At 43.1% G+C, this 72089-nt stretch overlaps 2 protein-coding genes across 4 annotated transcripts; both read right to left on the bottom strand.

Moving 5' to 3' along the window:
• Window positions 1-15862: 15862 nt before the first annotated feature.
• Window positions 15863-28158, bottom strand: tfap2b (transcription factor AP-2 beta). Of its 3 annotated transcripts, none has more exons than XM_061091748.1 (7): window positions 28083-28158; window positions 24487-24966; window positions 23130-23184; window positions 21353-21572; window positions 21003-21121; window positions 20093-20234; window positions 15863-16154 (listed from the first exon to the last, which is right to left on the bottom strand). In XM_061091748.1, exons 1-7 carry the CDS (start codon window positions 28128-28130, stop codon window positions 15863-15865), a joined length of 1356 nt encoding a protein of 451 aa, XP_060947731.1. In that variant the 5' UTR covers window positions 28131-28158. The 3 variants fall into 3 exon arrangements, with proteins under 3 accessions (XP_060947731.1, XP_060947729.1, XP_060947730.1); XM_061091746.1 differs by having other exon boundaries at window positions 21353-21577; window positions 23129-23174; window positions 24483-24966; window positions 28083-28130; XM_061091747.1 differs by lacking the exon at window positions 28083-28158 and adding an exon at window positions 25675-25701.
• An 8373-nt stretch (window positions 28159-36531) lies between these two features.
• On the bottom strand, window positions 36532-53515 carry tfap2d (transcription factor AP-2 delta (activating enhancer binding protein 2 delta)). Its single transcript, XM_061091925.1, has 8 exons — window positions 53477-53515; window positions 52415-52927; window positions 47468-47528; window positions 40945-41110; window positions 39049-39167; window positions 38818-38959; window positions 37873-37986; window positions 36532-36751 (listed from the first exon to the last, which is right to left on the bottom strand). The coding sequence occupies exons 1-8, from the start codon at window positions 53513-53515 to the stop codon at window positions 36532-36534; spliced, it is 1374 nt and encodes a 457-aa protein (XP_060947908.1).
• Between the last annotated feature and the right edge of the window lie 18574 nt (window positions 53516-72089).

Here is a 72089-nt window from a genome sequence, read left to right on the forward strand (position 1 = left end):
AGGTCAGAGCTGTCAATCATGCTCAGTCTGTTAGCTGTGTGTGTGTGTGTGTGTGTGTGTGTGTGTGTGTGTGTGTGTGTGTGTGTGTGTGTGTGTGTGTGTGTGTGTGTGTGTGTGTGCACTGACGTATAAAAGTAATCTAAAACCAGCTCCTGCAGTATAGTCACGAGAAGAGTTTCTCCTCTGTGCGTTGGAGCTGCAGGATTCTCTCACTTCTTCAGAGGTAAAGCAGTTTGAGCAGAAAGTACAAAAGTTATTTGAGAAACAGACGAGGCCTTTTTCTTGAATGGGGGGGAAATAAGGTTGAGTTTTTTACACTTGATATTAAAATGCGTGTACACTTTGCACAAAATGTCATTTGTTCTTAATTAGAGTAGAACAGGGAGCAGAGATGGATCCTGATTGTTTGAAAGTTTGCTGTAAGGCTGGAGAGGTTTGTTTAAAAAGCACCATTTAAACACAAGGTAATTCAAAGAGCTTCATAGATGAAACACATGAAAACAGCTCATTACAGAGGTGTACAATTATTAAAACACTTCAAATAAAACAATGAGAATACAAGTTTGCAGCCAAATTTAGCTCCACTACGTCGAATTAGCATTATTACAGTATAACTTGGACCACAGCATTCCTCTCTGGTATTTGATTCGTTGATTATCGCCACCAGGCCTGACTTCAATCAGACATTTTACAAATCCAGTTATGATTTGTGTGTAAAGCAGTTTTTCACTCGCTTGCGTCTGGGATAAACTTTAAAATGACAAAACCAGGGATGAAATGAATGGTTACGAACAGGAGGTAATCACCAGGTGCCAGTTGCTGCACTGGGATTTGGAACATTTGCTCCATATCAGCAGGATTTAATGAAGAACTAATTGTATCAACTCTCTGTTGCTTATGTTCTTTATTTTAGAACTCTCATAACAAGAAAATTCATTAGATCCTCTTCTTGTAATAATACTCATGCAGTGCCTGGATGTGTCTGTAGGGGCTGCGCTGGCCTGGATTAACGCAGCTCGCAGCTTTGTTGATCGTCCAAAACAACTTCACACTCAACACCGAACTTTCTTTGGTCCTGAACAAAACACCAAGCCTGACGCGGCTGTGTCCCGCAGCGGAGATTGAGGAAAAATGTCTCTTTACTTTGGTCCTACTTCTGCACACTGGACACCCTCGCTCGTGTTTCTTCTTCTCATTAGTATCTGCAGTAAAACACCCAAACCAAAGAGGTTGTTATTTCTCTAAGTGCTATTTTCAGACTGAGCAGCCGCTGTGTTTTGGGGATTCAAGACGGAGCCTGGAGTTTGTCGGAGTATTTGTCTCTCTGAAACATTAACTAAGTAATTTTGGCAACTCAAACTGCAGCAGAACTCATCCCCAGGCGGCAGAAGATCAGAAGATCAGAACACATCACCTGCTGAACGCATCCAAGGGTACATGCCATCTACATGAGGCTTTCGCTTCACATCCACCCGCTGTCTTTTTGTTTATACCAGCTTCTGTTTTCCCCACTTTTCCCCGTCACACTTCACTTGCCTGTCGCTTAGCAAAACTAGAATCACTTTACAACAGTCTGTAAACAATCGCTCCTCTGCTGGGAACGACTGTCTCCATCCACCCGGCAGCCGGCAGCCAGAGAGGTGCCGCTGTGGGATTCAAGCTCTTTCTCCAGGGACCCTCACCGGAAGCTCATCTTCCCAGAACACGACACCGAAATCCAAAGTAATAGTTTGTGACAGAAGCTAAAAATACATAAGAAACATCCCCACGGGAAAGTGTGTGTGTGTGTGTGTGTCAATATTTTTCTAAAGAGGAAGAAGATTATTTCCCTTTCCGTTAGATTTAAAATGTCATTTTTCATAACTCAAGATCAAGAACACACACACACACACACACAAACACACACACAAACACACACCTTCTCCTTGGCTTATTTGTATCAATTGTGAAAATAACAAATATCACAAAACATAAATAGGTGTGTGCAGTTTACTTTTCCTCCCTTTCTCATAGACGGCACATTTTAAAATCAACTGCAGTTAAACAAAGTGCAGAATAAGAAAAGAAGATAATTCCATAGATAAAATAACATCTAGTTAACGTGAACTTTTTGGTTTTGATCCGTGTCCCATTTGCTAACATGGAGGAGGTTTTAAACTAGTTTGCCTCTGTCTCACCTGCAGAGCGTCTTCATGCATTGTCTTCTTTCCTGTTCAAGTCTAAAAGGAATCTGTCTGTCTGTCTCCATCCGTCTGTTTCTCTTCGACATTTCCACTGTCAACGATTTGAATGTCAAAGATGATTAAATGTACGTGTTTTAAAAAACATGCGTATGTCAACGATTGAACGCCAGTAATTAGTTTTAATACAGGAAGTCAACAGGATTAATCAAGTAATTAATTTAACTCAGGGCTAATTTAACTCATATTTTTTAATTTAATGAAATGAGTATATTTACTGTACTTCATATTTGCATTGTCCCCTGTTTGAGCCCCAGGGTGACGTCACCGCCCTGGGAGAGTCAGTGGGAGTTCAAAAACATTTGCAATATTTCCATGTAGTTATTTGCACAGAAATACAGGAGGAGGTGGTAATTCAGCCTCATGCAGCAGCGAGCTCCGACTGCTGACGTCTCTTTGTTTCCATCGACTCGGCCGCCGTTGACTTTGCTCTAATGTCAGAGATATGACATGACCTGCAGGCATCTGTTCTCCTTCCCCGGAAGCGTCACATCCACACACACAGGAACCCATCATAGGCATCACACACACTCTCCTGCAACCCACACTTCCCACACCCCTGTCTTGTGGTATTTCTCGGGTGTCCACGCCCCGTGTCCTGTGGTGTGTGTCTCCTCCAGAGGAGTGTATGTTTTGTTTATGGTCAGTGACATGCACAAGCACTGTGGGGCCTAACTGAATGTGAGCACTGTCAGAAGAGATTAGAGCCGTGTGTGTTGGGGCTGGTGAGTGTGTGTGAGTGTGTGTGTGTGTATGTGTGTGTGTGCGTTAGTTGACTGGTGGGGAGACACCAGTACAGATGGGGGCTTCAGATGTGATGAGCGTCACGGCCGGGCCTCCTCCTGTCCTCTTGGTTCAGCATCAAGAAATGCCCGGCCGCTGCCGTCAGAACGAACCCGAGCAGCCCACCGGCCACACCAGTGTCCCCTTTGTCTCCTTGTCCCCGGCTCATGCCCTCTCCAACACTTGGTCCAGCTCTGTGGATATTGAAATGCCAATGTTGTATTGAGATTCATGTTCCTGTGATTCGGAAGGTGTTTCAATGTGTTGTTGTTGCAAGAAGACGTTGATTAGCAGAGTTTATAAGAATCTAGAAACTTGTTTGAGCTCAGAAAATTATTCTGGTTAAGTAAACATGAAAAATTGACCAAAACAAATAAGTTCCTGATTCCTTTTACGTATATATTGTTAAAAAATGGTTAAGGACAACTCATGAAATGTTTTTTTGTTGGTAACACTTATGTTTGTGCAGTGAACGTGAGGCTAGAGCCAGTAGCCACTTAGCTTATCGCAATCTCGGCTCGGAAGGTCCGATGCTAAAGAGACAGTCGATCTTCGTGAAGCTGAAACCTAATTCAGCAAAAAAATTAAAAAACGGTATCCATCTTCTCATCTGACTCATAGCAATCAACCGAAAAAGCATATTTTCCAACATGTCTGTCATTATTGCCTAAAACCTCACTAACCTGCTGCTCTTTGGAAATGAGGTAAAACTTTGCAACATAAAATACCGCCTGAAATAAATGAATATCCATCGCTGTAAAGCTGCTTAAGGGACTGAACAGATTTCCAGTAGGAGGCTGAACTATTGTTTCTCTGAGTTGCAGAAGTTATTCTCAAAATTTGTTTTGTGCCTGAAAAATCTAAGTAGGCTATAAATTCCAATTTTTCTTTATATCTGTGAAACAGAAATTATGTACAATATATAAACTTATATATTTATTATATACATGTACAATATATTCCTTTTTTATATATATGGCTGCTGGAACTGTTAGTGGGCGTTAGAATGCATATTTAATGCTGAACATTAACAAACTACATTGTGTGTCACATTTGAGAGGAACTGTCAGAGAACTGATGGCTGTATCCATCGGCCTCGCCTCAACGCACACACACACACACACACACAGACACACTCTGAAGTAAACACACAGCAGATGCACACACACCCTCTCTCTCTCCCACACACACACACCAGTGTTAGTGGGATGAGGGTGGGCTGGATGTTACAGGGGTGGATGGTTGGTTCATGGCCTTGCTCATTCGATCAGACTCGGCATTTTGTTCAGACACTGAACAGAGACCTCGGTCGCCCTGAGGCCATCTCTCTCTCTCTCTCTCTCTCTCTCTCTCTCTCTCTCTCTCTCTCTCTCTCTCTCTCTCTCTGTCTCAGTCTGTGAGCCGGAGCAGAATTTCATTTTTATCTGTAACAACGGAGAGACAATACAGTTTTTATCTGCTCTTCTTCTCATCATCAGCCTCCCTCATGTTGTTTACCCCGACTCTCTGCTCGTCCGAATCTTCGATTACACCCGTTGTGTGAGCGCGTTCACATTAAAGTCGGACATTAGTATGAAATCTGGTGGTAGCATGTGCTTGTTGCCCTGATGTAATTTCCAGATCGATATCAGAATTTAGCACCAGGTTGTTACAGACACTGTCTCAGCTGCAGAAATGACTTGATTACTAAACTAGGATGGCATCGCATACCTTCACCAAGGCCCAACAGTCCCCTTCAATTCAAGATATAGCAAAACCTCATAGATATCAGTCCTATAAATAAGCCTGATGTTTTCATCAAGATTCAGATATTATTCTACGGGATATAGGTGAAACATTTAAAAAGCCTTATCTCGCAATGTTAAAGAGAATGAATTATGTTTTATATCTTCTTGATCCACATGGAAATTTAATGGGTTCTTTTTTGGTTCATGTCTCCTACGTCTAACTTTCATGGAAATCCATTTTAGTGTAACTCTGCCTGCCAACCAACCAACCAACCAACCAACCAACCAACCAACCAACCAACCAATCAGCCAAACAACCAACCAACCAACCAGCCAAACAACCAACCAACCAACCAAACAAACAACCAACCAACCAACCAGCCAAACAACCAACCAACCAACCAACCAACCAACCAACCAACCAGCCAACCAACCAACCAACCAACCAACCAACCAACCAACCAACCAACCAGCCAACCAACCAACCAACCAGCCAGCCAACCAACCAACCAACCCTTTATTTCCCCTCCACTAATGTCATTCACTGCGGTTATCACACATGTACCAATCACAGCATGTATCAGTATATATATTATCTACATATCATCTAATTTGGCTACTGTACATTCAAATATTTGTCTTTATGGATGAAAATGTGGCCTCTAACATCCTCAGTTGCCTTATTTCTCCTCCTGTTTCCGTCCTATCTTTCATGTTGGACCAGTTTTGAAAATGTCGGCCGAACTCTTCCTCTCTCACAGAGTTGAAAGGTCTCTCTGTTCTTCAGTTGACGCTCTCGTATCGTGTCCGACCTCCGCCCGTGACGTGGCTCCTCCCTGTCTCAGGTCCTGCCTCGGTGTTTATGTGTCTGTAAGTGGTCTGACCCAAGCATGCCTCCAACAATAAACAGAGCTAATAACAATCGGCTGTCGGGGGACTGCGTGTGAGTGTGTGTTGGGGGTGGGTGTGAGGTCAGTAAATGGAGAGTTAATAATGCACACACACTCAGAAGCTGGAGTCCAATAGAGGTGGTGTTCACCCCCCCCGATAAACCAATAACCTCCTCCACTGGGGTTCCCACATATATACAAGAGATCCTGCAGGAGTTTCTTCATTGCTCATCATCACAGACGCTGATTTCGATGATTATCACAAGCTCATGTTGGACCGGAGCAAGGTTTTAAAATGGCAGTTCACAAACCAATGGAGTGTCTCTCTCTCTTTTAAAGCAGCCAGTCAGTCTCTCTCTCTCTCTGGGTCAGTCTCTCTCTCTCTTAAAGCAGCAAGTCTGTCTCTCTCCCTCTCTCTAACTGGCACATCACAGTAACGATGAGTTAAGATGATAAAATAAGGTTTATTATCCACATTCTTGGAGTTCATCGGCTATTATCGGATGACGAATTGGCCTCTGGAGAGCAAGGGTCAGTATTTTGGGGTTTCTGGTAAAAACAGTAGACATCAGGGTTAAGACTCCATGTCCTGTTTCCAGTGTGACTGGTTTATTCTATCACAAATCAAAACACTCATGTACGTGAAGAAGCATTTCAATCGATGTGTTCGACCTCTTTCCCTCTTCACGCAGACTTTTGAACCTGTTCAAACCTGAGTGGTCCAACTATACCTGACAAAAAGTCATTATTGTCGTGTCTGAGTTCATCACTGTGGATATATGCAACTGTTTCATGGGAGACTCGAGTAAATACCCCTTTGTATTTGTGGAGATTTAAGCTAGAAAACCAGGAGTGGATGAGCCAAAAACATTACATTACATTACATTTAGCTGACACTTTTATCCAAAGCGACTTACGATAAGTGCATCAACCCCCAGGGTACAAACCAAGAACAACAAGAATCAAGAAAGTACAATTTCTTCAAAAATAAAGCAAAACTACAAAATGCTATAAGTAAGTGCCATTTAAGTGCTACTAAATTGTTAGTTTCAAAAAATGTTAGTATTTTTCAAGATATAGTCGGAAGAGGTGTGTTTTTAGCAGAGGTGTAAAGAAACGAATTACATTTACTCAAGTTACTGTAATTGAGTAGTTTTTTTGTGTACTTTGTAATTTTTTGAGTAGTTTTTGAAATGGGTAATTTTACTTTTACTGAAGTAGATTTTGACTGAAGTATTGTACTTCGCTACATTGGAAATTACATCCGTTTCAAAATAAAAGAAACCATTTCAAAAATAAATGTATCAAAACTTTGATTTGTTGTGCCTTTTGTGTGCAGAGTATGAATAAATAAACACGCAAAATTAGCAATAATAAAATTTAAAAAAAACATGATTGATACATATGGATGGATAAAGTTTTCTCCAAAAAACAAGTTAAGTCTTTCATTCTCACTTTCCACCTTAAAACTATGAAATTAACTGAACTTGACATGTCCTCCCAAAAGTTTTTAAATGTTGTGTTGACTAATAAATGTTTAATGTTTGACATGTTTAACGTCATTGCACTTATATTTGTAAAGATTCTCCTTTAATTAAAAATAACTGTTGTTGGATTGGATTTATGACCCCTTGTCCTTTTTTTGCACTGTATAGGAGCGACCCCCATCAAGTTGTTGGAAATAACTAAGTAACTTTTACTTAAAGTACATTTTAAATGAACTACTTTTTACTTTTACTTGAGTAGATTTTTAGATGGGTACTTTTACTTGTACTTAAGTAAAATTTCATCAAATTAAAGGTCATTTTACTTGAGTACAATATTTCAGTACTTTTTACACCTCTGGTTTTTAGTTTGAGGCGGAAGGTGTGTAAACATATTTGCAGTCCAGCTACTCCTCTTTTATGTAAAAATTTGTGAGTATGTCCATGTCGTTTCACCGAGGGAAGACCTGCTATAAAAGGGCGATTGACTCCTTTCCCATTGGCGGTAGAGGAGTTTGTCTTTCAGTCTTTTTCACTTGGTGCGTCGTGATCAAAGTGACGAGTGCAACGACAACTGGGCGCCTCCAAGTCAGAGCATTCACCCGGGTGTCTTCACAACGGTTTGGTTCTTTGACCTGGAAGTGAAATCGTATCAATTCCCATCTCAGACCAAGGGAGAAGCTGCTCATTGTGGGAACTGTTGTGTTTCTCTGTAGTTTTTTATAGTCTTGACATTCTATGTAAAGTTCCTTGAGATAATGGATATTAAGATTTGGTGCGATTCTAGCCCACATTAGAAAACCAGTACCTTGCTAGCTATGTTTAGTATAGAGGTTATTAGGGCAGATTTGGAGCACTGCTTCATGTTCATTGACTCTTGTCAAATAGCTTTGGAGTTTCTACTCATTGAGCTTCAGTATTAGTATGTAGTCATTATGTGCCTTACATAGGACTGATATGTGTATGAAAGTATGTCTTAAACCAATGTGATTTTTTTTTCATATTAATACTTGAACTTTATAGCATTCTAATTTAATTTAGCATTGAGTTTGATCTAAGAGAATTGAAGTTGTATTGATACAATAAATATACATGTGTGACTTGTTTATAGGTCAGGTTTTTGAATCTGAAGAAAATAATTCTCCGATGTCAGAGAGGACATCAGGTTTTTGATTTTCCCGAAGAAAATAATTCTAGGGTGTCAGAGAGGACATCGAGGAACCAAGATTCAAGTTAACTGGTGGCGAGCTAACCTACGATCTTTCAGAAGAAATTGGACTTTCACGTTCTCCACTCCACAGTGTGGTGGGACAGACCCTGTACAAAGACGGATTGGACCCAACAACAATCTACAAACTGACATTTAAGACTGGACTTACAGACTTTGAATTGACTCTTATGTGCACGCTTATCTTATTTTATTTATTTCTGTTTATTATTTTGGGGGAAATTTAAACTGTATTCTCTTGTCAAACAAAGTTGAACTGCTGTTATGTTTGAATATAAGTTCATTTAAAGAAATTTTGTTGTGTATTTCTCATTATTGATTCTCAAGTCCAGGGCGCCTACTTACCTAGAATCTCCTATCCTGGTCCAGATTAACACTCATTCTAGTGTAACCAAGGGTTACACGATACAAATAAAACTGAATTGAAATGAGTGTTAGGTGGAAACCAGACTTGTCCCGTCGCCTTCGTCTATAGAGATTCATGAACACATAAAGATGCACGTGTCACGATGTGGTTGAACTCGTCGGCCCAGAGAGTGCGTTGCTTTGTGTTCCTGTGTGTGTTGATGTGTGTGTTGATGTGTGTGTTGATGTGTGTACGTGCACGAGAAAAGCTGCGTGGCAGAAAGCCGTCTCCTCTGCGTGACCTTGACCCGTCTGGAGAGGACGTCTCTCCTCAGCAGCAGCAGCAGCAGCAGCTGTGTCACTTCAACTCAGCGTCTTCACTCGGACCTCAGGGGACCCGGACTGCCCGTGTCCCTGCCACACGGCCAACAAGGACCCCCCCCCCCCAACCCCCACCTCCCCGATAGAGCAACCAACCAGAAGCCCCCCCCCCCAACCCTCCCGCCCTGAGCTACCAGCCACCATGCCCACTGTCCGTCCTGCACACTGATAAACGTGGTCACCATCACTAGCAGCAGACAGTGGGCGTGGCCAGCCGGCGTCTCGACTGCTGACGAAGCTCCGACTCATCGTGCCGGCGCCCTGCAGCCACGGGGGGGGAAGGCGGAGACAAACACCGGCCTGAAGCCACGCCCAGTCAGCTCTACATATGTCACATGTTAGTGGCATCGAGTCCGAGGCCGCCCAGAGAGAGAGAGGTGGATCCTGAGGGCGATCGAGAGAGGAAGTCGTTTCTCCTTGGAAGAGAGAGAGAGACGAGAGTGAACTCTGAGACTGGAACACATCGTTCCTCTGCAAGTGAGCCGCTGTCCACACACCTCCACCTCCTCCACCTCCTCCACCACCTCCACCTCCACCTCCACCTGCTCCGACTCCTCCAGTGACACCACCTCCTCCTCCACCTCCTCCACCACCTCCACCTGCTCCGACTCCACCTGCTCCGCCTCCACCACCTCCACCTCCATCACCTGCTACCAACTCCTCCACATCCACCTCCACCACCTCCTCCACCTCCACCACCTGCTCCACCACCTCCACCTCCTCCACCTGCTCCACCTCCTCCACCTCCACCACCTGCTCCACCACCTCCACCTCATCCACGTCCACCACCTGCTCCACCTCCTCCTCCATCTCCTCCACCACCTCCACCTGCTCCTACTCCACCTCCACCTCCTCCACCTGCTCCACCTCTTCCACCTGCTGCATCACCTCCACCTGCTCCACCTCCTTCACCTGCTCCACCTCCTTCACCTCCTCCACCTGATCCACCACCTCCACCTGCTCCACCTCCTCCACCACCTCCACCTGCTCCGACTCCACCTCCTCCACCTGCTCCACCTCCTCCACCTATTCCACCTGCTCCATCACCTCCACCACCTCCAACTCTACCTCCTCCACCACCTCTACCACCTCCACCTGCTCCACCTCCTCCACCTGCTGCATCTGTTCCACCACCTCTCCCTCCACCTCTAGCTCCTCCACCACCTCCACCTCCTCCACCTCCTCCACCACATCCACCTCCACCTGCTTCACCTCCTCAACCTGCTCCACCTCCACCTCCTCCACCTGCTCCACCACCTCCACCACCTCCACCACCTCCACCTCCTCCACCACCTCCACCTCCTCCACCTCCTCCACCACATCCACCTCCACCTGCTTCACCTCCTCAACCTGCTCCACCTCCTCCACCACCTCCACCACCTCCACCACCTCCACCACCTCCACCTCCTCCACCACCTCCACCACCTCCACCTCCTCCAGCTGCACACTGCACACCGTGCTTCTGCTGACGGAGCTGTTTCAGAATTAAATTTCTTACTTGTACAACACAAACATGTGATTATAATATTTATGATACATGTTTTCTCTCAGAAATAATGAATATTTGTGGCCCCCCCCGAGGCTTTTCTCTGTTAATTAATTAAGTGAACTAGACTGAAAAGGGAAAAGTAAAAGTCATTTTGTCGTGTCTGAGTTCATCGCTGTGGATTCATGCAACTGTTTCATGGGAAACTCGAGTAAATAACCTCTTTGTTTTTGTGAGGATTTGAGCTGGAAAACCAGGAGCGGATGAGACAAAAACATATTTGCAGCTTTAATCCCATTAGTGGACGAGTGGAGTTCGGCAGCAGCTCTGCTCCACTCCTCCTCCGTCTGCAGAGAGGAAACTCCACGCTGCCTTTTGTTGAAACATGACTGATTTACTTTCTCCCTTTGTGTGCGCGGGAGCTTTGCCTTTTCATATCGATCACGGTTGTGCCAACTGTTTGTTTTGTCTTTTCAGATAATGAACCCTGGGCCCCGGTGAGGCCCCGGCGGAGCGCTGCTTCACGCTGAAGGGCTTTTTGTGAGACAGTGTCACGCTCCCTCGTTCCGGCGCGGCTCGGCGGTTCTTATTATTCATGGCTCTCTCCCCGTTTGTTGAGAAGGCCGGGATCAAACAGGCCGATTTGCCATGCCTGACACCCACTCTGACACCCACTGCTTCCAGTGTGTGTCTTCTGTGTGTGTGCGTGTGCGTGCGTGTCTGGGTGTATGTGTGTGAACTTGGCTCGGGCTCAGTAATGACAGGATTTGTTAAACAGTAAATTAATGAATAATGAAATATCCAGCACGCGCCTGCCTCGCCTGGAGCACAGAGCCCGGAGCAGGAATTACTCCCGACCAGCAATCGGCTGTCTGCGTTCTGCATAACCTGGGTGTGTGTCTGTGTGTGTGTCTGTGTGTGTTTCTGTGTGTGTGTGTGTGTGTGTTGGATAACCATTTTTACAGCCCATCGCGTGACAGAATGCTGAGGGGCTTTGCTGATGGGGGTCTGCTCCCTCACTTCCTGCCTGAGTGACGGACAGAAGGCGAGCAGAGGAGACTGGATACTGCTCTCGTTCTCTGCATCTATCAAACGCTCTTATCTCGCCCATAAGCGGATTACCACCCCCCCCACACACGCACACCGGCCAGCTCATTAAAGTAACAACCTGTGACATTTTCATAAAAGTACACATTTGCTTCCCATTAAGAACAATTCATCAAAGACCAGTGATTCATATCACATCCGGCTGCAGAACGGTTATTTGGTGTTTTAAAACTCTGCAGCTGCTGGAGTTTCTCCCTTTGTGCACAGGAAGTGATGTTTTTTTTTTTTGCCTGGTCAGACCTTCAAAATAAACTTGAATAGGTGATTTCAAAGTCAAGCAGAATCAAGCGAACGAGTGGATGTTGCGTGATGTCACGGTGCGATTCACACCTGTGTTCATCCTGAGGTTCAGATTCCTCCACGGCTCAGGCAGGGTGACCCACTCTGACCTTCTCCACTCATCTCTGCTGGATTCTCCTCTGGAACATCTCCACATCTCCAGAGTCTTCACAGGGCTCTGGGTGACTGTGATTGAGGATAATTGCTGTGACTCCTGTATTATAGCCTGCATGGAATCTTATATTTAACGCTGTTCTATTAGTTAATTTGAGAGTTTGCAGGGTTTCAGATGAGGTGGATTATGACTCTTTGTTTGAAAGTTTCCTCCTCGTTCCTCTGGTTTTGACCTTTGACCCTGCGTGTCCGTTAGTGTTCTAATCAGCATGACGCAAAAACCACCAAACGGAATTTCATGAAACTCGGTTAGAGGATGAGAAATGGGCCGAGAAAGAAACCATTCAAATTTTGGCTTTGACTGGTACAAAGGGGGCGGAGCCAGTCCCACTTTCTTTAACATTGTGAGCGTTAAAAAAGAAAAATAATCAATTTTTCCGGGAATAATTCATGGATCTTGATTCTTTTTTAATCAGGAATGTTAACGGAACCAATATCTATGAATGTGTGACTTCTGGTGCAGCTTGAATTTCAATGGACAGTTGTTGGGCCTTGGTGGATATGAGCTCTCTTGTTTCAGAAAGAACACAACAACCAGGCTTTATGCTAAACAGCACTGGTCAAGAAACCTTTTAAAAATATATTCTATGCCACATGACTCAGAACATAACATTAACTTTTATATAGTGAGATGGGGCTTATATTTAAATGATGTCTTTTCAGATATTTTATATTATCTGTGCAACAAAAGGACGAATCTAATGAAAAGTCCCCCTGTTGGCCTCGTTATAGAATATTAAATCCGTATTTTTTGTAATATCCTGAGATGCCGAAGTGAAATTCTCTCCCTAAAACGAGATTTGAATGAAGTTGGAAGACAGCAGGTAGTTTATGTGCAGACACAACCTTCGACTGAAGCGTTTTCCAGAGGCCTGAGGCTGGATTCAGAGAACTGAGGGAGGAGGAGAAGGGAAAAAAACAACCTTTGTTGGCAATGATAAGAAGCTGCAGCGGCCACTGATGTTCCTCCTCAGAGCAGGAGGAGAAAATACCTGCAACTCACATGATGTGGTGCTGCAAATTAACTATTTAATAAGCTGTAATAAAAAAGAATCCTTGATTTAAACATTCAGTTATCATCCGGCTCCAGAGTTTCCTGCAAAGGTTTGTTTAATAGACTTAAAATTTTCGCTGCAGCTCAATTGACCTACATTTTGTTTGCAGATTTTGTTTGCAGATGAATACACAACATTAAATTAGATTAGATATGAGCATCTTTGACTGTTTGAGATTCTAATCTGGTGTCAGGACTGGGTCGGTCGGTCCTACTGGTGTCAGTGCTGGTTCTCCTCGTCCTGGTTGTTTTCTGCAGCTTCTTCTCTTTTGTTGCGGGAGCATCGCTTGCGGACATGCGGGATCTGAACTCTGCACCTGCGTCACGCGTTGTTCCGCTCCACGGGTCAACCGAGCCCGCGGGACTCTCTCTCTCTCTCTCTCTCCCTCTCTATCTCTCTCATTAGCTTTCTCTCTCTTTCTCTCTCTCTCTCTCTACTTTTTCCTGTGTGCTTCCTGCTCTCTCTCGTCATTAACGCACCGGCGGTAGATCCCCACCGCAGAAGCGCGCCCGCGAGGCACGATTCTATTCTCCCTGAGTGTGTGTGTGTGTGTGTTCTGTCTGTGTGCTTGTGTGTGTGTGTGTGCGTGTGTGTGAGAGAGAGAGAGAGAGAGAGAGAGAGAGAGAGAGAGAGAGAGAGAGCGAGAGAGAGAGAGAGAGAGAGAGAGAGAGAGAGAGAGAGAGAGAGAGAGAGAGAGAGAGAGAGAGAAGACTGAAAACGAGCGGCCTCACTGGCTGCAGAAAAACGCAGCCAATTATCTCTGTGGAATAAGACGGTATCCATCATTGTGTGTGTGTGTGTGCGTGTGTGTGTGTGTGTGTGTCTGTGTGTGTGTGTTTGTGTGCGTGTGTGTACTTCAGGGGCTTTTGCACTATATGGGCCATATAGACTATATTGGCACTTTAAACCTTACCAAGGCTATTTCCTATATTGTATAATAATAGTAATGATAATGATGATTTGGGATTGTATGATATTCACATTTAACAACGTCCAAGCATCTATATGCCAAGTTAAAGGTCCAATCTGCACTTTCTGTCCGTGTAACTACAGTTATAATTGAACATTTGAACCTGTAACATGAATCGTTAAATGAAATATAGACGATAGTGGTCATTATTCAAAATAAAGGCCTGGGTGCGACTGAAAGTGAGAATAATTTAGTTTTTTTAAATGTGTTTTCTCTGTATGTGACTCTAAACCTGCTCTTTAAAATTTGCTGTATATAGTTTAACCTTTTTTTCACATTTGAACCAATGATTGAGCCTCTGAATGTCACTATTTTATAACAGGTTACACATATTCATCATCTTCCCTGTGGAAATATTGGTTCCCATTTTGTCCTTGAAGCTAATACTGATGTTGAGCTGAGTAACAGAAATATTGTTTTGTTTCATGTCCTCAATGATCAGAAATTTTCCATCTGCTTCTGTGAATAATTAACATTAGTTAAAATTAGAGTTACATTAAATTGTGATTTACTTCAATGTTGTGATTGGATCATAAATGTCCCTGGATATGTTTACATGGACACCCATATTCTCAATTAACCAGATTAGGCTAAAAGACTGAATAAGACACGTATGTAAACTGCAAATTTTGAATATCTCAACCTAAATAAGGTTAAATTTGTAATAATTGAATTAAGTGAAGAAAATTCTGACTTTAGTCTCATAGAAATACGTCTTAATCACATTATAACATCCTGTAGTGTTTGGACTTTAGAAAGAACAACACTCAAAATGGTAAAAACAAACTATAGCATTGGATATTGAACCATTTCAGGTTATTATTATTATTATTATTTAACTGACTATATTAGTTTATGAAGCAAGTATTGTTTTTTGCAGATATGCACCTGAATGTGAGTTGACCCCCAACCTTGAGTTCCCTGGAGAAAAGGCGCCGGCTTCACACCTCGTGTAATAAAACACATGGTTTATTATCAGTGTGATAGAAATGAAATCACTGGACAATTAGAAGCATGTCTACCCATCATCAGCACCATGACAACAGCTCTATAAGAACAGAAAAACACTGGATGAGTCCCGCCGCCGGCTCACAAAGGTCGAATCACAGATAAATAGGCCTACTCCAAAATAGCTGGTGAACCTATTTACACAACCGTTCATTTTAAATTAATATAAATAAATATTTACACACATAAATTAACACCCTCCCTCCGCGTGCTCGTGTTAAATAGCCAGACAAATCTGTTTCACAGATAGGATGCTCACAACCCCATTCTCCCACAATGCTTTTTGTGTGTGAGGACAAACACAGACACACACCACACACACTCACAAACGCACGCACACACATTCAGGCACACATGCACACAATGTTGTTTGCTGGCTGCTCACAGCATCTCAGTCTCACAGGATGCAGGCAGGGGGAGCAAAATGGATGTAACACAGTAACCACCATGTCCTCAGGGGAATGAAAAGAACGTAACACAGATGAAAAATCCCTCTGTGCTCTCTGACACTGGCCCACGGGTGTCTTCCTCTGCCTTTTTCTCTCTTCCTAGCCTTCCTCTTCCTCCTCCTCTTCCTCCTCCTCAGTCCCTGTGTGTGGCAGGTCAGTCGCAGTGGTGTAAAGCTAGAAGTAACGGTGAAACGCCACTGTGTGTGTGGCCGCCTCCCGCTCGCCTCTCCATCATTGCTCCCCTTCTTCCCCTGCTTCATTTCCGCTGCTTCTCCTCTTTGTCGCCGGCCTTGTTGCCGGCGTCCCCGTGCCGGTTGTTGGAAGGGTTGTTGAGAAACATCTTGTCGAGTCCTTTGAGAGCCTCGGTGAGGTAGTTCTGGAGGGTGGTGAGCGAGGCGCAGAGGGCGGGCGAGCCGAAGCCGTGCGTGATGAAGGAGAAGTGGGACAGGCAGCTCTGGATGCCGGGCTCCAGGATGGGCGAGGGCCTGGAGTTGCCCAGGGGAGTCCTGTCCTGGGCCAGCAGGTCTGTGAACTCCTTACACAGCTGTCTGCAGGGGGAGAAGACAACAGGAGGTCAGGCTGGAGAACAGGAGGAGAAGATACTGCTGCTGATGCCCCTGTTCAGTCAGTGGCGTTAATCATAACAAGGTTTATTACTGGAAACCCAATGTAGACAACATCGTATTAAAATCTCACCCAAAAGCAAAGATTGTACCAACTGCCCACAAAACGTTACCTGCACACAATCTGACTTGAGTTTATTAATTTGAGTTTTTTTGTAGGAATTTGCAGTGTTTTATCAAATAAGACCTCACGTTTACCTGCTGTTCTATCAGGGCCTGTATCGATGAATCTGAGCCTCGGGTTAACTCTGTTAATCCAGCCCAGGGATTTACTTTTGCAACATATATCTCATAAATGTATTAATTGTATTAATTGAGGACATTTTGCAGCATCACCTGCAGATGTTGTTGAGCTGCTAACTGAACCTACGGTGAATTTACAGGGGAAACAGAGCAGGGAGATGTTATAATCTCACATTTCTCTGAGGCTCTGAGTGAGGAAGCACATTCAATTTGAGCTGCATTTTAGTGTGATCTTATTTTGTTCTTATTTCCCCGTCCTATAAAAACAAACTCAGCCGAGCAGATTCAAAAACAATTGCCAGTGTCAGGGATGATACAGAGATAATAGATTATGATAAAGAATGATGTCGTGTAACACAACAATTGATTCTCAAATAATATCACACATGACTCCGGCTGTTACTTCTGAATAAAGTTAAGTGGATACCAGAGAAAAAAGCAACGATTTCTCCAGACTTCAGCTGTCGTTAGGTGGGAAAAGAAGAAAAGGCAGAAAACCTTATTCATTAAGAACACAGAAATAACCTTTAAATTAAGGAGTTTATGTTTTCATTACTGTTTTTCTTACTGTTATTATACAAAACATGATAATCTGATTTTGTTGAATATTGGGTGAAGGCCAAGAAAACCCCCACTTTTTGAGCAGATTTGATTAATTCAATTAATTCTATAAAGAACAATTGCAAGATAAGACATTTTTGTTAATTTCTCACAAAATAATGCACAAACTAAAGCAGATGTGGAAAAATATAGAATAAAACTATGAACAGGTGAAATCTGGTGAAGATCCGAATAATAATACAGATTACTTTCAGGGAGGGGATCTTTATTCAATTACTTTTACGAATAGTATAGGAACCTGCAACTAAAATGTCTGTGTAAATGCTTTATTCATCTGATAATATGATGATAAAATAGCCAACCAGCCTCAGCAGATGTAGAGTTAGGGGCCAATCCAGTTTAATTTTATTCCGTCCCTCTTCACTTATTCAGGTTTTGTATTTGAAAGGCTTGAATTTTTCAATAATATTTCACCATCACCAGAGAAGAGGATCTTATGTCAAATACAGAAAATCTAAAAGCAAACAAATTCTAATTTCCCAGGTGGACTTGCATGAAGTAAAGAGAAAACTCCCCCTGATACTTTCCCTCAGGTCCCTTTAGGTGACTTTCCTTTATCGTCTTCTTTGTGATGTTGTGTAATTTGTTTTCGTTCCCTCGGCTTCTTTCTATCTAGAATAATCACAGAGTTTGATGCAATCGGCGGCTGTAGAGCTCAGCGATACGTGGACCGAGTGGAAGCCTCACGAGAGAAGAGGATTTCATTCCCTCTCCTGAAACTGGATTATGGGAAACGGAGACAAGTGTCCATGCGGCGTGTGATGCTTCTTGATTTAAAGCTGCTGCACTTTGACATCTGGTGTTTAGGAGGAGGTTGTGTTTTTGTTTGTTTGTTTGTTTGTCTGTTAGCAGGAATACGCAAAAACTACTGAACCGATTTCCATTACATTTTCTGGAGGGATGGGACATGATCCAAGGATGAAGCCATGACATTTTGTTTGCTGATCTGGATCAGGGGGCAGATCCAATTTTTTAATTTTTCTTTTTCAACATTTTCCTTGATTTCTCCGGATAATTAGAGGATCTTGAGGCGACTGAAATCTATGAGCGTGTGTAACTTGGTGCATTGTTAAATAAAAATGTTGATTTAGTGAATTTAAATGTGGTTTCATAAGGGGACTGTTGGGCCTCGGAGGTATGGACTGTCTGAAGCATGTCTCTCTCTGTGGATGTATTTTCTCAGACTCCATTAGACGCCTTAACCCTAAATATCTTCCAGGAATAAGAAAAAAATGCTTCTTTAAATACCCAGAATTCACATAACACTAATGCCAAGTTTTTTTAAAAATCTGGACAGTTTCAGGCCTCCACATTAAAAAGAAAATCTTTAATTGCTAACCTTTCATTTTTCGAGGACTGATGATCAAACGCGTCGTCATTCTTCACTACATGTGAGTGCATCAGTAAAAGAGAAAATCACCTTTTCACCTTTTTCTCCTTGTTAAATCTCATCATCTGATTTTAGGCCCATGTTTTATATTCAGCAGACCCATCTCTCTCTCTCTCACACACACACACACACACACACACACACACACACAGGCAGTGCGAGGCCTAAGGGCAGAGCTCTAGCAAATGAGTGACAGGCTGTGCAGGCCGAGCCCAGCTGGGGTGAGGGGAGTAGAGAGGAGAAGCCGCCACCCCGGGCTACACTCCCGGCTCTCGCTGTTGTTTTCTGGCGACTTGAAACACTTCACTGCTAAATAATGAATTTCTAACAGGCAGCTCCGACACCCCGTATTGGAACAGGTTTGAATCTGAGCATCAAACATCCACCACCGAACACACCCTACGTACTGAGCACCACACACACACACACACACACACTGTCAGACAGGCAGATGGTTTATGCAGTGCAGGCCGGCAGACAGCACTATTTATGCAAGCTAAAAATACAAGCGTCCTAAAGGGATCTTTGTTGAAACCTCCTAAAACTCACTCTGGGACGAATGCATGCAGATTAGCACGACTCACTAATCAGCAGATTGCAAAAATGGACAAATCTTAGGATTGATCCACTTCACCACTGCTCCCCTGGTTCCCTTTAAAGAAAACTATCCTGCTCAGTGTCTGTCTGGGATCCGATTCCACACTTAAACGCCCATAAAAATGGATTAATATAAGTAAGTGGGTCGATCCTATAAGAGAGAGTTCAAACCCACACTTCTCACCTCGGAGCTTGTATTTTTATAAACGTCTGAGCCACATTAAAGTGTCCAGCCTCCAGTAAGGTAAAGGTTAACCTGTGTAAGGGATTGGGTTTGGTAGCAGTCGTGACCCACTGATGAGTTCAACTCACAATCAGAAGGTGAACAATCTTATTTCTGCTCATTTCCTCATCGCTCCAACTGAATTTCACATGCCCCAATTTTTTCAAATTCAATGTTTGCTGTGTGCGATGCCGAGTGTGGAGCTCAGAGTGAAGGCAGGAGGCTCCCGCCCTCGGGGGTCTTCACGAGGAGCCTCACAGAGACTTTCATTTCACTCAGCAGAAGCATTCCTATCCAGAGCAGATGGACGCCTCTTATATTCAGTCAAATGAACATTTCAAAATGCTGGACAAACCTGATTAAATGTCTATTTGGGGCTTTTTTCCTGGGACATTAAAATATGGGAACATCTGCTGCATGAAGCAAAAATGCAGTGTTGGAAATATTTTATAAAGTTATTGGACTTTTCTGCAGGGATTATTTTTTTTTTTTTTACAGCATTTCTGTTGCTGCTGTCTGTGCCAAAAGAAAGGCTTGACCTTTGAGCTCTTTATTTCCTCACTGCTCCTGGCTCTGTTTGAAGGAATCCAAATATTTAAAGATTTTGTTTGCTAATAAATCAACATTATAATCCATTTAATCTCCCTGTGAACCTCCCAGAGGACATGTATGGCTGTGTGTGTATGTGTGTGTGTTTATATATTATTACATTATATTCCATGACAGAACACACAGCCCATAAAGACTGCGAGGGAACACGGATCTAATCAAACGGTCCATCAAACTCACTTTGTCGCCAGCAGCATGTTTTTCCGTGTGTGCAGCTCGTTGGGGTCTGCGTGCTGCCGGTTCAGATACTCGCTCACGGCTTTGGTGGGAAACTCCGTCTCGCAGATGTAACCGAAATCCCGGGCGAGGTGCACCGCCTCACCTGGAGGGGGGGGTCAGACACACGCAGGGTCAATATGACGTGGACAAACAGAGCGAAAATCACAGGTAATGCATTTTTTTTTTTATGCTTCAAAATACTAATAATTATCTATTATTTCCAGGATATTATTAAATGGACACTTTGTATTTTTACGCACGGATTTTACGCAAAACAAATCGAAATTACCTAAATCAATATATTGGAGGAAATTAAATGTGTGAGGAAAGGAATTGGTTCTTGGGATTATTTAATAAAAAAAGGAGTAAGAAATAAAATATTTTCAAGGACAGGGATGTAATATAAAAATTGGAAATTATATAAAAATAAGCCCCATGTGCAGAATAAATTAAAGCAGGGAAACAACATTAATTAATCGATAAATTATGTAGGTTAATTAATCAAACTTGATCGTATCTCTCCACTTCCTCAACACGGAATATTTATTTATATTTCTGGCACCACAGCCCTGCAGCCATGTTCTTTGTAAACGCAGAGACACTGTGAGGTCACGACCTTTGCCAAATTACGCACGGCCTGATTCTGCGTCATTTTTTATGTAACGTTGGAATTAGATTTTTTATTCTGAACGTCACCTCATAGGAGCGAGAAAGTCCAGGGTCATTATACAGTTTGTGTTGAATGTTGATATATTGGGTTTGTTTTAATTGTTTGGGGTCAAGCACACAAATGTTGGGGGAGTTTTGAGTAAGAAGGTTTGTTGACATAAATACTGGGAATAATATTTCTGCAGATTCTGATTTGAATCACCTTCTACAAGAGACGTGAGTAATGTGACGTTGGCAGCTTTGCGTCTTCCAGCAGGTAAATTCAGTCCGATCTTCTCCAGCTTTTCCCTCAGACACTTCCCACCGTTTTTGGACTTTGCTCTGCAGCGAGAAAAAAAAGGAAACGAAATCATTGACACTTGTGCAAATATCAGATCATGGAAACACACAAACGCCAGCTCTAGAAACATCTTAAAGTACATTTAATAATTCAAATTAATGGTTTTCTGCAGGAGTAGCTGAATGATGCCTCAGCTTGTGCTCCAGAGGATTTAAATGTTAAATAGGAACAAGGAGGTAAATGAGTCTCAGGGTTCACGTATAGGCTCGTACCTTCTCAGCACGCCCCCCAACAGGGAGGCGTTGAGGCACTCGGGGGGCGACAGCCTCCTCTGCACCTCCCCTACGGTCACCTTGTACTTGGAGGTGGAGCTGAGCAGCGACAGGCGACCCGGGACCGAGCAGAAGACCTCGTTGATGCTGACGTTCACACCCCCCATCAGGCCGTCCTTCCCCAGCATCAGGGAGCCCATGTTCTTCAGTGGCATGGGGACTGGAAGGGGGGGGGGGGGGGGTAGATGGAGACATTATGAGTGTGTGTGCAGTGGTGTATAAAGTACTTGAAAGCCATACTTGAGTAAAAGTACAGATATCTTACCTGTAGGTGACTTCGGTAAAAGTAAAAGTCACCCGTCAGAAAATGACTTGAGTAAAAGTCTTAAAGTAGCTCATATTAAAAGTACTTAAGTATCAAAAGTATCTGGTGTTGAAATGTACTTAAGTATCAAAAGTAAAAGTACAAAGTACTTAAATTAAAAATGCAAAGTGCTTTTTATAGTAGTCCTATACAGACACAAAACAACCCAAAATGTTTCAGAGAGAGAGAGAGAGAGCGAGAGAGAGAGAGCGAGAGAGAGAGAGAGAGAGATGCGTCAACCTCCGCTGCTCAAGTAACGAGCCAGTTTTGAGAATGTAAGAGGTAGAAAGTACAGATATTTGTGCTCAAATGTAACGAGTAAAAGTGAAAAGTCAGGAAAATAAATACTCAAGTACGGTACAGATATGTGAAAAATCTACTTAAGTACAGTAACGAAGTATTTCTACTTCTTTACTTTCCACCACTGTAGTGTGTGTATGAGATATTTACTCAGGTGGATAAGCTTCTCAATATAAAATCATGTCTTCTCTGCTTCCCTGGCCCGATGATGCACCAACGCGCCGGGCATTTACTGTTATTTAATGTCGCGCAACATTCTTCCCATTACAATATTATCGATTGCTGATTGGCTCACGCTCCCGGATCCCATTAACCACCTCCCAGTCTCCTCTCCACGGCCAGTTTAACTCCCACCAGCGCCTCCATCCCGTACGCATTAATGCTAATGGCGTTAAAATAAGAATAAAAACATGGGAGAAGAGAAGAAGACCAGAGTCGTGCATGCATGCATAGGGCCAGTGTGAGGTGGGGTGGGGGGGTTCTGATGGCTCCACGGGGGGTAATACCGCAGATTAGCCCTAAACGAGCTCAGGAGATCTCCGTGAGCGGTGCCATTTATTACATCAGCGGTTTAACTGCCCCGCGGGGGAGTTCAGTCACTGAATCAGCTCCCATCATCAGAGCCGCAGCCTGTCAGCGACACTCTGCCTGCGAGTCAATACACAGGGATCGTTAGCCCACCCCACCCATACACCCACACACCCCTCAAAAAACTAAAGTAAAACGTGGAGAAATGTCCAGTTGGAGTCCAAGTGCAGGATTTGATTTACAAATCCATAAACTGAATTATACATTATCATATTATAGCACATGTTGGGAGATAAATCAAAATGAAGGAACCCCACGAATTTAGTTTTTTTAATATATATATATAGAAATAAATATAAAGACAATTTAACAATCTCAAATAATGTTTACAAAATAGCTGTAGTTACAAAAAAATTGGCCTTTATTACAAATCATTGTAATTTTATTGTCATATTATTGCAATGGTTTGGACTGTTGAGAGTGTTACTCGTGTGTGTGTGTGTGAGTGTGTGTGTGTGTGTGTGTGTGTGTGTGTGTGTGTGTGTGTGTGTGTGTGTGTGTGTGTGTCTGTGTGCGTGTAGCTACCTTTCTTAATTACTGATTGATCCAGGATGTTCGTCCCGTTGTTGTCTTCGATGGTCTGTGAGAACCAAGAGAAATACACAACGTTACGCACATCAGCCACATTGTAATACTAATACTAATAACTGCTAATATTTAAAGTTACAAAGGGATTTTTTTATAACATTTTACACGTTTCAAAAACAGACAAAATGAATAAATCAAATCTGTAGATGATAATCCTCTGCTTCAGTTCATCGAGTGAAGCCTCATTCATCATCCTGAGAAATAAACTCCCTCTTTAAAAACCAGACGCATCATTCCTCCACACTCGAGTATTAAAATGAAAGAAAAAAACAAGAAAGATTAATTTGCTGAAAACAAATGTATGGGAGGTTAATAAACGCACGACACGGACACGGAGAGATGAGAACGTTTCGTTTGGAGGTTAAATGGCAGACGATTCGGGATGGTTGTGCCCTGAGGGGGGGGGGGGGGGGGTGAAATCCCACACAGCTCCAGTCTATTTCAAAAAGTCTCCTCTGACACCACAGCTGCAGCAACACAACACAAATCTATACAGCCAAAAAGGACAGCCTTCAGATTCAAAATATAATAATAATAATGGCATAATGGTAAATTTCTCTGCAAATTAAAGTTGGTGAAATCGCTGCTTCTTTTCTCCTTTTAATATATATTATATATTTTTTATATGCAGTGGAATCTGAGCAGCAGCTTATTCCACATCTCAGCATCTTCTCATCGAACGTGTCTGAGGTGCGAGAGAGAGAGAGAGAGAGAGAGAGAGAGAGAGAGAGAGAGAGAGAGAGAGAGAGAGAGAGAGAGAGAGAGAGAGAGAGTCCAGCCTGAGGGAGCTGCTCCGGGTTCACTGACCTCAGATCGGGAGTCTCAGGGAAACATGCGGAGACAATGAAGGAGACAGCTGTCCACCATTAGAGGCTCCGCCCACTGCACCTCTGTCCACTTTATTACTTTGGTCTTTTTGTTTTTAAATTCTCTTCTTGTCTGTTTAACTTAATCCCGACGGAGAAAAGGCGAATGGATGTGGAATTTAGAATCTGAAGTTGCACAACTATGAATTTAAAATGCCATTACTTTCAGTTTGGATGGTCAAACTCGTCATATTTGCTGATATAATAATTATTTAGTTTTATCTATTTTAATGGTATAATAGAAATGCAGCGTTTTAATCAATTATCTGAAGGACTCCGGTGGACTTGGACTCGTATAATTCCTATATCCTTAAATTCCAAAAAATTCAATATCCCTTAATTCCAAACAACAATAATAAATAAATACATTTAAAGTAATAATAAAAAATAAAAAAAGGGTGCGTTCAACCCTGTGACCTTTGACCCACCTGGATGTCCTCCATGCCGTGCAGGCCGTGCAGCAGGCCGTCCCCCATGCCGGGGTCCAGTCCCGGGTGGGCGGAGTGCAGCAGCACGTCCGGCCGCCGGACCCCGTAGTCCCGCCGGGGGTCCAGGCCGGACAGCTGGGGGGGCAGCGAGGCCCGGGGCTGGGCCAGAAGAGCCGAGCTGTCCATCCGGTCCATCCGGTCCATCCGGTCCCCGGCCGCGTCCTGCCGCTGCCGCGCCCCCCAAGCCCCCTGCTGGCTCTGGTGCAGCGAGTTCAGGGAGTACGGGTCGCTGACGTGCGAGTACGGGTCCTGGCTCTGGTAGTGAGCGAGCGGCTGGTACGGAGGGGGGAAGTACGGAGGCTGGAAGTCCGAGGTGGGAGCGTGGGACAGCGGCGGCGCGCTGGAGTAGGGACCACCGTGGGACACCGAGCCCAGCTGGGACAGGCGGGAGCTGTGGCTGGAGACCCCGTCATGCCGGTCCTGGAAAAGGGTGGGAGAGGAGACAAACAGAGATGTTAGAGAAATGACAGAGGACATGGAGGCCCAGGACCACCAGGACCACCAGGACCACCAGACTGTGTGATGCCCGTGGAGCTGGAGCCAGAGCTGCGTAAAGGACTCTGGACCAGAGCCTGGAGGTGGAATGTTACAGGAATGGAATGGGTTTGACTGTCATCCATGTATATTATCTTGCATTTACTAGTAAGTTCATGTAGACTAGATACTTGTATTTACATGAAACACAGGACTCATTTTGGTAAGAAATAAACATCACTGTAAACTCTATAGCAGCAAAATGGAAGAAGCAGTTAACTCTGGACCAGCAGCTCGAGCCTGGAGGTGGAATGTTACAGCTTCATTCAAAATATACGAAACGAAAACCTCTCAGCAAAATATACGAATTCCCTTTCTGCACTAGATAAGGTCTGCGAGGAGGAGAGGAGACAAACAGAGATGTTAACGAAATGACAGAGCTCATGGAGGCCCAGGACCACCAGGACCACCAGGCTGTTAGGAGTGGTGCCCGTGGAGCTGGATCCAGAGCTGCGTAAAGGACTCTGGACCACTACGAGCCTGCAGGTGGAATGTTCCAGCTTCATTCAAAATATCACAACGAAAACCTTCTCAGCAAAATGAACGAATTCCCTTCCTGCACCAGAGAAGGTCCGGGAGGAGGAGAGGACTCACCGCGGCGGAGTAGGAGTGAACTAACATCTGTAAAACCTCTGGAGCTGCAGCGGGACGAAGTGGGTGTTTAAGGCCGAGAGAAGGACACTCCTCCCCGGGTGCAAGCAGCGTGTGAGTCCGGCCTGGTTCCTCCACCACACAGATCCTCTCTGAACCTTCCTCCGCCCCTGGCTGCTGCTGCTGACTGTGAGCACCGAGCTCCCGCCTCTACCCCCGGTGGAAGCGGTGATTGTTATTCATGACTCTGGGACTTACAGGAATATTAATATGTGAGAGAGAGAGAGAGAGAGGAGGCCTGGTGGCGACACACGGAGCGTAAAGCCTGGCGCGCAACCGTGTGAGTGACGTTTAGACTCCGTGGCGAGAGAAGGAGTGTGTGAAGCAAGGGGGGGGGGGGAGGAGCAGGGTGAGGAATCTCCCCCCTTCCTCCCTCCATCCCTCCATCCCCTCCATCAATAGAATAACCGCTTTGGGGACCTTTTGTGGGCGAAGTCTGACGCAAGGAAAAGCACACACTCGCCCTTTGGAGACAGTTTGGCACAAACCATTTCTGAGAGAAACGGGTTTGACATCATAGAAAAAACCCCAGTATTGACATCTATAGAAACAAACCAGTATAAGTCACTGGGAATAGAAAGAGGAGTGGAGCGTGTACTGGGAGGAAGAGGAACAGATCCAGGGTCAGAGTTCTGCTTCCAACTCGACCTCCAAAGTAAAACTCCACTTTTACGCACAGGCACAGATGGATATTAATTTCTGAGAGAAACGGCTTTGACATTATAGAAAAAAACCCAGTATTGACATCTATAGAAACAAACCAGTATAAGTCACTGGGATGCTGTGGAGCGTATACTGGGAGCGTATACTGGGAGGAGGAGGAACAGATCCAGGGTCAGAGTTCTGCTTCCAACTCGACCTCCTCCAAGGTAAAACTCCACTTTTACGCACAGGCACAGATGAATATTAATTTCCTTTCCTCTCACTCACACACACCGATTTTGTTCATAGTGTGACAAACTCCTACAGAATGAAGTGAGTCTCTTGTTGTGTTGTTGCAGCTGCCCCCCCTCCTCCTCCATCCATCCCTCCATCACTAGAATAACCGCTTTGGGGACTTTTTGTGGGCGAAGTCTGACGCAAGGAAAAGCACACACTCGCCCTTTGGAGACAGTTTGGCACAAACCATTTCTGAGAGAAACGGCTTTGACATCTATACAAAAAAAACAGTATAGCTTTGACATCATAGAAACAAACCAGTATAAGTCACTGGGAATAGAAACAGCTGTGGAGCGTATACTGGGAGCGTATACTGGGAGGAGGAGGAACAGATCCAGGGTCAGAGTTCTGCTTCCAACTCGACCTCCTCCAAAGTAAAACTCCACTTTTACGCACAGGCACATGTTGATATTTATTTCCCTTCCTCTCACTCACACACACACATTTTGTTCATAGTGTGACAAACTCCTGGAGAATGAAGTGAGTCTCCTGTTGTGTTGTTGCAGCTGCCCTTTTTTTTTTTCCTTTTTGTGTTACCGATCTCACCACGGGGCAGCGTGAGGGGCTCGTGTGAACGCTGTCAAAAGTCAAAAGAAGCGATTACACTTTATATTGTGTTGCCCTCGTGGATGACTTGTTTAACAACACCACCGCCCCCCCCCCCCTCCCTCCCTCCCTCCCTCCCTCGCTCGCTCCGTGGGAAGGAAGCCATGTGCCATCTCTCCCATCTCTCCCACTGCTTTGTGATGGAGAACCAGCATTTTACCAAGCGTTTAAATCAAAAGACATATTATTATTATTATTATTTTGGGATGGAAGCCAGATGATTTACATATTTCTCACATATTTCGCCCTGCTCTGACCCGGCCTTTATTTAGGATTTTTTTCCCAATTTAAGAATTAATAAATACATTTTAAAAATCGAATGCATGTTTTGCAGCAGTTTTTTTCTATTTCTGATGTTTTTTAAAATAAATTTTTTAGACAAATTCTTATTAATTCTCATTTAAATTATAAGTTATGTTTCTTACAAGCAAAGATTTAGTAAAAAAAACACACACAAGCCATATTTAAAGTGACAAATTTTAGATGTAATTTCAAGAAAATATAAAATAAAAATAATCTCTCTGCAAAATTAAAAATATATTTTTCTAACCGTATGATCCGAACGCTGAATTGCACCAAAGCCACAAACACAAAACAGAAGCTCAAAGACGAACAAGAGGAAAACAGCAAAAATAAAATCTGTCTGTACGAATTTCCACGCGATGCAATGTCCTGCAAGTTCATATCTCAGCCTCCACATGTCAGAAAAAACAGGCCACGTCACTCCAATCTGCATCATTCATGATAAAACAAACATGTGTGTAATAAATGTGTAATAAACACAAACAGCTGGACGGTCACGTTACCTCATAAATATCTTCATACTTGACATTTTCAACTAGTTTCCACAGCATGGTCGCTTCTCCGGTGTCGGTAAACCGAATGCAGCCAAGTGAGGAAGGGACGACTCAACTCTCTCTCTCCCTCTCTCTCTCCCTCTCTCTCTCTCTCTCTCTCCCCCTCCCTCCCTCCCTCTCTTTGTGAATGGGGAACCCCTGTTGAAGCCTGCTGCAGCACCATACTGTATAAAGATGGGGCGGGTTGACAGCAGCAGCAGGGAGAGAGAGAGAGAGAGAGAGAGAGAGAGAGAGAGAGAGAGAGAGAGAGAGAGAGAGAGAGAGAGAGAGAGAGAGAATACAATATTGCAGGAAATACATGTTTTTATTTTATTTCTCATGAGTCTCTGCGGTTCCCAAAATAAAAGCACAACTCAGCCAACAAAAGACAGAACAGTGACCATAGATGAGCAGCTTTGGTGTTTGGTTACTGTGAATTATCCATAAGTACAGCAACTGGATTTATGGCTGATAAAGTGTCATATTTGTGAAAGATTAACGAAGGAATAGTCATAAGAAACTATCACTTCTATACATACATGGACGACAAATCAAAGCAACAGTCGACATGGGATTCAGTCTTTATAGGTTTTTTAAACTGTTTTCATTTCATTTATCCTGTTTTCTTATATTTCATAATGTCGTAATGTCATATATCGTGAAAACGGATGTTGGACTGTGTAAACACCAGGGTCACCAATGGAGACTCCAAGACTTAATTGTTTTATCCTTGACAGTCCGATTTGACCTATTGTATATTATCGATATAATGAAATCAAAACCTCATTGGAAGTGACCCTCGAGTCCCTGAGGTTTTACAGGAGGGATGAACATCATAACTCTGGAGGATATTTCCCTCATGTGGTGTTTTGATGATGGTGGCTGAGAGCTTCTTCTCACACGGGACCAAACGGTTTTCATCTGAGTAGAGATCTGTGGCCGTGACGGTTGCAGCCCTCAGCTCCAATTATTTTAAAAACTCATTAAAACAATTCAGTGACCTCTTGATGCTCCCGTGTGGTCGTGTCTGCAGAGTTTTTCTACTATTCAGTTCAGGGGTTTTACTGTCATCCATGAATACTTGGTTGCATTTACTATTAAGTACATGTAGACTAGGTACTTGTATTTACATGAAACACAGGACTCACTTTGATAAGAAACAAACATCAGTATATAATATAGCAGCAAATGGAGGAAGCAGTTAACACCTGATAGAAGATAGTTGTGTTTGCAGAATGAATGAAGCTGAATTAATAATAACAAAGCCTCACATGGCAAGTATCGATCAATTATTCTATAATTAACAGAGCAAAGGATTGTGGTTTGATATTATTCCAACACGCTGATCTGACACTGACTTATGGAAATAGGTTAATATATATATACAACCAACACTGCTCCTCTAAGACAGACACAGAAATATACACGTACTGTAATAAACACACACGTATAATTGTGGTAGATCTTCAGGCCTGTGTTGTCACGAGTGGGCTTCACGTGTGTGAGGTGCATGTGAACATTGCTGCAGTTTCAGCACAAAGCAACATCAAATGCTTTGGGAATTTGACGGCTCAGCATTTAGTCCCAGTGCATCTTATTGGTCAAAATGCTGCAGGAGGTATTTCAGCAGTATCCCAATTGTAATGTGATAACTTGTATTAACATGTTCTGTCTTTTATTTATATTTATTTAAAATAATTTCAGGTATTTCAAGTTTCCTGATATTATCTTTATTATGCAATGGCAGCTGTTGACAACTGTATCTTTGCATTAAAGGTTCATAAGGAGACATGATGAACAGTTATATTTAAATATCTTGCAACAGCAACAAAAACTAGACAATAGTTTGATTTCCCTTCAAAATAAACTACCTACATGCAGCAGATCTGCAGAGGGAAGAGAGGCTTCAACACATTTTACATTTATACACCTCTGCACGTCTTTGTTAGAGGAATCAAGCCGAACAAATAAAATCATATTTTGTCACATTCACAGGTGCAGTTTTACTCGTTAAAACTTATTTAAATCCATAATAAATAGGTTTATATAATCCATTTATTGATGGTCACATTTCTACACAACCAACCCCTCAACTGCTTCTGTGAGGATTTGTCCAAATGTGTGTCAACTGCTCCCCCTAGCGTCACAAAAGCACACATGCACCCTAACCCTCCAACAAACACAGTGTCATCCTGTGTAGTTTCTGTTTTTAATGAATTTTAGACATTTTACTTGATATGGCTTTTGAATTCTCACATATGCTGCTGTCTATAATGTGACTTACGGCTTAATTACACATTTATGTATAAAGACTTGAGTTGGAGCTTGAAACTGTCACCTTGACATTTATATATCAAGAGGAATTCCATTAAGAACCCAGTTTTAGTTATACGACTGGCTTCAGTGTTACTGAATGTTGTCCTAACCAGCGTTAGTTCTGGTGTGGAACGAGGTTCTGTGGTCCAGACTAAGTTCTCATGAGTTCTCTGTCCTCTTATATTGTCCTGTATGTCCACTGATACACTGTTGTGTGTTTCCTCCGACATGGTTAAACTCATCTAGATCCTTGATGCCAAAAAACAAAGTAAGAAAAGAAGCTGCCACTGAGAATACCAGACATGAATGTTTAAGAGGGACGGCTGTTCTCAAGTTCTCTGGAATGACCCACTGCCAAAGATTCACCCATGCCTCACACACACACACACACACACACACACACACACACACTGACAAACACACACATGGCAGGGCATATGACTGTCAGCGATGACAGATGTCCTGACAGTCTGGGAGTCTGCAGGCAGGGTTGTGGTTGTTGTCCTGCAGGGCTTTTGACATACGATGTATCAGCATACATTACACACATGTCACAGTAACGCTGCTCCCTCTGCTCCCCGGCTTTTGTTTGCAGCCACTTGCAAACGATTTGTCTTCATTTTTTTATCTAAACCCTGAGATTTCAGTCGAGAGAAGAGGTTTTTCGTTTGACTCCATCTGACCCCTTTTTGTCACTCTGCAACGTACACATCAGAAAATACTCCTACGTTTTACTCCTTTATATTTTCTAATGGTCAGTGAAGACATCCTGCAGGATCTCCCTACAGCACCACGGCTAATGTTATTGTTGTTCAGGGAAAAGCAGCAGAATGAACCTGATAAATAACTGGACATCAGGTGTAAAAACTGTGGAATAATCCTTTAATCGCTTAGTTGTTTCCTTTATATGTGTGTGGACGCAAGTGCTGATGAAAAGCAAAAGAATCTGACAACAATTAATTCTTTTCTTATTAATTAAATAGCTCAACAAAAGCCCTGAAATATTCTGTGGATTAAGAGAAAATCTGTATCTGTGTGTAGAATATAAATATATATATGGATTAATCAATGAACATAAATATTTACATTTATATAAAGTTTACATTTGCTTCGTGAAAGTCTTTTACAATTTCTAAACCTGTATTATTTAAGAAATCGATGCAACATTCTGGACGGACACATTACTTTAAATAATGTCTTTATTCAACAAGTATAACAACAACTTAACTTTACTTCTATGTGTGTATTATTTCTATATATTTACAAGTTTCCAACCTAATCCAGTGTAAAAACTGCCACATTATCATCATCATCAGATTGTGCACACTCAGGCTGCAGTTCAGCTGTGGACCACTAGGTTGCGCTAGAGCACCACAGAAAGGAGGAGGCACCAGCATGGCGACCTGGAATCAGCTTCTTGACAATCAGCCACAAAACTGTGTCTCATACCTTTAAATGTGGCTCCATTGAGGAAAGTATCAACAAATATTATCACACAAACACAAGTTTACCAAGATTAATATATATATATTTAAAATAGACCTTTTACACACATTTCAATATGTGACTGGAGGAAGATGTAAAAGATGAAATGAAGGATCCGGTTTCTTACTAGAATGGAATCGAGCCAATAATGTTAACGCCTGTGCTTTTTCATATCAGATCAAAATGTGTCTGCTGTGAAAACATTTGCAGCCTCAAGACTTTCTCTGATGCAACAGACGCAAAAACCATGAAGATGTAGAAACAGACAGTTTCTCATTTATCAGTGTCTCCAATTTGTCAGAATCGCCTGATTCCAATAGTTAAATGGTACAAATAGCATCTTGATAATCACGCCACATTCATCCCTTCTGCACTGATTGATATGAACATAATGTGACCTCTGTAAAACCTGAGTTACAGTCGTACTATAATGTCGCTCAAACTCTGTTGTGTTGCATTGTTGGACAAACTGAAGCTTCCACTTCAGATTTCCTCCCAGCGTGAGTTCACAGAAAAGGAAGCAGAGGAGAATGATCATCACTAAACATAGAACAGGGTGTTTCTCTCTTTTTGCAGTGTGTGTGTCTGTGTGTGTGTGTGTGTGTGTGTGTGTGTGTGTGTATTTGTGTGAGTGTGTGTGTGTTGGGTTGACAGACAGTGTCGCTGTGGAGGCTTGAGGAGAAAGAGGCTGTGAATGTTCCTGGGACAGAGAGGGATCAGGACAGGGGAGGAAGAGGTTTTAGCAGCGAAGCCAGGCAGGAGGAGAATGATGGAGGAAGAGAAGGAGGAAGAGGAGGAGGAGGAAGAGGAGGAGGACGATGGAGGAGGAGGAGGGTTATGTAGCTTCAGAGCAGAGACACACTGCAGAGATGGGGCTTAGAAGTTGGCAGAGTTTGGTATTCGTGACTGTGGAGCTCCAGTCCCACTGAGACGCTGTTTAACTCACTTCTGTATAAATGGCAGAACTCATCTGAGTTGACGTGATTTCATAAACATCAATATAATAAACAATATCACACACGTTGAAGGCTGAATAGTGGAGGAAATGCCCTGATGCTTAATGTGGTAATAACCGGGTTGTTGCATTGTAATACGATCAATAGCTGCGTGTGAATAATGCATCGCCCCCCCACCCCAATCACATTATGCACTGCTGATGTCAAACTTGTGATTCATTCTTGTACGTTTGTCAATTTACAATAACTCAGAGGCAACATATCGATTTAAATTTTTCCAGCTCATTTTGATCAAGCTGCTTATTATTCTAATGCGGGGTCAGCAGCAGCATCTTCACGTGTTTATCATGCAGCGGATAGAAAAGGGTGTGATTAAGTTATTTTCTCTGCGTGTATGTTTGAGGGAGTATGTGTCTGTGTGTGTGTGTGTGTGTGTGTGTGTGTGTGTGTGTGTGTGTGTGTGTTTGTGCTCATTTGTTGCTGCTCATACCCTCCAGTGAGATGCAGCAACCATCAAAGAGCCAATTTGGAAAGCTGCTCGGCTTCATACACATCTCTGTGTTGTACATCTTCACACACGCCGGTGGAGACGCAGCAGTTTGATTACACATCAGGATGATTCTCCCACATCAGCCGCTCACATGAAGGAAAGTTCCTCTCAACACATGACAGCAGGAAGAGTAATTAAAGCATCGAGGGGTTAGGGTGCTCTTCAAAATAAAAGCAGGCGATTAGATAGAGCTCCGTCCATACACTGTTGGTTGCTTGGCAACTGCCATAAAAGACAACAACGTGTAAGATGATTATTGTTATTTTTATTCTTTCTAGTGTGAACCATCCAAAACAATCAAATTCTGAGTTAATGTCATTGGATCAGGTGGAGACGACATTTAAATCCAGCTCCTGCTTGTGAGAAGAATGTAAACATGTCAGGCTCCATCTTCTCTGACGTCATGGAGATGTTCACCAAGTATTTTCCAACAAATATCTTCATCAAATTATCTTCTTGTACTAAAATAAACTTTAAACTCCTTCTGAAGTTTGTTTGTGAAACTTCTCTTGACAGAACCTGGAACAGTTACTAAACTGAACTGTATATCATTAAGTCAAAATTACTGTCATAAGCAAAACAGGGCTTTTTAGAATAATTTAATAACATTTGATTTAGTTTTCAATTACTATCTTGTCAATAAAATGTCTGACAATAGTGAAAATGTGTAATTTCCTGTTAAAATCACATAAAGATTCAATTAACCTGGATGTCAAAGAGAGAAAAGCAGCAAATCCTCACATCTGAGCCGAGAACGTTGTTTGATTTATGATTCAAACAGTTATAAAGATTCTTGATTAATTTTCCTTTTTATTATTTAACCAGTAATTGTCTCTGCAACAGGACAAAGTGTTGTGACAACTGCTTCTATGCAAACGGTGGTTTCTGCACAGGACGTGTGTTAAATCAGGTTTTTTCTCCATGTTATTTGCTTTGCTCCTTCACTTGTTTGAATTGTTGTGGTTGAAACTGTGAAGTGTTCAAGTTTAAATACAGATCCAGTGTTGAAATATCAGTTTCCAAAAAGATCACAGAGGACCCACAAACAATAAGTGGCTGTAGATCGTTCTGCTGTAAATTGCTGTCAAAATGAAAAATACAAATACCTGAAGGAAAACTCTAATTCACAATGTGACACACGTGTGTTTCTGGACATTTTAACCGTGCACTGACAACGTTTGGTCTTTGTTTATGTGTTTACATGTGTCAGGTTTCCCCCGTCTGTCAAACACCAGAGCACACAATGGGAGCAGGACTGGGAGTATACTGGGATTCAGCCCCTGTGTCACTTGCTTCCTTTACATCGCTCCACGTCTCCTCCACCTGAGGCTTCACTCGCGGTGATTGAGTGTGACAAACACTGGAAATGCATCCTGTCTGTTTATGTGTTTGTGTGTCTGTCTGTGTGTGTTTGTGTGTTGTGCAGTGGACGTGCCCTCCTTGTAAATGAGTGGAATATTAAAGGCATGCGAACAGAAAGCACAGCAGAGCCGGGATGGAGACGCCAGCAGGCAGCTGCTCCTCTCTCAGGTTTATCGTCTGAGATTTCTCTTTTCTTTTTTTTTCTTGAAATATAAATAAGCAGGAGAGATGATAGAAGTCGCTCAAACTAGAAGAAAAACACACACATGCTCCAGCAGCACAAAGGAGGCGTTTGAACTTCTCTGTAGGTATGAGGCTGCTCGCACAACATAAGAGAGGAACTCTGACTTTTTTATAATTTCAACACTGTGAACTCGTATGGATGAAGTCACACTCGACGGCTTTGATCGCTGCTGCTTCTCTTTAGTCTTCACTTGCTCTGTTACCTACTCTGTATATGTTTATATAGCCTGTGGAGTGTGTGTGTGTGCGTGTGTGTGTGTGTGTGTGTGCGTGTGTGTGTGATGCAGCACATCTCAGAGAGCCAGAGCAAATATTAGAACACGTAGCAACTGTCTTTATTGAACACCAGCATTTGAGAAGGTAGGGATTTTAACACATGTATATAGTTAAAACCTACAAGAAAAAGTAATTTAAATATTTATATATATCTTTACAAATGTTCATGGGCGAGTCGGTCGGAGCTCGTGGCGGCTGAACTTCAGGGGAGTGTACAAAGATAGACATGCACAGGGAGGAGGAACACCGGCAACCGCAGAGTCACCTTTTACAAAATGGCTGAGTTGGACCCTTCTCTCTCTCTCCTGTCTCGCTTTCACTCACTTCATCTCTGTCACACACACACTCACACACACACACACACACAGACACACACAGAAGTGTATCCCACCCCAGGCAGTGGCATTACAGTCTCCCTTTCTCTGTCGTCCACATGGTAAACACACTGGTTGCTATGGCACTGATTGTAGAGCGGAGAAATAATAAAGAAAAGTGTGTGTGTGTGTCAGGGTCCAGGAGGGGTTTGCACGACAGGTTGTGTGTGTGTGAGTGTGTGTGAGTGTGTGTGTGAGGGTCAGGGTCTGTGTTTTGTTTGGAAAATGAAAAACAATTTCAATTGAGGCAAAACTGGGACTTTTGAGGTCGATGTCAAACATTTCTTGGATAATTTAATACAAAACAGATCAAAACGAAGCGTCAGAGAATAGAAAAGTGAATCGGTTTTTGTATTTCTGCAGAAAATCCACACCTGAATCTATCATTTAGTGTGTCTGTGTGTGTGTGTTTGTGTTGTGTTGTGTTGTGTGGTACAACCCCTGTCCTGGAAAACACTGACGTCAGTATATGTCCATGTTTACTTCCTGTTTTCCAAATAATAAATAAACAAAAATGTCTTGGATGAGTCACAGCCGTCTCCATGGCGAGGCTCCCCCTTGTCATCACACACACACACACACACACACACACACACTTACAGAGGAAGTCTTATTTGGGACACTTCCGGTTCGTGTTGCATCACAACACAAGGTAAATAAATAACAATAAATATGAATTGTCCCAATGAAGACACAGTAATGCCTGGGAATTAACAAATCCTTTCTGAGTGCACACACACACCCACCCACACACACACACACACCCACCCACACACACACACACACACACACTCGTACAAACACACACTCCTAAATGCAGCGCTCCAAGGCACGGGACCAGGCGGAGGATGGGGGGGCTACTCAGTCTTTTCCGTTTTCCCGTCTTTGCTCTGCAGCGGCTCGGCTGTTTTCCGGAGCTGCGTCTTTTCTGAGCTGCTGTTGATCTGCTGGTCGTTGGCTCCGCCCGTCTTCCCGCTGGAGTTCTTGTCCAGGTAGTTGAGCATCTCGCTCAGGACCGTCTGGAAGGTGCTGAGCGCCGCGCAGACCGCCGGCGTGCCGAACCCGTGAGTGATCAGACTGTCGGGAGAGAGAGAGAGAGAGAGGAGCAGAGATTCACCGTGAGGACACACTCAAAGCCATCTGTTCCGTTCGGGTGGAAATAAGAGTCAGAGCATCAGTGGTACGTTCGGGGTGGTGCAGGTTTCTTTGACTTCCCCCCCCCCCGAACCCCCCCCCTCCCTACCGCCCCTGCATTGTGCAGCTTCTAATCCTCCTGAAAGAGTTCCTTTGGTCGGACTAACCCCTTTCAGAGAAGAGTTTTCATGTCCTCTGATGGTCTAAGTGCTGTTTTTCACCCTGACGCTCTGAATCCTCACTGTTCTATTAAATTCTAAGCTTGAATATTGTTAAGTTCGAACACATGATATATAGATTAGTGCTAAAAACGATTGCTCATGTAATTGATTAAGTTAATTGTTTGGGGAAAAAACTGCAAACTTGCCAAATCTCCCCATGTACTCACAACTTTTTTTAAGCAGACCTCATATTTGAAGCTTTGGACGGTTTTGATTGCACTAATTAATTTTACATTAATGAGGCCAGGACAATTATCAATGAAAATCATGTTTAGTTGCAGCAATAATACGGACACAGATGTTTTATATATCGGTTTTACAACGTATAACAGCTGAATTGGTTTTCAAAATCTAAACTGGGTGTGTTTATCCATCAAAATCATAATTAACCATCTTTTTATCTTTGTAAACCACTATATGTATTATTAAAGAAGTTGACCTTCCAGTTGAATACATTTGAAAGCACTGAAATCTCAGGGTCTCTTTTCCAACCGGACCTGTTGTGGTCCACTCCCTCACATCTGTGTTTATAAAATGAGCTTGTATCTGAAAACTGGATCTGTTCCCTCCGGACACTCGATGAGACTCTGTACATTCTGCGAAGGCCGACGCCATCGATGTGACATTTCTGCTAACAAGCCGCTGCTGCCTCCTCCTCTGTTGCCGCTGCCAAACAACAAAACTGCACAGCTGCACATTTTCCGAAATGGCAAAGAGGTCAGGGCCAGACCGGAGAGACAGCTTCAGCACGGGAACACGAGTCTCAGCTCGGTGTGAATTGCAGAGAGTGAGTCCTGATTGTTGTCAGGGTGCATTGTTAGTCAGGGTGTGTGTGTGTGTTACCTGAAGTGTGTGAGGTGTCTCTGGATGTCCAGGTCCAGGATGGGGGTCGGTCTGGACGAGCCCAGAGGAGAGCGGTCTTGGCTCAATAAATCCTGGAACTCCTTACAGATTTGCCTGTTAGACAGAGGGAGGGAGGGAGGGAGGGAGGGAGGGAGGGAGGGAGGGAGGGAGGGTTTACCATCTGTCTCTAGCACAACTGTCGCTATTTCTCTCCCCCCCCCCTTCTTCTACCCATCCTCAAGGTTTTGCATCAACCCACACAAACAATATTTCCTCTGAGCCGACGCTACAGGAGCAAGACGAGTTCAGTGTCGATCCTTAAAAAACAAAACCTGAATCCAAAAACACGTCGGTTTCACACATTTATGCCGACTGGGTTTGGATTGTATTACTTTTATTCTGCCTTTGAAATCATCGCTGTTCAGCCGAGTGAGAAACGAGTGGGAGCTGATTCCCTTCAGCATGTTCAGTTCTCAATGTGAAATCGTGCTTGTCCCGAAATTAACATGTTTAAAGCATGAAAAGTGTTTTTGAAGACGTCTTTATTCACAAAAAACTAATATATTATGTGTTTAGTAACGTTTCCATTTATTGCTTCTTAACCTTGATTGTAGTTTCTCATTTGCTCGACTCTTGCAGGAGCAATGCAACCACTGATTTCCTTTTAAAACTGATTTCTATCACAGATTTCCCTCAAGATGTCTGGTTAGTGATGAGATAAATCATTTGCACATCTGGAACTTATAGACATTTGATCCAAAGGCTAAACCGAAGCTTCCATCGTGGCCATGGAGGTAAAACGCTGACATCAGGACAGAGGAGGAATAAAATAAACTGTATCTTGCAGATTACACAGATCAAGACAGTTTTCAGGACGCCTCCTTCCTTTTCCAGTTAACTCACGAGTTTGTGTGTCTGTGTGTGAATGTCACTGCGAGCTCTTACTTTGTTGCCAGAACCATCTTCTTGCGTGCGCTGGTTTCTTTGGGCTCGCTGTGCTGCCTGGCCAGGTGCTCCCCCACCGCCTTGCTGGGGAACTCTGTCTCGCAGGTGTAGCCAAAGTCCCTCGCCAGGTGGAGCGCCTCACCTGAACACATCCAAAAAACAAAAAGACTGATGAGACACATGCTTGAGAGGGTTGAATATGAAAAAGAGGAGTGGGAGATGTGGCCTCACCTTCCACCAGGGAGGTGAGCAGGGTGACGTTGGCAGCTTTCCTCCGGCCTGCCGGCAGGTTGAGGCCCAGCCGGTCCAACTTCTCCCGAAGACACCTGCCGCCGTTCTTAGACTTCGCTCTGCGGGAGAGGAAAAATAACTTTACATCACATATCCCACAAATCATCAAAGGACTTGGATATCTGGATCACACATCACCAGCAGATACGAATCCCGTGGCCTCCTTCTTCTACAAAAGAGCCGTGTGTTTAATTAAAGTCTTGCACGTAACGAGGGAAGAATGTAGATTTCTTTTCTTTGCTTTGACAAAGCTGTGAAATTAATCAGGAAATTCAAAGAACACGTCAACTCATTACGTGTGAAATATGCTTCCAGTGACTACATAGATGTGGTCACTGGTTCCCAGGAGTTTCTTCATTTATAGATGGAGCATTTTTCCATATACCCAAAGTGAGGAAGATCTATTTTGGAAGCTGAAGTCCCTGTAGTTTCTTTTCTTCCTTAAACTTTGAGTTCAACTTTAAACGGAGCTGTTCATCTCGAAATCGATCATATTTTGTATTTGACGTGTTCCCAAAACAAAAGTTGTCGAGCTCAAAAATAGTGTGTTTACCCAAATCCAATATACCACAATAAAAGCACAGACATGAAATACTATCAAAGCACTACAAGGCTGCAGGAAAACAGGATAATATATATATGTGTGGTAAAATAAAGGATTAAATGTCTATATAAAAGGTTTTTAATTGATACTGTTGTCCACATCTATACAACCGAGCTTGTATCATATACATTTATATTTAATGTTGCTTAGAGTCTTCACGACAAATACAATTTCACGAGGCTTTCTGCGACATATGTGATTTTTTTTGTCTATTCGCACGTTTTCTTTCATTCGTTGTTTATTTCTCATCTTGTAGGACCATCCATCCTCTCTCTCTCTCTGTCTCTCTCTCTCTCCTCCTCCCCCCTTCCCTTTATGCCCTCTCTCCCTCTTTCTATCTCCTCTTCCCCCCTTCCCTTTTCTCTCACACCTCATCAATAATACAGCGCTGGCAACTCTTGCTTTCCTCTGGCTCCTCTGATCCTGACGTGCTCTGGCCTGGTCTCGCCTCCCTCTGGCTCCCGGGGCCACGGCGCCACGTGCAGACCGGGCCCGGCGTTCGCCTACAACACGTCTTTGTGGGCGGGATACTGTTCAACCCCCTGTTTCATCTTTGGGCTACAAAGACTCGCCGGCCAGATTCAGGCTTAAAAATAACCTTTGTCCCTTTTAAAATCTCCATTCTGTCACATTCTTATGGTTTAGTTCTATTTTGATAGTAGTTTGGTTGGTGGACAGATTATCAGGGTCATCTTTACAGTTTCCACCTGGTATTTTAATGTTTAATATAATTTTGTTGTTGCTTATAGCTTGTGTTTGTGTATCATTTTGAATTATTCAATCTTTCTTTCTGTTGGGATGATCCTGAGTGGCGTCTCCCACAGAGAGATTCATGTATAGTGGGAAGTTTTAGGCCTGGGCTCCCAGTCAGAAACTTCTTGTATTTGTAGATACGCTAGAAATTATTCTTTAAAAGCTGCAAAGACGTATTTTAGAAATAGAAACAGATCAAATGGTTTAATGTGGAGCTTTTAGGCTACGATAAATTGAAATTAGGAAACGGAAAGAGTCCAGGGAAGCAGAAATGAAAGAGCTTTAAAAACTATGCTCTCAGTTTGACTTGTCTTTAAGCAATAAGTCTGTGTAGTTACATTTAGAGCCATTAAGGATGCTGGTTGTAGTCAGATCTCTCCTCTGTGTGTGTGTGTGTGTGTGTGTGTGTGTGTGTGTGTGTGTGTGTGTGTGTGTGTGTGTGTGTGTGTGTGTGTGTGTGTGTGTCTCTTTGTACTGACCTGCGCAGTATGCCGCCCAGTAAGGAGGCGTTGAGGCACTCTGGCGGGGACAGTCGTCTCTTCACCTCGGCGATGGTGACTTTGTACTTGGAGGTGGAGCTGAGCAGGGAGAGTCGACCCGGTACCGAGCAGAACAGATCTGTAGGATTCACCACACACGTCCCTCCTGCGCACACAAACAACAACAACACCTGTTACAAAACGGCTCCAGAGCAGCAGTGTCGCTAGAAATGTAGTTTACAGGATTCAGCAGCAAATCGTACCACAAGTTATCTCAGGGCACTTTTCATATGAGGCAGAAAATGGATCTTTAAACTTGTTCAAATTGGAAATGACTCGAGATGCAAGTGTCTTATAGGAATTTAAATAACTTAAACAGGTGTTTTTCAATGAGATAAACCAACATGAAGCTGATATGATCGATTCATGACAAAGAAAGTAAACAATCACTGCTGAAAAACTTTTACACAAAAGAGCTGTGGACAGGTCTTGTAGGTTTCCAAGCTCGAGCTACTTTTTGTGAATTAATGGTGAAATTCTTGACCTAAACCACGTTTCTGTTTGAAGCTGCAGGGCTCAATGGGGGGGGGGGGGGGGGGTCAGGATGTCAGCTGACCCGGCCTTTGGTGTGTTCTACTGTGTTTGTAATTGTCTTCACAGTGCACAGGCTTTTGAGAAACCTTTGGGCAAATTCGGGGGAAAAGCAAGAAAATATTTGCTTATTTAGTAACATGGATTTAAAGGTTTGGTTTGGATTCCACTGTTCACATTTCAACATTGAGGATGTGACCACAAGGTTCTGTCGACGCACAAACCATCTGCTTTTAAATCCCTCTCGCCCTCACATGTATGTAAAATATTATTATATGTATATTTATAGTTAAAGTTTTTATGAGCGTTTTTCTAGTAAACAGGATTACGCAAGAACTACTGGACAGATTACCATGAAACTTTGTGAAGGGATGCTGTGTCATCAACCCAATCAAGTGCTGTAAAGATGCAAAGTGAAGTATCTCTCAACATACTACTACTACTACTACTACTACTACTACTACTACTACTACTGCGTCTTAGAATACATTTTACTCTATCAAAGACAAAAGTGCTATGTAAAAAAAGCCAAAAGCCATTACAACAGCACTTTACTTTTAGTGCAGGTGGTCGACTCTAAAGACCTTGAGAAGCCTTAAGTCACAGAGGATACACAAAACAAAAACCATATCCTTCTCGACCTCAAATGTGAAGTTTTGGCTTTAGGAAAATCCGACTGACACATGTTAATTTGTTTTTTACCGTCTGTGCAAACACATGCCATGAATTTCAACCTTTGTTTTGTTGCATTGGGTCTCACTTCTTATTTCAAAGAATCTGGGCCTGATATGAGAATAAAGAAAATGTGTAATTCACCTTTTTTGTGTTACAAGGAGTATTGAAATCCAAAATTCAAGGTTTACCCCTCGACAAATGAACACTGCAGTTCTCCTACGTAACTCCAAAAATGGAGACAAATTTTGTTCAGGTACAATTGTGTGTTTTTATTTAATTTATCTTTAATCACTCAATCAGAACTCACTTCATCATCCAGTTTATTTGCCAAAATCAAGAAAAGAAGAAATATGTGTTTTGGTATTGAGCGGTTATCTCTTTACGCTTCACAGCTTATTTTTTTTTATCTTCCTTGCACTCACCTCAGTGTATAGCTTTAAACAAAATACATGTTTAAATATTATTTGAATCTAAAGTCAAGACAGTAATTATTGTGTAGAGCTTCACTCAGCCCATAAAAATACATATGACCAAGTAGTTAATCCTCCCTGGGCATGATCGATGTTTTCCCTCTCTGCTCTTCATCAGCCTCCTTTTCACTACTTAAATATTACTTCATCTTTTTTTTACTAAGAACATATATTGGTAATTCTGTTCCAGCTCAATATTTGTCTGTATGTACGAACTGTCGGCTCGAATCCCGGGAGGCAGAAACAAAAACCTCCCTTTAATCACCTTCCAACAACCGCCACGCTGATTTCATTGTGTACTCGAGGCTCCTGGATGTGTGAATAAATGATCGCGGCTGTGATGGTGAAGGCTCTTTCACATTATTAATTGCATCTGAATCAGTCTCGCTGGATCCTCCTGGAATATATCGACTGCTCTGAGTCGGCCTATTATTATTAAACTTTCACTCGAACCCACGTCTCAAGCAGCCGAGACGCAAGGTTCTCCGTCTGATGTACTGTAGGCTATATTCTATTATTCATCTCCCTCATTATCAAATCTAACAGCAGGGTGTGTCGCTTTGTTGTTAGGCCGCGTGCTGGATATGATGGAATGAAGAAAATGACGCCATTTAGGCAGAGTGGAACGCCGCTGCAGGCGAGGATTGGCTTTTTCTTTCCGGGGGCATTGCGGACAATTTGGCCGAACAGCTAAACCTCATGTGTGACCCCATGTTATCTGTGAAATCAGAACAATCTGGTAAATAGATATTCATGGTGGAAACAGGAAGTGCAGTGGGGCCTGTGGTGTGTTAAAGGTCCAGGTTCAGCACCGTGGACAGCGACTGTCGCCTGTGACATCATAACGCTGCTGTAGTCCAGAGGGCCGCACTTTGAGCAAGGCATGATGGGAGTTGTATTTCAGACGTGGCTGTCAAACCATTTCAAGTCGAGGGAATCTACGGATGCTATTGGTTAAAGTGTGTATGTTTGTGTGTGTTTTTGTGCCTGTACTGTACTTGTGAGGACCATTTTAAGCATAGACCCTATAGAGTGGGGACATTTTTAGAAAGTGAGGACATTTTGGCCGGTCCTCACTTTTCAAAAGGGATGTTTGAGGGTTCAGACTTGGTTTTAGGATTAGAATTGGTTAGGGTAAGATTACGGTTAGGGTTAAAATTAGAATTAGGGTTATAGGGTTAGAGTTAAGGTTAGAGTTATATGGTTAGGGTTATATGGTAAGGGTTAAGGTTAAGGCTGTAATTAGAATTAGGGTTAGAATCTGAATAAGGTTTAGGTTTGGGTTATATGGTTAGGGTTAGGTTAAGCATCCATCCTTTCTCAGCTAATTGTTCTGAAAATAAAGTGACATGTATATAACCTGAGTTATAATCATAATATAATGTGAGTCACATTATTATTAAACAAACTGTAGCTTCCACTTCAGACTTCCTCCATGTGTTGGGTTAGGGTAAGAATTAGAATTAGGGTTATAGGGTTATAGGGTCAGAGTTAAGGTTAGGGTTATATGTTAAGGGTTAGGGTTAAGGCTGTAATTAGAATTAGGGTTAGAATCTGAATTAGGTTTAGGTTAGGGTTTTATTGTTAGGGTTAGGTTTAGGCATCCATCCTTTCTCAGCTAATTGTTCTGAAAATAATGTGAATAACCTGAGTTATAATCATACTATAATGTGAGTCACATTATTATTAGACAAACTGTAGCTTCCACTTCAGACTTCCTCCATGTGTTCATAGAAATGGACGCATGAGTAGAAGGATCATCACTAAATGAAGAACAGGGTGTTTCTCTCTTTTTGTGTCTGTGTGTGTATCTGTGTGTGTGTGTATATGTGTGTGTCTATGTGTGTCTATGTGTGTGTGAAGTCCATCTCTTTCTGCGTGTGACACCAACCGGGGCCCGGCCTGTCTGTCAGCCTCACGCGTTCTGACAGGGGCCGCGCGCCTCTGGAAGCCGCGGGTTCACATCACATTAATTCGCCTAAAAATGTTTTGATTCAGAGTAGTTTGTATTTCACGTTGCCAAGGGCGATCGCAAAGAGCTGCTGCCGGTAGAGCAGTCGGTGCCGCCCGGGGCCCAGAGGCGATAACGGTATTTAAGCAGCGGAGAGTAGCCTGGGGCGGGCGGGATCACACACGGAATCAAGCGCCTCCTTTTTACAAGATCCGCGCGAAAATTAAAGAAAAAGGGAGACAAGGGCCAAATGTCGTATTTCCTCAAATTCTAACAACGTTGTTTACAAATCCAAAAAGAAGAAGAAGAAGGAGAGGGAGAGAAAGAGGAAGAGGAAGAAGAAGAGGAAGAAGAAGAGGAAGAGGAGGGAGACACGGGCCAAATGTCGTTTTCCTCAAATTCTAACAACGAATGTTTACAAATCCCAAAAGAAGAAGAAGGAGAGGAAGAGGAAGAGGAAGAGGAAGAGGAAGAGGAAGAGGAAGAGGAAGAGGAAGAGGAGGGAGACACGGGCCAAATGTCGTTTTCCTCAAATTCTAACAACGAATGTTTACAAATCCAAAAAGAAGAAGAAGAAGGAGAGGAAGAGGAAGAGGAAGAGGAAGAGGAAGAGGAAGAGGAAGAGGAAGAGGAAGAGGAAGAGGAAGAGGAGGGAGACACGGGCCAAATGTCGTTTTTCCTCAAATTCTAACAAGGAATGTTTACAAATCCAAAAAGAAGAAGAAGGAGAGGAAGAGGAAGAGGAAGAGGAAGAGGAAGAGGAAGAGGAAGAGGAAGAGGAAGAGGAAGAGGAAGAGGAAGAGGAAGAGGAAGAGGAAGAGGAGGGAGACACGGGCCAAGTGTCGTTTTCCTCAAATTCTAACAACGAATGTTTACAAATCCAAAAAGAAGAAGAAGAAGGAGAGGAAGAGGAAGAGGAAGAAAGGGGGAGAGTAGTCTCGACAGAAGAAGATGGAGACGCGTGCACGCCACTACACAGCGTGAACGCGCCTCCCACAGATCAGCTGGATGTGCTGCTGCAGTGTACAGAGAGAGAGATAGAAAGGGGGGGGGGGGGTGGTGATTAAAAACACAGACGACTCCTCCTAAGTAGCGGAGTGATTTTTCTTTTGAAAAAGGTTATGTGAATATTCATGCCGCCAAAGCCGCAGTCAGAAAGAACAACATTAATATGATCTGGGCTGAATCCGAGGCCCCGCTCCGCATTAACATATCAAAGCGTGTGCCCGAGGCGAGAGAAGCTATCGATACGGGAGCGGGAGGTAAAGCAAAGATTATTGGTTGTGATGGTTGCAGCGGCTGAGCTCAGGGCCAAGCACGGAGCTCCATTAACCGAAAGTGATAGCGCAGGGATTCCCGCGTCAATCCGGGAGAAAAGCCCCAGCGCCGAGGAAGGGTTCGTGAAAAATTAAACCCGGAGACTCAGAGACGGCTCTTCTGCGTGGAGAGCAAACACACACATGGTGTCAGAGGAACGGGAGCTGCAGCAAACACACGCACAACCACGCACAGACACGCAAGAGGAGAGTCACACATGCACAGCTTCACCTGAGTCCACAGCTTCACACCTCAAGCTGCTGCCACACAAACCACCAGCTTCTACAAGTCTGTGATCATCTCTGCCATTCGCAACACAAACCACAAATAATAACAAACCACAAATAACAACACACACAAACCACAGATAACAACACTAGGCCTTCGATGGAACACATACGGATTAAATAGCGTTTTGCAGGAGGAATCAAACACCTGATAAATGCAGACGACAGCTGAATTAAAATTGCATTTTTAGTTTGAGGCAAATCTCATCTATATTAACCACAGGCCACCATGTTAATGTTTATCTATGATTTATTTATAGAATTACATTTATTTTGACAATAAACCTTATACACCTATAATTAAATTATGATATAGTCCCTTTTTTGACATTATAAATTACTTAATAGACTGGTATTTGTTTTTTCTTATTTTCTATAGGTTAGAAAAAATATAGGATCATATAAACAGGCTAATTGGGTTATACATTAGTAATGCCCGTGATTTTCTATTCACATTCATTACTCAATAAAGGTAGGATTTCATGATGATGATAGGCTATATCTTTTTTTTTAACATAATTATAGACTTTAAATTCTGTTTTTTGTTAGGTCAATAGAAATATAAGATTATAGCATAAATAGGCAAATTGGGCAAAATATTAATACATAATATTACCCGTGTTTTCCTGTTTGAATTAATTACAGAATAAAAACAAGATCGTCCACAATGAGTAGAATAATAACTGAATTTATCTTATCTTATCCAAATAATAATTTTATGATCTGATTAATAATAAAATAGTTTGTTTTACGGTAACAAAGGGAAGCTGTCAGTCAGTCTGCATTACAACACACACTTCCTGTTTGAAGACAAACCTGTAGGCACCGCTTTAACAACACTGTGTGACAATGAGGTGTGTGTGTGTATATATATGTCAAATACACGTTTCTCTGTACATAGTGCGTTTATATTTAATAAATCTCAAATGATTATGTGTTACTCTCGACACTCGGTTTAATTTATCTCAGTATAAGATTCAAAGCCCTTTGGAGTGACTGATGAAAACGACCCGGTGTGTGTTGAGGTGTGTGTTGAGTTGTGTGTTGAGTGACAGTCTGCGCGTCTGTGTGCGTGTACCACAGTGTGTTAGTGTTTAAACAGGCGGGGAAGCGGTTGACAGGAGACAAGAGAGGGAAGCTCCCGCCTGTTTGTGTGTCTGCCGCCGCTGTCTCGTCGTGTCGAGCCTCCGGTATAAGAATAAAAAATAATAGTGATATAACGGGGGTCTTACCTCTCCGGATGACGCCCCCTTGTCCGTTCAGCACCAGCCCACACTGCGCCTCCACGGAGCCCTGCGGAGACACGCACTCATTAGCAGGAGCCGGGAGGTGGAACCGCTTCACCCAGATGTTGGTGCACCGCTGGAGACGCGACGTTTACGCAGCTGTCAGGTTTTCACATGCAGCGGATAATAATCCCCTTCTTCTTCATGTGGGAGCTGTCATGGTTTGTGATCAGTGAGTGGAGGTGCTGCTGCACCTGCAGTTAAACCCACCGTGGAACAACACTCAGCTGCAATGACACTGGAACCTACTGAGCAGGTTCAAGTGCAACTGTGCATTAATAATGACATTTAGGGGTAAACACAGGTTATTGATCTGAAACACAGAGACCTGTCTAAATGTTCTATTAGGGCTTAAGGACATATATCATATATCTACCTGTTTAGATATTTTTTTAGACATTTTGTGGAGGGATAAGGATAGAAGATGTTTCTCCCTGTACAGATTGTAATTTGTTAATATTGGATATACAAGTAAAATATGATATATGCACATTTCTGTGAAGGGATTTTCTCTTTTTAGATTAACATTAAGGTTTTACTTTAGAAACCTTGAGGGATAAATCTCTAAATTAGCTGGAAGTCAATCATTGCACGACCACTTAGATTTATCTAGTGGACCCTAAGGAGGGGCTTGACCCCTAGGTTGGAAACCATTGCCTCTCTATATGGATCCTTCAGGTTTCTTTGCACCACTGTGCAAATTACTTGGTGGGTGTGTAAACAAACCTGCAGAGTTAATTTACAAAATAAACTTTTTTTTAGTGAAATCATGATGGAATGGACATTTTGCACGTCAGAAACATTCAAGTGACATAGTTACACAATGATGAGGGTGATTATGATATGGGAGGGTTAGGGTCTGAGCACAAGATAATCAACTCCTTGGAATTACGCACTAAAAGCGTCCAAATGCGCATCCATGACGCACGGGTGCTGCCCTGTGGCACACCGCCAGTCCGCCCAGCTTCCTAGTGCATGGTGGAATCCTTTTTGTTAGAAAGTGTTCATCACTTAGCAGAGTCTGAGTGGAGCTGAGGGCGCAGCGGAATCAAGGATGCAGCTCACGGCTCAGCCAGAAACGAGCTTAATTCGAAAGGCTCGGGGCGATAAGGCGAGGACAGCACGACCCAGCAGCAGCAGCCAGACTCCGAGAGGACTCCAGCAGCCAACCTGTTGGGGTTTCTGCTCGGCTCCACCAGCACACTGCAACATGTAGGCCTGCAGAATACATATATATATATATATATATATATATATATAAGGGGGAACCTGTTACCGCCGCCATTTTGGTCCAGATCAGCCTCTCATGCTCAATCAATCAATCAAGTTGTATTTGTATAGCCCACATTCACAAATAACAATTCGTCTCATAGGGCTTTAACATGGTGAGACATCCTCTGTTCTTAACCCTCAGCAAGAGTCAGGAAACTTGGACTATGGGCAGAAAAGGTCTCTGGTTCGTCTCTGGTTCGACTCCACGGAGAAACAACAAAAAGACGAACCTGGATTGATCTGTCCAAAAATCCAAGAGGATTCTCCCTACCCTGTCTAGTGCCCCTGAGCAAGGCACCTTACTCCCCCAACATCTGCTCCCCATGGCTTCCCGCTGCTCTGTGTGTCCTGCACCAGATGGGTTAATCTTAATCTTTTAACAGGTAAAAATATGTAGAAACCTCAGAGAGAGCCACATGTGAGGGATCCCTCTCCCAGGACGGACACAAGTGCAATAGATGTCAAGTGTAGGAAAACATCATCGGGATTTAAGGTTTTTAGCAGCATCGATGAGGGTAAACATTTTTGAAAGATAACTGCAATACTATATGTCAAGCAGTCCTGCTGCAATCATAGTCTCCGGTCAGCAGCCAGCAAGATCACGATCCGAAGTGCTATCAACGATGTCATCTCGAAGGGAGAACACACGCTTTTTATTCAGAAAACACTTAATCCCTCTTGCGAGCCTGGAGCCCCAGATTAAAACCCGGAGTAAAGGAGGGGAGCGTGTTGCAGCTCTTTCTTAACCAGCTCCGGCTCTGTTCCTTTTCTTTACTGCTGCGGAGCTAAAGTGATTATAAAATCAATATACAAAACGCAGAGGTCCTGCATGAATTAGCTTAGTGACGGGGGGAAAGGTGTGGCAGCTGCTTTGGTTCCGCATGGAAATCTCTTTAACTCAGAGATGCGACCGGAGGCTGAGGCTGCACGAGAGCATGTGGCCGCATCTGTTCCGGTCGTGCGTCGAGATCAGGTTCACGAGCCGGTCCTTTCTTCTTCTTCTTCTCAATGAAAAGGGTAGGAGCCGCCGACAGCTTAGAAACACACACAGGACCTGGGGTGACACGACCCACCAGCGGCTCCCAGCCCGGAGGGGAGGAGAGCTCAGGAGAAACTCTAATAAACTCTAATAAACTCAAATAAACTCTAATAAACTCTAATAAACTCTAATAAACTCAAATAAACTCTAATAAACTCTAATAAACTCTATTAAACTCTTACAAACTCTAATAAACTCTAATAAACTCTATTAAACTCTATTAAACTCTAATAAACTCTAATAAACTCTATTAAACTCTTATAAACTCTAATAAACTCTATTAAACTCTTATAAACCCTTATAAACTCTAATAAACTCTAATAAACTCTAATAAACTCAAATAAACTCAAATAAACTCAAATAAACTCTATTAAACTCTTATAAACTCTAATAAACTCTATTAAACTCTATTAAACTCTTATAAACTCTAATAAACTCATAGAAAGTCACAGAAAAGCAAATTAATTTATAATAGAATGAAGTCAAATAAACTGTCGTATAAACAAAATTAAATATGGTATACTGTAAAATTGAATAATTATATTACAATGACGTTATTTTGACTAATATGAAGTTAATTGAATATAATGAAGTTAAATTGAATTTAATGAAGTTAAATTGAATAATATGAAGTGCATGGAATTATAGGGAGTACAATTGAATCACTGGAAGTACAATTGAATAATGTGAAGTTAAATTGAATAAAATTAAGTTAAATTGAATAATATGAAGTACAATTGAATTATTGGAAGTACAATTAAATTATATGAAGCACAATTGAGTCAAATGTAACCAAACAAAGCAAACCTATATTTAATTTTATATGAGTAGAATATTTGTGAATTGTTATCGCTGAATTAAATTAACCAAATTATTCAGTGTCAAATAAGATAATATAGAATATTTAATTGGATGTCAGACAGATCAATAAAAAATAATACAAATATTACAGGTACATAATATAATTAATAATAAGAACGCTATACATTTAAATACACATTTAATATCTATATTTAGGAACAATTCACCTTTTTTATTTTATTATATATCATCATCCTTATTGCCACACCCTTTAAATAAAGTTAAATTAATTCATTACAATAAAACTAAAATTACCCTAATATAAAATAATTTAAAAAAAACCTTATTATAATTTTTAAGCCAGATTTAAAAATTTAAAAAAGTTAATTAAAAAAAAATCCTTTGCAGTGTTGTGAAGTTAAAAATGTCGTGAGTTGGTAAATGTGGTTAACGTGTCGGTGTTGAACTGTGTTTTAACCACAGACGAGGTTTAACCAGCTCAGATGTCGCTGCATAAGTAACAAAGTTGATTGACGTTAAGTCGGTAATTGGATAAACTACGGTGCTTTATGGCGCCCGAGCCGGCCATTGTGCCCTGAACCCCGATCCGTTAATCCGCCCTTTACCGGAGAATAGAGCAACCAGCCGCTTTTCTTTGCCCCAGCACACACACACTCACACAGACACACTCACACACACACACACTCACACACACTGGAGCACTGTGCGAATCCGTTTTCATCTCGGACCATTTCTTTACATCGAATAGAATTATGTAAAATGTGGGTCACGTGTGCTGATGGAGAAATAAAGGGCGGGCTTCACAATGGGATTGTATGGACTGCCAGTCAATTAACCTTTAGAAGCAGCGCTGCTTTTCACAGCTGACATTTACTCAGCCTGCTGCACAGACACGTCTGCTTAGGCTGCCGGAATAAATCCTCCCAAATAAAAAGAATAAAGCCAATATTATTTCTGCTCCCAAGTACGAGGGAGGGTCGTGTTGCTGGAGATGTAACAGACACTCAGACACAGACATCTGCTGCCGGGTTTCTCCTCAACATGTTGGAATAGCTGCTGTACTAGAAGAAGGGGAGGAGGGTAGAGGGGGGGGGGGGGTTCAGTTGGAGGCACTGGTGGCTATACTGGTCGGACTGGTGTGCTGTCAGACTGTATGTGGGTGTTATTGAACTATAGAGGCAGGAGGAAGTGGCCCAGGTGATGAGAGGTGAGGGGGTGGAGGATGAATGGATGGAGGATGGAGGTTGGAAGATGGAGGATGGAGGATGGAGGATGGAGGGATGGATGATGGAGGATGGTGGATGGAGGATGGAGGATGGAGGATGGAGGATGGAGGATGGAGGATGGAGGATGGAGGATGGAGGATGGAGGATGGAGGATGCAAGATGGAGGATGGAGGATGGAGGATGGAGGATGGAGGATGGAGGATGGAGGATGGAGGATGGAGGATGGAGGATGGAGGATGGAGGATGGAGGGATGGATGATGGAGGATGGATGATGGATGATGGAGGATGGAGGATGGAGGATGGAGGATGGAGGATGGAGGATGGAGGATGGAGGATGGAGGATGGAGGATGATGGATGGAGGACGGATAGATGAATGGATGCATGGATGCATGGATGTATAGATGTATAGATGTATAGATGTATAGATGTATAGATGTATAGATGTATAGATGTATAGATGGATGGATGAATTGATGAATGAATGAATGAATGAATGGATGGATGGGAGGGAGGGAGGGAGGACCACCGGTACCTGCAGGTCGTCTCCCCCGGCCGGAGGCAGCCCCAGGCCGGCGGCGGGCAGCAGCCTCTGGTCCGCATGGTGCATGCCGTAGGCCTGGGAGCCGTGTGACGTCATCAGCGACAGGTCATGGCGGCGGTAGGCGTCCAGGCAGCCCAGCTCCCGGCGCTGCTGCTCGTCCAGGCACGACGACTTGAGGGCCGAGCGGGCGCTGTGCAGGTTGATGAAGTCCCCGGGCTCCCCGTGGTGCAGCTGCTGGTAGTACTGGCCCGAGTGCAGCGAGTTCAGCCCGTAGGCCTCCGGGGCCACGGCCGGGTGCGAGTGCTGGAACTCGTAGTGGAAGGACTGGTGGTGCAGGGGCGTGTACTGGTGGTTGGCGGAGAAGTAGGGCGACGCGAACTCCGTGGCCCCCGGCGCCGGGTAGGTGAGCGGCGAGGAGGAGGAGTAGGCGACCGAGGAGTTGGCCACGGACTCCAGGCACCCGAGCTGCATGAGCCGGTAGCTGTTGGATCCGTCGTGACGTATCTGCAGGAGGAGAAAGGAGCCGGTGAGAGGTGCGAGGTGTCGCTTCTCCCGCTGGAAACCACCTGAAGGAGATGTCACTTCCACAAGCCCGAAAGCGGAACGACGAGGCAACAGGAGCCATCGCTATTCTTTTTTTTTTTTTTTTTTTAATCCTCCTCCCTTTCCCTGTCACTCTGCTCGTTTAAAAAAAAAAAAAAAAAAGTCTTAGAGTCTGTTCTGTGTTATTATTATTATTAAACTATGGAGGAGTCTCTGGAACCCAGCGTTCCCAGTGCAGGAGGAGGTAAGACGCAGCGGAGTGTTCCGCCCTGACGTGCTCGAATCACACGGTTACCCACAATAAAAAAAATCCTATCATTCCATCCTCCATGCACATTATTACAACCATCATCTGTGTTATTATTATAATTAAAAAACCTACGCGAGCGGAGCCCTTGTGTAAAAACCACACGTGTCCAAATTCCCCCCCTGAAAAAGTGATAATAATATCTTCTCCTGCTCGTAAAAAATAATCCCACGAATTAAAAAGGATAAATAAACGAGCCTTACCTCTGCGTCGTGGACAAGTCCGGGGAAGGTCGCTGACATTGTGCCTTCTGCAAAAGTGTGTTTTTGTGTTGTGGTCCCTCTCGCTTCCTCTCCGGTTGCTCGGTCGAACAGCAGCAGCAGCAGCAGCAGAGAATAAATGAAAATGCGTTAAAATCCCAGTAAAAAAAGCAGGTTGGAGAGAAATGGAAAAGTCCCGGTCGCTCGGTGTGGGCTCGGCGGCAGGAAGCTGGAGAGCGGCTCCCTCTGCACGGACGGGGCTGGCGCACGGATTTTGTACTTGCAGGGTATTTCTCGGCTGATGTCGTAGGTCCCTTGGTAATATAGAAGTTTTGAAAATTAAGCATCAGCACTGAGGAATGGGAGGACAATAGACGGAGCGGAGCATCCCAGGAGACAAGGAATAAATATTGTATCTTCGCCTTAATAAGGAACCAAGTGCTTCTTTCAACATTTTTATACCCTTTTTCTGGACTTTTTCTATTTTGTGCCACATTCTCCTGTCCACTCGCTTATTATATCTTTTGGTTATTATTGTTATTTTTTGCTTATTCTCTCCATCCAACACATCGGTTGTTGTTTTTTTTCTTTTTACTCGAATTAAACGGATTTTTCAACGGAAACGCGAGTTTGCTTTGTGAGTCTCTGCAGCTAATTTCGATTATTATCAACGGAATAACACATTGATTTTTCCTTTGTTTCCGTATGAAGACGCCTGTGATGCTTCAGTTTCAGCCGCGACGAGGATTTTTTTTTTCACGTGGAAACGAGGTGATTTCGATGCAGATGAATTTTTTATTTTTTTATTTTATTTATTCTTTCTGGAGGCAGTTTTTTTTTAAATCGCAGGCTTTTCTGGTAAACACACATTTTGCTCATTTTCACCACAAATTCATTCGATGTAGTCAAAACGGGATCGATGGAATTCGACTAATAGAATAGAAATCTCTTTATTTAAAATATATTTTTTTAATATAATACTAATTATCTTGACTTTGGTTCTTGGATTTATTTTAAATGTGATGAATTAAATGGACAATTGTGTCTCATATTTACCATTTTTGTTGTTTTTTTTGTTTGTTTTCATGTGGTGCATGGAAAACAGCGTTTGATGAATGTTATTTCATATTTCTTTTCTTTTGAAGGGGGAGGGGGCTGCAGGGAGGAGGGGGGGGGGTGTATTATGACTGTTGTCTTTGTGGAAGAAAAAAACGACAGAAGCACGAGAGCTTTTCTATTTTTGAATCAGTGTGTGTGTGTGTGTGTGTGTAAGAATTGTTGTTGTATTATTTGTTGCTATTGTTATTATTATTATAAGCCTGTAATTGATTTTATCATCCTGTTATTAATAGAATTATTATTATGGGCATATTATGGAGCTTGGATTTTTGTTATTTTTCGGTCAGTCGGTCATCCTGGTGACCCCTCTCTCTTCCTCTCTCTCTCTCTCCCTCCCTCTCTCCTCCCTCTCTCTCTTTCTCTCTTTCTCCTCACCTGAGCACGCACCGCCCTCGGGGTGGTCCTGGCAGGAGGAGATGGAAGAGGAGATGATTTTGTTTGTTTGTGTGTATATAGCCTTCAAAACCAACAATAAAAGCAGGAGCGATATATCCTCCATCACACAAACAGGTGCAGTCTCTTTCCTGATATTTAACCGGATCATTAATAACCAAGAGTCTGAACAGTAACAGGTGCTGAACACAAGGCCTGTGTGTATGATAAGAACAAATGCTGCCTTGCCCTTGGGCCAACAAAGAAGCAGAAACAGATATAGTAATATTAATAAAAACAGAAGCTGGTGGTCAAAGCCTGGAGAAAGAGAGAGGAGGAGGAGGAGAGGAGGCTGAAGGAGGAGAGGAGAGTTGTTTCCTGCCATTCAAAACAAACCAGCCAACACACAGAGAGAGAGAGGGAGGGGAGGGGAGGGGGGGCGAGGGGAGAGAGAGATGAGCCCTAATCAGTCTTGTTTGGGATGTTTTTTGTATCCTCAGCTGTAACTGTAAAACCAAAGCGACTCCATGATATTATTAAAGTGCAGACTGTGGCCGAGCTGACGCCGGGACGCGCGGATTGACTCTTTAATTAAGAAACTATTTCCCCTCCCATCTGTTCCTGCATGCGTCTCTCTCTCCCTGTCTCTCTCTCTCTCTGTGTGTGTGCAGGCTACTCATCGGTTACAACAACAACAACAATAACAACAATACTAGCAGTTGTAATAATACAAATAATAATATAAATGTATGGTATATCACGTATATAAAGTGCAACGTTCTGCTGTTTTACTTCTTGTTTTATTGATTTTTCTCTCCAACTGGATTTCCACTTTCCACCTAATCATATGTCACACGACTGAAATAAACCCCCCCAGCATAAATCCTCCCTTTCTTCTTGATCAACTCTATTTAGCCTTTTAGGGTTTTTCCACTCATATCTGGGGAGAATAAAAAAAAAAGAAAAGTCCTGATAAGCAGCACAAACGGTCCAGGCGGTGCCGAACACTCTCCTTTCAAAAGTTCTCAAGGCTTCTTTGTATTTTAATTAACTGTTCCCCGTTGTTTTTCTTATTTTGCCCCGAGGCTCGACGTGCAACCTCTGCACGACGAGACCATTGAAGGCCGGTTGTCGCACGCCAGGTATTGGAAAGAGAAAAGAGAGAGAGGGTGAGGAAGGGAGGGAGAGAGGGAGGGAGGGATGGAGAGAGATTTCGTGTCAATAACAATATTCTACACAGGATCATGCATGAGGATTATTTTGCCTCCTTTTTGTCTTATTTGGCACAGAGAACATTAAGAGGCTGTAACGTGGGGTCTGGGGGGTGCAGGTGTGTGTGTGTCTTTGTGTGTGTGTGTGTGTGTAGGGGTTGGGGGGGTGAGCTTGATCAACACTCATGCAGGAAATCGCGCTGACACACGGGCCTTCGTGTTTCCTCTCACATCATCATCCAGATCAAACGCCTGAACTCTACCTGGGAACAGAGTTCTGAGCTGGGCTGCAGAGCCTCGCTCGCACCTGGAGGTCGAGCACGCATGAAGATGTGAGAGCCGGATTCCTAATTTATTTTTAAAGCCCTTTTTTTAAAGTCAAGCGAGATGAGTTTCCTGCAACCAGGGGCGGTGGAAACCCCTTAAAGTGTGCACGCTCCCAGCAGCAAGGGTCCAGGGCGCATGCGTAAAATGGGATTTGCAGGTGAATGCATGACATGTTGCCTGATAAATGAATATATATATGTGTGTGTGTGTGTGTGTGGCTGCCACCGTCGCTGCTAACCCGAGGCACCAGTTGCACGGTAGACGGTCATAATGGGGCTTAATGCAGACCAGTGGCCTCGCTTTTTTTAATACCAGTAAGGCTTGGAGCGTCGCAGCAGATGCGCACTGATCTGCGGACATGGAGCCGGTCCATCTGCCGCCTGACGAGGCAGGAAAGGCCCGGAACCCCGCACAGCTCAGCCCAGAGGCGAGACTTTAGATCCTGGATGGACCGCTGCTCCTGCACAGAGCACAGGGAACCATGTTGTCATCTGTATGGAGGAAGGAGGCAGAGGAGGAGACAGCATGGAGAGGCAAGGGAGGAGGATTCGAGCACAACGAGACTCACCGATTGATAATATGACTTTTAATCAGAATCAGAATCAGAAAGGATTTATTGCCAAGTAGGTTTACACCTACCTGGAATTTTCTTTGGTAAAAAGGTGCATACATTTAATATAAAGCATAAAAACACAATAAGTACTTCACATAAGAAAGAAATAACTGTATATAAGCAGTATATAAGCAGTATTTGCACGAATTCTGCAGAAAATGTCTAAATAAACACAACAGGCAACATTTAAGACTTGAATTCCTCCTTAAATTATATTTAGCAATACTTCTAAACTCAGCCTGTGGACTAAATAGCGTCCAAACAACATTTAGTCCTGGAAAGTGATGTTTTTAGAGGAAAGAAAATCGCCTGATCATCACTTTTGGGGCGAATTCGATGGTGCAAAACATTAAATGGAGGAATTTAATTGCAAATAAGTGTTTAGATTTAAATGCACTTTAATAAATATACAGTGTTGCATCCAAAAAACATCAGTGTCGCTTAAAATACAAGAACACTGTGTTACCAGGAGGGATGTGACCCCCACCCTCTGCTATTTCCTCCCCCTCTTATTTACTATCAGACCTGATTGGTTTAAATGGTTTATTAAGTGGGCCACAACTTATTTATATTGGATCACTACATAGCCTGCAGTCATTTAGCCTATTGCTACCAGTGTTAGCAGCATAATCCCCTTATAGGCTTTAAAGATGCTATGAGTAGATTGTGTCAGACACTCTCATGATGCGTGTAGTGGCTGCACGGACCCACGCTGGGTTGTTGTGGGCCTATAGGCAACATCCAGGCTGGTGTTTGTTTCCTGTGCACGTTTTGCAAACGTTACACAAACAGGGTTGGTTATAGACTGGATGTGCACGTCCTTAGTTTATTAATTGGGGTTAAATCATATGCAGTCTTGCAGTTTTTGTCAGTTAAATCAAAACACAAATTAAAAACCCACAATAGTGTCTGCTGGTGTGTGTCTGCTGGTTTGTGTGTGTGTGCATGTGTTGGCCTTGTTTGTGAGTCTGCTCCGGTCAGACACTGACCTCATATGGCCATGAGCGTCCGTTAACTTGGTCCTGCAGCCTTAGTGTGTGTGTGTGTGTCTGTGTGTGTGTGTGTGTGTGTGTGTGTGTGTCTGTCTGTGTGTGTCTGTCTGTGTTGGCCCATGCACCTTTCTCCAGCCAAAATAACGACTGGCATAATGAAGGCGCATCCATAACAAACACACACACACACACTAACAAAAAAAAGCAATTAAGAACAAAAAGAGAAATGGTGTCTGACCTACATAAAGGATGCGCCTCGGCAGGAAGCACAGGTTAATATGCTAATATGGATCTGCTAATTGTGGGGATTTACTTGTCGGTTTGCCGAGGAGGGGTTGGGGGGGTGGGGGTGGGGGGGGGGGGTTGTTTAAGCCTCCAAGATCCGCAGCAAATTAATTTCTCCCCATGTATGTGCGTGAGGTGAGGATTGAGGAGAGGCCAGGAAACAGGTGGTCGCTGGGAAATGAACAGTCAGGCAGGAGAAACGTCACTTAATCCGAGATTAGGCAAAAAAAAAAAAAAAAAAAATCTGGATTATTGGGTTTCAATTATTAAAAAAAAAAAAAAAAAAAAAATCACATATGTCCGTCCAAATTTAGATATATTTGCTTTAAATCTCATGAATATGATTTGAAATAGGCAACGTTTACGTCCTGTATTCGTGCATGTTATTCATTATAACCGCCCCGGGGTGGGTGGGTGGTGGGTGTATGGGTGGGTGGGGGGGCAACAGAGCCGCAGGACATTCCCCTTCGAGGGTCCCTCCGTGGAAACAGGGTGCTCCTCCGGCCCCTCTACCTGTGAGACCCCCGGGCTCCTCTTGCACCGGGGGTCGGTCCCGGTGGTCTCCATGTTGTCCCCTCGCAGAGTCTAACTGTTGTTCTAATTACTCGTGAAGACACAGGATCCGGGACAGACACGTGTCAGCTGCTGCGGGACCCGCGAAGAAGAAAAGGCCAATCTGCTGCCAACGGACAGTGACTCAACAACATATTGGGTTTATTTAATCCTTGGGCCTGGACGTGCACAGCAATGATTAGAAACAACAGCTAGAGATCATGGCCTTTTTGTTTTTGTCTTTTCAAAATTTGAAAAATGCATAAACAAATAATTGTACAAAAAAAACTATTTAATATTTGTGTATTAAAACACACTACAAATATAAAAATCTATAAAGCACAGAGGGTTGTCTTGTCTATTCAAGCCATCACTTAATGTTCATACGGTCAATAATTAACTATATATATCTAATAGACGATTGCAGCCATCGCCAGAAACCGAAGCTATAAAATTGATCTCTGAAACTTAACTCCAGCAGCTGTTGGATCAGTGCAGCCTGGTGTGTGTGTGTGTGAGTCCGTGTGTGTGTGTGTGTGTTTGTGTGTCTGTGCGCGTCGATCGATGTTCATTAACTTCTCTTTTCAGGAGTTTCTCAAATGCTCCCAAAGATCACACGAAAGCTAAAAGTCTTCTGACGATTCCTCATCCACTGTGTGTGTGTGTGTGTGTGTGTGTGTGTGTGTGTGTGTGTGTGTGTGTGTGTGTGTGTGTGTGTGTGAGAGAGAGAGAGACACGCACAGATGGAAGTAAGGAAAATGTACTTTCAGATTTTTCATCATCGCTCCTTCCTCCTCCTCCTCTTCCTCCGTGTTTGTGTTGCTCTTAAGATCTTTGCAGTTTTACATGAGATGCAACAGGCAGTTAAAAAAATAAAATAAATAAAACTGGACTCCTATGATTTGTAAATTAACAAATTATCTCTCTGTTTTTTGTCTGGGGAAAATGATTCCTGATTTCATTCATTTCAATAAACGCCAGCGTGGAGAAGAAAAAATAGAATAATAGTAGGTTAGATTATTTAATTTCGCTGTTTGACTCCAGGCTCTAACGGCTGGTTGAAGGTTGAGTTTAGAGTCAAGTGTCTCTTTAACCCTTTTGACTTTATTCTCACTCAAGTTCAACTCATGCCAGACTCCGGGTGGAAGAGGCTCTGAAGGAAATATTGGATATGTAAAAACATATTGCTTCAACCATAAGAGATTAAACGATGGGAGCAGCTGAACAATAACTGTGGAGCAAACAGTTAAAAAACCCTGAATAAGCAGATTGTAGAAACTGTATCTGTCTTAATATGGAGGAGTTTCTTGTGCATGTAGCTGTAACGTCTAATATTTAAAAGATCATCTCTTACTGTCGGCTGAATTGAATGTTTCCACTTTATTAGGAACACCAAACCAAAACTCATTCAATCTAATTCAAAACTCTTGCAGGAAAGTTTATCATACTCAGGTTTGGTTGATACTGTTTTTCAGATTTATTGGGATGTCAGACTGCTGAGTTACAGTTACTAGACCCAGGTTTTTTTTTAATCTTTTTATCTAGAAGCATATTGAGTCTATAAAATGTGCTGTAAGGAAACTTCACTTGATTTAATAACTGAGTAAGAGAGATCCCTCACCCTTCTCTGAGGATTCTGTGTTTCCTCTCCAGTTCAAATATTGTTTTTTTTGCAGTTTTTGGTCACTCTATATAGTCGATGGTTAAGTACGGAGGATTTAACAAATTGTGATTTGTGAATTTGGGCTAAAAAGACAAAAAATTGCTTTCTTGATTGATAATTAATCTTATTCTCAGGCAGGGATTCCTCTTGTTGTGGCTTCAAACCCTTAAAATGATGGAGTGTTGCATCACTCAGTGTTTTAATGCCTCTGTGCTTTATTCAAGGGAACAGGTCAACTGGTAATTAACAAAATAAAAGTAGTGTTTTCTGCTTCTTGCTGGAATCATCCTGCAAACTCCTGTGTGTGGTGTCCTGGCCTTGTGTAACCAGGTCGTCCTGTAACTCACAGACATGAAAACAACATCTGATCTGCTGTTAAACTGTAGCACAGACAAGTCGGCCATTTATTGACTCTAAACTTCCTGCTCTCCGCTCTGCAGGCTCCTTCCTCCCCTTCGACAACTTCTGTCTCAGGTCTCGTTCAATCTCTGGTGATGTCCAACTTCCTCTCACTCTGTTGCAGGTTGTCGAGGTGCACAGCCGCTGGGTGTGTGTTAACAAACAGACATGTGCTGCCTGTTAGACCAGTCGACGTGTGGAGCTGCTGATCTTTACCACATAAGGAGCTCAAACCATCACACAATCACTTCTTTCCTCCGCTGCACGGGCAAGAGCAGAAAGCAGATAAACTTAGTTGTATCGCAGACAGTAGAACCTGAATCTGTCTCTGGACAAGTATTCAATGCATTAATACGACACATAAACAATCGTGTGTTTAATGTCAAAACATGTTATTTTTAATTTGTTGTGGTTTTTTCATGCATGACAAGTGCCTCCCCTCTTTGCTGTTCTTGTCCCTGCCAGCAGAGTGCGCCGCTTTGGCAGTGTAGCCTGAGGGAAGATTAACCTGCAGGTCTCAGGAAAAAGGAGAGGGCTCACACACACACACACACTCATACACTCATACACACACAAACACACACACACACTGATTCACATCCTCTAGTACTTTCAGAGCTGTAAACCATAAAACATGCAAAGGCGGTGACGTAGGTTCAATGACTTTGATCGTGTAATTCCGGAGTAATCTCTGTAATCGCTCTAAAGCAGAGCTGTTTGAATGTATGTTGCGTGTGTGTGTCTGTGTGTGTCAGTGTGTGTGTGTGTGTGACGATGTGTGTGTGGCACATCGGGTGAACGAGACGGAGCAGAGGCCAAGACGACCGTTGAAAGAAAAATCTTTAGGAATCAAACGATCTGCTCTTTTACAGCTTTTCAGTTCAGTTCAGTTAAACATGCAGATAGATGCTCACAGGAGTGAAAGATTATTATTTATATTTCCATTGTGTTGATGTGAGACAGATACACAACATGTTCAGACGTCTCCCCGAGCTGAGAGACCATGTTTAGGGGCACCATGAAGACACTTTGACCCTTTGACCTTTTGTATTATGATCATTTCTTATTGGATGTAAATCTCGACTGTTCCTTTTGGAATTCAGAGTAAATTCAAAATAAATCCTGATCCTGAAAACTTTGACTTTGTGTGCTCATATTTTGTGAACCTGCCTGTTGCACATTTGTTTCAGTTTCATCCAACACTTCACGTGATGCAGTTACAGTCTTTGCTCCTGTGGCTGATTGTTATTGTCCAGCTTTAGTAGGAAACCACTGTCTGATAACAGCCTATATTTAAATAAATTAATAATAATAATAGTTGTGGGAATTGTGGACTTCAGATCATGCAGTGAACGATGTCACTCAGCGTCACACAGAATGATAAAAACACCTCTCAGACAGAAGAGGCTTCGGTAACTTAAACTGATTCTCCATATTACATCAGTCGCTGTAGAAAGTGAATAGTTTTTATCACATCAGCGTCTGTGGTCAACCTGAATGTTGCCCAGATTTCATTATAGATAATTAATGAAAACAACCCTCTGAAGTTGGTTTATCTTGCATGAACATGTTTATTAACGTAGCACCAGGGAGACATTGGACACGTCACTGTAAAGTAAATGTATTTGTTCATATTCTGAATTAAAGAAAGAAGCCCAAGGTGAAGGGAAGTGTTGATCCTGACTTGTTTTGGTTTGTCATGTTTATGATGCTTCAGACTGAAAACACCTGGGAAACAGCGATACTCAGAGACAACAGCACCTTAAATCAACATTTTCTATCTTGTCTTTTTTAATTTACTCAAATCTGAGACATGAATACCCTGAATTATCTAATTAACAGGGTATTACACGATGCAACCCATGTTGTGCATTGCTGGTTGATGTCTATAAGCAGATCCTTGCTCTAGAATAGTCCTGCACATAGCCCATCATAGAGCAAGCATCTTTATGCCTTGGTTTCATTTGTCAAGATTACACATCTACAGGAGCTGTGTAGCTGCAGGTTCAAACTGTCCGGACCCTCCTCACGGTCCCTGAAGGGGTCACAGAGGCTTTACACCACAATACATGATCGTCACATGATCCCAAACACAGACTCCATTATGATTATTTCACTTACGTGACTGTCTAACATAAGCAGGTTCAAGGCCACCATTAGCTGTATTGACAACCCCACCCTGTCAATCTCAGCTGCCTCTCACTGTCGCCTTCTTGGCCTCCAACGCTTGTGTTTATCCCCAAATGCAATCTCTTTGGTCGACCATAAGCTCATACACCGTTTCTCTCAAGTCGCCCCCCCACCCCCCCCACGCCCGAGAAATCCTGTTAACGTGTAACAAGCAGCGTGGAAGTCGACACGCGTGCACCTGAGATCACAGACCTGCTGCTTTATATGGCAAGACAAACAGCCACAACACACAGGAAACACACCACAACAACACTGATATGAGCATGTGATGGTGGAGAGAGAGAGAGAGAGAGTGTGTGTCTGTGTGTGTGTGTGTGTGTGTGTGTGTGTGTGTGTGTGTGTGTGTGTGTGTGTGTGTGTGTGTGTGTGTGTGTGTGTGTGTGTGTGTGTGTGTGTGTGTGTGTGTGTGTGTGGTTACTTGACTGCTCCAGTATAATTACTGGGGAAGTCTCCTGATGTGGAACCTTTGCTGTTCTCACAATGAACCCATTTACCGCTGCAAACCATCAAACACCTGCCAAACACACAGACACACACTCGGGGGCTGGTGGTTTACATATACCAGCATGCACACACACACACACACACACACACACACTATCCTGCAGAAACACACACACGCACACAAACCACTTTCAAACGAATGCAGAGAAATAAACAGAGACGAGAGCACACAACCTCTTCACCCCTCTGGGAATTTTACTATTCTGCACTTCTCTGCTCCTCTCATCCCTCTCCCTCTCTCTCTCTCTCTCCCGCAAACACACTCACCCTCTCTCTCTCTCTCTCTCTTTTTCTCTCTCTTCGTCTCTTCCTCTGCTCCTTTGTCTCCCTGATTATGCAGTCGATCCCAGGGTGCGCAACTCACTGAGATCATCCACCTGTCAATCTGAGGCACACACACACACACGTACACACACACACGTACACACACGTACATCCACTTCTTTTTTTTTTTCTTTTGCACACACCATTCCACCAGTGATATTGATACAGAGGAAATATTAATGACTTCACTCACCTGCAATACACTCTCGTATCTTACACTTCCAACACCGGGCCTTGCAATTCATCAAGACACATTTCTGGAAACTTCCGCTCAAAAAGACAGAGATGTGGTGAAATTACACTGAACACACACACACACAGACACACACACACACACACACACACACACACACACAAAGAGACATGTCAAGAAGCGACGCATCAAGTGGTGAAAATGCAAGATGGCGTGTAATTTGAGCACATCTTTAACACATGTCACGTTGTGTTTTCTTTTCCGTGCTCTGGGACATGTATGTCTTTTTTTTTTAATACACTCTCCGATGGTGCAATCACAGATCATATGTTGTTATGTTATAAACCGGCTTCTCGTGCAGAGCAGCACTGAAGCATGATGGATGGCTGGATGTCACATGTGGGCGTATCACACGCACACATGTGAGTTTATTGTTTCATGTGTGGGAAACAATGAACAACCTCCACATGTGAACTCCTGAAGATCAGGGATGTTTCACTTATTAGGCACAACAGCAGATTCTTGTTCTTAATCCTGAACGTTTTCTTAAACAATATAGGTTTGTGTAACATGTGTGGACTATAAGGTTCGGTTGGAGCCCTTAGTGTGAATACCAAGACAGAGACAAAGTGTGCTTTTAAATATAACTTTTATTTCTCTCAACAACAAAAGCAATAGTACTTCAACAAAAATAAATATCTCAGTTCAATTAATTTCACTTCAGCTATTCAAGGTCAAGTTATCAATGTGATTTCCGGTCATGCTGATTCATTTCATTTATACACATTATTTCAATTCAGCTATATGATTGCAGTTAAGTAATGTCTGTTGGTCACAAATGCAAGTAAATATACACACAAACATTTTTCGGGTTTCGTTAGCATTGTTAGCATTAAGGTAACGGACACAGAACGGACACAGAACACACACAGGCTAACTAGCACCAAGCTATGCTACTCCTATACAACACATAGAACACAACTCACCTTCGCACTGCTCAGCCTGAAAAGAGGAAGTGAACCTCTCGACCCGCATGTATATAGTGCCGCAAACGGAAGTAGATGCACTTCCGGTTCGAAAAATAATTATATTAATTATTTTAAAGTCATGAGACCTGGGTTAAAGAATTTATTATCTCACGAAGAACAACACTTTCTCCTCCCTGTTAATGGTACAGTCTTTAAAACATGGTAAAAATGGAAGCTAAAAACAAAATGTTGAAATGTTTTTATCGTCCACTTCATCACCATAGAGTTTAAAAAGGCTTAATGACAGCGACAAGGTTTTCAAACAGTTACATTACAGGATTTGATGCTTTAGGCCTCTAAAGCTATAGCTTCATACTTTGTAGTTAGCATCCGAGCTATAGGAAGTGTTGGAGAGAGCTGATTCCCTCACAGCAACATTTTGTTTGAGGTAACGTCAAGAAGAAACATTCGTTCAAGGGAGAGAACAAGTCCGTCACCGTCCTACGCCATTTTATCAGAGAAACACAATCATGTAGATGGATGGATAGAAGGATGGATAGATAGATGGATGGATGGATAGAGGGATAGATGGCTGGATGGCTGGATGGCTGGATGGCTGGATGGATGGAGGGATAGAGTGATAGATGGATAGATGGATAGATGGATAGATGGATAGATGGATGGATGCATGGATGGATAGAGTGATAGAAGGATAGATGGATGGAAGGATAGATGGATGCATGGCTGGATGGATAGAAGGATAGAGAGATGGCTAGATAGAAGGATGGATGAATTGCTGGATGGATACATAGATGTATGGATGTATGGATGGATGGATAGATAGATAGATGGAAGGATTGATGAAAAGATGAATAGATGGATAGGATAGAGAGATGGCTAGATAGATGGATGGATGGATTGCTGGACAGATAGATAGATGAATGGATGGATGGATAGATAGATAGATACAAGGACAGATTGATAAATAGATGGCTATAGATGGATGGATGCATGGATGGATAGAGTGATAGAAGGATAGATGGATGGAAGGATAGATGGATGCATGGCTGGATGGATAGAAGGATAGAGAGATGGCTAGATAGAAGGATGGATGAATTGCTGGATGGATACATAGATGTATGGATGTATGGATGTATGGATGGATGGATAGATAGATAGATGGAAGGATAGATGAAAAGATGAATAGATGGATAGGATAGAGAGATGGCTAGATAGATGGATGGATGGATTGCTGGACGGATAGAAAGATGAATGGATGGATGGATAGATAGATAGAAGGACGGATTGATAGATAGATGGATAGATGTATAGATGGATGGATGGATTGCTGGACGGATAGATAGATGAATGGATGGATTGCTGGTTGGATAAATCTCGTCTCCACAGCTCATTTCATTCCTCTGCCTCACTCCATCACTCTCTCTCTCTCTCTCTCTGAGATCCCGGGCCTTAGCCTCATGTGCTCTGATGGTAGAGGTTACCATGGTAACGGAGTGGTCTTGTGGCCCTGGATGTGCGCTCTCGAACACGCGCTCGTGCACACGCCGAGAACTCACCCGCTCTCTCCCCCCCCGTCTCGCTCCCTCGTTCTCCCCTCGTTCTCTCCGTGCGCATACATATTCAGAGCTACAGGTGCCCCCAAAAGTATCATTCTTCCTGATTTTGATTGACACACTCAAGGGGCGACGGATCACAATTAGTGATGCGGCAAATTTCCCACAATGCCCTGCAGCCACTGGGCACCCACTGCGCCTGCAGCCAGCTCATCAATATTCATGAGCCATCTGATGAATATGCAAATTGTAAAAAGAAGGAAGATAAAAAAAAAAAAGAAAGAAGAGCAGTGGCGGTGTCCAGGTGAATAACTGCAGCTCGCCAATCAGAGGCCGGCGTGCTCAGCCGCCATCCCGAGGAGGAAGACGAGGCAGGAAGCGGCGTCTCAGGGCTTCAAAGAACTTTAATTCATGCATAAATTCTTAATTATAAACACTGAGATTTTAAATTAAGCCCACGATTAACATCAGGAATATTTAACTGTAGTCTTAGTTTAATCTTAATCCTAATCTCTAACAGGTATACATTCAAAATAGCTATACAATACAGTGTTGTGTGAATCCATCTTAATCCCAACCTCAGTTTATGAATTATAAAGCAAAACGGATGTAAACTGTACTTGCGTCATTAAAGATATACAGAAGAACATTCATGAATAAACAAACACAGAAAACAAATCACAACTGCTCTTCTCAGACGCTTAACTGGGAATTATGCACAAATACAAAGTTATATATAAAGATTAACGTCATTATGTCAGTGGTGCCAATATTCTTGTGTAATTTAATCACAAAGTACCTGAAGAGATGCCAAAGAAATGAGCAATAGAAATGTAATTTAAGACATTCCAAAAGATATATCCCTACGAGTATATATACATATTTATATTTACGTTTTTTTGCCTTTATTTTGGAAGTGACAGTTGATAGACAGGAAGTGGAATGAGAAATCCAATATCCGTCCAATATGATTTAAAGCCACGTTGACCTTTTCTTATTTCAACTTTCTTTTATATTACTTTTCTATTTTCCACATAGCCAATAAAGTCATATCAGTATCCGGGAGACGGATCTGGATCCCGACATCTCGGAGACGTGCAGATCACAGACGGGCCCGGGTTCGGCTTCGGTGATTTGTCTTTCAGCTATTAGACGTTGTTTGTTGTTTAATAACGGCGGCAGCGACTTGATTCCTTCGTCCTCGGGGGTTGTTCGCAGAGTCAAGAACTCAACCTCGCTCTAATGAACTCCGGTGACAGGAATGACATCTGTGGGCGGGATATAGTTTCTACTTGACTCCGGGTCGGTTTCAGGCTGAAAGCCGCCGTTCTTTAATTGTTGGAGTTTAAAGACGTTTATGTAAATGGGTAAATGAAGCCTACTAACCCTGCAACAGCATACGTCTTGTTATTACACTATTATATGAAAGTGTCTTTGGTGTTTTGAGTGGTTCATACATACAATCGCACACAAACAAACACACACACACACACACACTCACACACACAGACACACACACTGGGAGCCGCTCTGCTGCAGATCCGGGAGAAAAACCAAAGCGGACAGATCAGAGCGGAGATATAATCAACTCTGAGTTCTGAGGAAAAAGCGTTTCGCTCCTTCCTTCCCGTCTTCCTCTACCTCCTCTCATCTCCATACCATCCTCCACCACCACCCCCCCCTCGCTCATCCTCCCCTGTGTGGAGCTCAGTGCGGTGGCTGATGGTGACGCTGGCACCAACACACCCGGTTCAGGGTCTGAACAGACGGGTCGGCGTCGCTGAGGATCCACAACACGAAGCCGGAGACGGGTTGTTCACGTTGAGGCAGAGTTCATCTAAACCAGAAGGTTCACTGCTAGTTGTGTGCATGTGTGTGTCTGTGTGTGTCTGTGTAGGTGTTATTGAGAAGCAGGGCTTTCCCCAGAGAGATCCTCCATTAATTGTGAAGTGAAGGAGCCTGAGGGCGACACCAGGGACCTCCATTAAACACAGACAGGCAACTGACAACCTCTCTCCCTCTCTCCCCACTTTCTTTTCCCTCTCACCCCTCATCCCCTCATCCCCTCCCTCATTTATCCTCTAAAATTCAAATTCACATTCAAATTTAAACAAGGTTCATTGCCATGAAAGAAGCAACCTAATGTTGGCAAAGCAATAACAACACACAAAAGAAAATAGCTCTGTTGATTCAGGAAGCCGGCAAACAAGGAATTTATTATCTAAATGTAGCGTGCGTGCATAAAATAAAATAGATTTCTTTTTTCTGGTTGCAAATTTCAAGCAGTAATTACCTGCTTTTGTTAACAGCTTTTCTCTGCAGGAATCTTCTCGTGTTTTTGTTTGATTCCATCAGTCGACTTTGACTCAGGTTTGTTTCTAATTTCACTCGTCTCAGACACTTACAGCTCCACATGCTCCAATTAGACTTTTAAAAACACCTCGCTAGTGTTTAACCGGTTTTTCATTGCTGGTGATTGGTTTCATTCCACAGTGCGTCTGGCGAGTCGGCAGCAAAGTGGAAAAAAACTTTGCCTCCTGTGTGAAGCCGGTTGAAACTTCCTAATGGTGCTGCTTCTGTCCTCGGAGCCTGCCCCTGCGACGGCTGCTTTCTGTAGCCGGGTTGTAAATCCCTTATGAACTTATTTCCAGAGCAGGGTAATTATTGCAGGTACAGTGCCCGAGGTCGAGGACCTGATTCCCAACAGGATGGCTCTGGACTCCTGAACGAGCCGGTGTTGAGATCTCCTCTCCACTGGCAGGCTGCGGCCGGGCCTCCTCCTCCACCAGGAGCCTCCGTGGTCTCGTGTGCAGCTTCTAAACGTACACTGACAACTTGGGTTATAAAAATGAATAATGATAAACACCAATCATCCACTATTGTTCTTATTTCATACCATTTTCCACCTTTAATCGTGTGTGTGCACGTTTGTGTGTTTGTGTGTAGGAGCAGTGAGGGTCACCGGCCACTAGAGGGAGCACCAGCAGTGTGGAAAAACAGCTCCCACATGTCAGTCCTCACTTACCCCCACCCTGACTCTGACCATCACACACACTTACACTCTCTCACACACACACACACACACACACACACACACACTCACACATATAGCGTACAGTATATGTACATTCTGCTGTGGGCAGATACCATTGAACCTAATGGAGTCCACCTTAACTCTGATTATCAATGAATTCGCCAGTTGAAGCACTGATGTGCTTTTTATTCACGTGCACAAACACACATATGCACATGCACTCACTCACTCACGCACACACACACACATATACACATACGCTATAGCAGATGTTAAGGATTAGTGTGTGTGTGTGTGTGTATACGTGTGTGTGTATGTGTGTGTGTGAGTGTGTGTGTGCATAGCCTCGGGCACTGTTCAACAATGCATTATTCCTGAGTGCACCAGTTAAGAGGGGCACTCCGTCTCCATGGCAACCACCCCGGCTCTGATGTAAACATGGGGGTAGTTGAACGTCAGCCCCAATAAAGTGGCAGATTTGCACCGAAAGATAACAGACGATAACACGACAGTAGCGCACCAAAGTGTGAACGTGTCACCGCGGCTGGTGAGGCCAGCGTGGCCAGAACCAAGGTCAGGTGGAGAGTTGTGTTTGTGTTGTTGATATCTCTGTATCGATCACATCATGAATAAATCTTTCTCCTCATTTTCATCTAGATCAATGCTCGGTAAACACACTCTCCTCAAAATGAGGCTCAGAGCAAATTTGGAGAAATGAAGGTTGAATAAATAACTTCCTTTCTCCTTTTAAAGGATGAACAGAGAAGTCTGTATCACCCGGTGAAATCTTAATCTCTAATCTCAGATGTAAATGACCCACAACAAAGCCACTCACTTCCTGGTTAACATCTGAGGGAGCCCGGCTTTGTTATATAATATAGACGGCTGCCAAGTTTTGCCAGCCCGCGGTGAGAATGGTGGATTTCTGGAGAGATTAGTATAATCACTGGAGTCCCAGCGGAGCCAGATATAGGTCGAGCAGAAGCCGCGAGTCTAAGCTAAGAGAGGAGTAGGTGCTGGTGGCCATGGGCAACATTCTGAGGCGATGTTGGAGGGCAACTGGAACCAATAGTGTGTTTTTCATTATACGTCTGTTGAAGACAACACGCTCGGCGGCAGCTTGTCCTGAGATCCTCTCGTTTTCTACGGACAGTGTCACAGACTCGCTGGAAAACAACACGTTAACTGACAGGTTATATTATATTAGTGTTGTGCAGGGCCTGAGTCTATACCTCCTATGGCTTCTCTTATTTATAATCTGTGATCTATAATCTATAACATCATCTGTATCCATGAGGACCACTTTGAAAAATTTTCTCCTACTGTGCTGTTCAAGGAACATTCAAATATAATTCTGAAGGAAGAGCCAGTGTTTTTTCTCCTTTAACTAATAACTTGAGATTGTTGAGTCCCCAGAGGTGATTGTGATTGTTTTAATAGTTGTGTTAGGTGTGTGTAGTTGCTTAGGGATCCTTGTGTGGTCAGCATCAGTGAGACATGTGGGTAATGTGATGAGCAAAGGTGTGATGCTCTCTCTAAGCCCAAGATAACAAAACAGAAACTGTATCATGTGAAACAAAAGAATGTTGTTAGGGTCTACATTTTACTTTAGTCATTTCTGTCATTTAGATTTTTGTTCTGTCATCGGTCGCTGTGCATGAAAACACGAGAGCTGGATGAAGCAAGGATGAGAAACAAGGAAAGAATAATGGCTTAAATCTCACGACAGTAGTTTCCAACTTTTCTTAGAGGTCTGAATAAGGAAGAATAAAGCAAATATTGTAAAAAGATAAATCTAATTATGTCCCTTAATCATGTTAATCCGTTTTTAAGCAGGTGAAGATCTTGTGAGCGCTCAGATTTCAGAACCTTATAAGTCGTGGTTTGTTTAAAAAGTGTAGATGATGGAAGTGAGGGGTGAACATCCAGCAGCAGAAGGAACTGCACGGGTCATATTTACAGTGATGTGGGTAAACTCTGTGGTTCACTTCACTCTTTCATCACTAATCATCTAACCAGTCTAACCAGTCTAACCAGTCTAACCAGTCTAACCAGCGTGTCATGTCCACCACCTCATCCAGGCAGAACCATTATTGTCTGGAAGCCACACAGGCAGAAAAGTCGGGGTGACGGGGTTATAATGCTCGTGAGTGTGTTTATAAATGTGTGTGTGTGTGTGTGTGAATCCTAAACTCTCTCTCCGTTGGAATGGGCTGAGTGTGTGTGTGTGTGTGTGTGTGTGTCTGTGTGTGTGTGTCTGACAGCTCAGATGAGGACTGGCTGCAGGCAGCTGCTT

This window comes from Limanda limanda, chromosome 18 (assembly GCF_963576545.1).
Source record: "Limanda limanda chromosome 18, fLimLim1.1, whole genome shotgun sequence".
Lineage (NCBI taxonomy): Eukaryota > Metazoa > Chordata > Actinopteri > Pleuronectiformes > Pleuronectidae > Limanda > Limanda limanda.

Excerpts from the sequence above, each read along its gene's own strand:
- tfap2b (XM_061091748.1), bottom strand. The coding sequence starts at position 28,130 with ATGCTGTGGAAACTAGTTGAAAATGTCAAGTATGAAGATATTTATGAG. Across the intron at positions 23,185-24,486 it reads ACGGCATGGAGGACATCCAG|ACCATCGAAGACAACAACGG; the intron begins GTGGGTCAAAGG and ends TGGTTCTCACAG. Across the intron at positions 16,155-20,092 it reads AACATGCTGCTGGCGACAAA|ACAGCTGTGTAAGGAGTTCA; the intron begins GTGAGTTTGATG and ends CTCCCCCTGCAG.
- tfap2d (XM_061091925.1), bottom strand. The coding sequence starts at position 53,515 with ATGTCAGCGACCTTCCCCGGACTTGTCCACGACGCAGAG. Across the intron at positions 39,168-40,944 it reads CTGGGCGGCATACTGCGCAG|AGCGAAGTCTAAGAACGGCG; the intron begins GTCAGTACAAAG and ends CCTCTCCCGCAG. Across the intron at positions 38,960-39,048 it reads GCTCACCTCCCTGGTGGAAG|GTGAGGCGCTCCACCTGGCG; the intron begins GTGAGGCCACAT and ends GGATGTGTTCAG.